The following is a 72,089-nucleotide window of genomic DNA, read 5'->3' as shown; positions in this document are numbered from 1 at the left end:
ATTCTGCACCAAGAGTTATGAACCAATATCCATTTTTAGCATCCAACTTGTAAAAGTGTTGAGCCTTTGACTTGTGTGTTACCCCCCCCCCATTGTAGGAGTCTTATAATGGCATCGCATGATCGCTTGGTTGAGATTCTTTGCATCAAGACATAGGCGACGTTTTCCATTTTTCTTGCGCTAACTCATTCGGTTGGTTCACTAACCTTTCTAATAATGCCTTGTGATTCCCTTTCATCTCTAAGATGGTGTGGGAAGATAAAGGTTTACAGCAAAAACGTGCTCATATCTGTCTGTACTGCGGACTGAGAAGGAAAAACGAAAAGCTACAAGATGACGACCATTGTCTTTTAATGGTCATGGCTTCACACAGTTCTCGAATAATCACGTCTCCTGCGTGATTTTGAAGTGCACCTAGGCACCATAAAAGCAGGTTGCTGGGTGAGTGGGGCAGAAGCGTTAACACCTGTGTCGAGTGAACATCATTGGTGCGACTTGTCAATCTTTTTGTTTACATTGAACTTGAAGGCAACGATATTGCAGTCAGTCAAGAAGCAAGCAGAACAGTGTTGCATAGGAGGGAAGTTCTAAGAAAGGAGCGTTCAGGCTTTTATCTAGTGAACCTTGTCATGCGACTCATCAGACTTTTCTGATTCAGACGGATTGGACATTTTTTGGGTGCATGAATCACTGGGTGATGATTGGGCTTTAGGACTATTTGATAATTATTTTGAAGTGTCCTACACGGTCACACTGCTTTTTACATAGGAGTCACAACTTATCATGGCCCAATCTGGGTATGAATTTTTTAATTCGACGATGGAGTTAATTGACTCCTGGTTTTCTCTTATTGTGCAGTGGATGCTTAATAGCTCCGATTTTCTGAGTGAGGATAGTCCTTTTAGTGTAGGACCCTCTGTTGCAAATTGTATCAGAAGATTTGTCTCACGCAAAGCAACAGAACTTTTTGGCTAAAACGTCAAGCAGAGGTTTGGTAGTCACAAGTTCAGTCAAGTAGAGTTCGTTATTCACAACATTAGATACACGTCGACGTTCTCTATTCGCATGTCTTAAACGCTTCTCCCACTCCTCTCAGCAAGTCGCCATTTATAATGTTTCGGGCACACCCAATTTGCATATACCACACGAGACTGCTAGAGATCTACGCGTGACCGGAGGCTTTAAAAGATAACAGCCACCATCTTGGACCTCTCTTGTTTTGTCTGTGTTTAAGCCTGCTACCGAGACAGATTCTCGACCATTTCTGAGGTAGGCCCTCTCTGTGTCTATCACACTCCCTCCTGATCTCATGATCACAGAAATGGCAATGCAGTGGTGATCGCCGTCGTCGGGTGCTTCTCTGAAGGGAAACGATGCATGCCTCTTCTTCACTTAAGCTCTCATCCACAGACTGGGGGTTGAAGAATACCGCTTCCGCTGGGAGGCTACTGATATCAGAGTCACCTTCTGAGGGAGCTGCTGTGAACCAAAGTGATGTCTCACTGGTCCCTGACTGAGAGTCAGATTAACTCCCATTGTTCACGGGTAGCCGCGATTGTGTTGTCGGCTGTAAGTCCTTAATGTGACGGGGCACACTGTCGACACACACTGCTTGCTTTCTTATCACTTCAGTGACGCGTCCAAGTCCATACTGAGTGGTACATTTGCCGTGTGGGTTCTTGATCCAGACAACATTCCCTTTGGGCAGCTTCCCTCCAGTTACTTTCGTCTCAAGTACTGGGTTCGTTTCTATGCTCTTCACGCTAACGTGATACTTGTACAATGTGTCAGCCGGTGCTGGAGAGGGTGATACAGCATCCTTTTGGATCACATTGTATAAATAAACTGCTTCAGACACAGCACAGCCCGTTCTGGTGGCGATAGTTTTGACAGACCTGTGGTTCCGCTCAATAATCCCATTCCTGCTCGGTATGTAGGCACATCAGAACTTCAGATATACTCCCCAGCCATTGGCAAACTTTCTGAATTGTTCACTGGTGAAAGCGGTGCCATTGTCAGTTAGTATCTCTATCAGAGGGCCACGTTCGAGGAAGATGCTGTTTACCTGATGGATGACTGCTGCCGTATCTTGTCAGCTGAGTGGCCACCATATCGCAAACCTAGATGGGCTGCAGTCAATGAGCATCAGGTAATCCTCGCTATTGTGTTGAGTAACATTTATCGCCAGCCGGCTCCAGTTGATCTTTATGTCCAGTTTTCCTTTTTTCCAGCGAACGGATGCCGGGTCGATGGATTGGCAAGCCACGCAGCTCTCTACCACTCTTTTAATGCCTGTTTTCATACTTCAGAATCATTCAACTTAGCAAAATATCCTGGATGTCCACTTTGGTGGTAGACTTCTTTGATTCAATCAAACTGAGGATCGCCAAGTTTATCCCCTTGATGACGGAATCAAGCTCTGCCATGTTTATATGCTGGGAGTCCGGTTCTGGGTATAACCTGCAGGCATCTTCCACCGTGGCCCCATCATGGACTACTGATACGCCCGTGACGAGAGCTCGCATCAACCCACACACTCAGGTCCCGGTTGTTGATGCACCATCTGCCCTGTGCAGGGTTCTCCTTGCGCACTCTGGTGAGGACTTCCTCCAGCATTGTGTTCAGAGTGGCGTCGTAAACCACATCGTCCCATCCAGCGGTGGCCTCAGACGCTCTCCTCTTTATGAACGCCACCGCAACACAGAGCCAGCCGCCCACAAAGATGTGTCCAACCAATTTTCCGCACCAAGAAAATATGTTTCTTCGTGCGACATCGTGGGGCATGTATGGCACTTCATTTCCCCATTTCCAATGCAGGACGCCATCTTCTCCCCGAACCTGCAAACCGAGCACCTGTGCGCCATCCTGTAGTCTCTTCGGCTCCTTACTGAGAAGGCCAAAGTTGCAGAGATGCTCCTCTACACGCATTGCGGATACAACTCCTTCATTCACGTACACGTCATCTATATATGCAGATGTTGCCTGCCTTAGAGGGAGGAACTAACCAGAGTTTTCACCGTTTGGAGTTAAGCCTCTTGGGAGGACTTATGTTTACAGTGGAGAATAAAGACGCACACATGTCGTTGTGTTGAGTTTAATCTTAAGAAATGACACAGTTCTCTTTGGTTATTTGTATCCCTTGTATTTCTCCGGCTTTGGCAGTCCCTGGAGAAATGCAGCATCTTGGGCCCTCTGTTGGTGATTCAGGTGCTTTCATAATTGCTGTGACCTGTCCCACAGCTTTCAAAATGTTTAAGGCCCTGGCTAGTAATTTGTTCAGTCCAAGCTCCTTAAACCTCAAAGACGCTCGCAGTAGCCAACAGGTGTTGTCTGGAAGACCTACCAAAAAGGCGCATTCTAGTATGTGGTCGTTACCTCCACCAAATTGAGAAGCCAGCTTTCTTAAATCAGCCAGGTAGATGCCCACCGTTTCACCTGGTTTAAGCCATCATTCAGTAAACTGTTTCTAGGTGATGATCAAAGGCCACATATAGCACTTGCTTGATTTCTTCTTGGTCCACGTCATCACTGAGTTGCTGGTATATCGTATAGCCTATTTTTGTGAGCCTCAATGGGATGACCATTGCAGGCTTTTTTATTTTGGACAGTCTGCAAATGCATTTGGCCTTTTCAAACCATTTGACGACGGACAGGTTAGTGAAGGAGCCAAAATAGTTTGTAACAAGGCCCACCTAATCTGCACATTAACAGCAAGATTTTGTAAGATCGCTAGTCCTAAAAGTTGTGGACGCTGCCATATCGATTCTTTCTTCCCTCTGTATCCCCAGGCAGCTTGATTCCACATAATGCACACACACACATTGACACTTAATGGTAAGCACTTTATATTGTTTCCAAAATTTTCCTTACAGAAAAAGTATGTTTTTATGATTTGTCTCGTCTTTTTGGGAATCTTTTATTTCTAGAAAGCAGATAAATAATTCAGATAAAAAAAATCCATGGTAAACCAGAAGGAAACCCGACAAAAAATCTGCAGCAAACGATGTCTGGTCAGATTTTAGTTCCTGATATTAAATGCTTCCTGTTTTGGATTGCTTACCTTTGTGGTTTGCTAAGTTTTGTACTAATTTTTATTGATTTATTTATTATATTGTTAGATGAAAGTATAGAATAGTTAACAAAATACCTTACTTCTCCATGTTAAGAATGGCTTTCTATATAATTTCTGCAGTTTATTGGCCGTGCTAAAATAATAGCGTTATTATTTCAGAAAACTATTATTAACATGGAGAGGAGGGATTTATTAACAATTCTGTAGTTTCATCGAACAATTTAATAAATGAATTAACAAATTTGGGATACTGAACTTTTCATGGAAATAATATTACTGGTGGAATTTAATATCAATAACTGAATCTGGCCAGTTTTGCAAAAGTCTTTATTCTCTTCATTGTGTTGCATGAGGGACTGAACAGGAGTTTTCACCGGCTGGAGTTACGCCCCCTTACCGGTGTATTCATGTTTGGCAGATGTAAATAAAGACGCCATTTTTAAAGAAGCTGTCGTTATGTCTTATTCAATCAATTGACATCCTCGATAATTACACATGGTAGCCGCGAGTGGGATAAAGATATGTCTAAGTAAGATGTACAACAGGATAAGAAGCGGAAAGTTATTTGCAGAAACAGATAAGTAACTTTATTGTTCTTGTTTAAGATTGTAATTCGTACGTACGTCACGTGGAGAAAAAAAATGTTGGAAGGAAGCATGGAAGAAACAAACAGACCAGTGGCTGGCATAAGACCACCAGCGCCCTTATGTATGGAAGATAATTTATCGGCGAACTGGAAGTTGTTTAAACTGAAATGGCATAACTACGCCATTATTACGTGTTTGACGAGACAGTCATTACAATATCAAACGGCACTTTAGCTTCACACGTTGGGAGATGACGCATTGAAAGTTTACTACGGATTTCAATTTCTAACACCTGAGGATGAAAGAACACCCACCGAAATTATTCAGGCATTCGATAAATACGCTATAGGGGAAACGAATGAAACCTACGAGCGTTAGGTATTTCATTCTAGAAAGCAAGGAAGATCAGAGACTGTGGAATCCTTTATTACGGCACTTCGGACGTTAATAAAAACGTGCAATTTTTGTGACAATTGCGTTTCATCAGTACTCAGAGATCAGGTAGTGCTGGGAATACACAACCCCCAGACACAAGCTGAATTATTGAAAATAAGACAGACTTACAAAAATGTATTGGCATTTGTAAGCTGTCTGAAAATGCCACGGTCCAGTCCAGAATCCTAAGGCCTGAAGGAGTGAATAAGGTTGATTTTAAACCGAGGAGAAAGACATCGGCACAAACTGACAGAGATGGCTGGGCGTGTGCACTGCGGCATGGACCGAGAAAAAAGTTATGTCCTGCATTTGGCAAGACCTGTTATCAATGTAATGGGAAAAACCACTTTGCCGCGAAAAAAAAAAAAAGAAGAAGGTGCAGGCTGTCAAAACCAATATGAGGACCAGGAAAACGACAGTAGTAGTTCAGACTATGGACAGGTAGACAGCATAACGATTAAGGAAAAGGTGAATGCTGTGAGTCAAGAGGTGATAAAGGCGGAAATGATGGTGAAAGGAAAACCAATTGCTTTTCAGCTCGATAGTGGAGCGTCCGTGAACATATTGAATGTGAAACACGTGATTGGAAAAACACTGGAACATTCAAATAAGACCCTTGTCATGTGGAATGGAGCAGAAGTGAAGCCATTGGGAGAGTGTCGAGTTAAAATGATAAACCCCAAAACTGGACAGAAATATGCAGTTAAGTTTGTCATTGTGAAAGAGGATTTCCATACCTTACTGGGAGCAAATGCAATCCAGAAAATGGAACGTCTTATAATCAATCAAAACAAATTCAAAATGGTCGCCAAAGTTTCCCAAATGAATGAATCCAGCACTCAGTACTCGGACAGCATTATCAATGACTTCAGAAATGTATTCAAGGAAGAATTGGGTCAATTACCAGGAGAGGTACATTTGCAGGTGGATCCAGGAGTAACACCAAATGTTGCAGCAACACGGAGAATACCAGTGACACTTAAAGACAAGCTAAAAGTCGAGTTGGAAAAACTGGTTAAGAAGAATGTTATTGAACCAGTGAGCGACCCAACACCATGAGTACGTGTGTTAGCACTGGTAACTAAGAAAAATGGAAGCCTGCGGATATGTATAGACCCAAGACCACTGAATAAGGCTCTGAAGAGGGAACATTTTCAGTTACCTACACTGGACGATTTACTACCAGAACTGGCTGACAGCAAGGTATTTTCTACCCTGGATCTACGAGATGGATTCTGGCATGTAAAATTAGACGAAGTCAGCAGTCGCTTACAACATATGCTACACCATACGGTAGGTTCTGGTGGAAGGTTTTACCTTTCGGTATTTCTCCAGCTCCAGAGATATTTCAAAAGACCCTTTTTAACAATGTGTCCGATTTGGAGGGGGTGGTTAACAAAGCGGATGGTCTTCTGGTGATTGGGAAGGGTAAAACGATGGAAGAAGCAACAATTAATCATGACCTAAAACTCAGGAAACTGTTGCAGAGATGTCGTGATCGCGGGATGCGATTGAATGCTGGAAAATTGAACTTACGACAAACGTCTATATCTTTCCTGGGACACATAATAACCAGTGATGGTTTACTTCCTGATTCTGGGAAGGTAAGAGCCATAAAAGAGATGCCGTGTCCAACAGATGTTAAAGGAGTGCAACGATTGGTTGGATTCGTGAATTACCTGGCAAAATTTCTACCACACATATCTGATGTGATGGCCCCAATTCGAAATTTAGTGAAGGCAGATGTGCCATGGACATGGTCCCAAATCCATGAAGAGGCTTTTGGGAAAATTAAAGAGTTAGTGAGTGAGGCACCAGTGTTGAGGTACTATGACCCCAACAAATCTTTGGTCATCCAACGCAATGCAAGTGAGAAGGGCATGGGGGCTGCACTACTACAAGAAAGTCAACCCCTAGCCTATACCAGCCGTGCACTGACCGACACAGAAACTCGGTATGCACAGATTGAAAAGGAACTACTAGCAGTAGTCTACGCATGTGAACGGTTTAATCAATATACGTTTGGTCGACAGATAACAGTGCTAACCGATCCTAAGCCACTGGAGGCGATTATGAAAAGAGAATTGGTGAAATGCCCAAAACGACTTCAAAACATGCTGATGCGACTATAGGCTTATGATGCTACAGTTCTGTACCATCCAGGTAAGAAAATTTTCCTTGCAGACACGCTATCAAGAGCATACATTTATGCATTGAGCAGTGAAGATATGGACGATGAAGATGATGTCAAGGAAGCAGAATATATTCCTGTAACAGAGAAGGCTGCTTGAACTGTGCTCAGCCACGAAGGAAGACAGAAGCATGCAGCAGTTACAGCAAGTAATTCTGGAAGGATGGCCAGAAGAAAAAATACATCTTGACCCAGAGGTGAGACCATATTTTAACATGCGGAATGAAATGACGGTGCAAGTTGGTTGAATTTTCAGAGGAAACCGGGTAGTGGTTCCACTGATACAGCGGGCGGTGTTGAAAGAAAAGCTGCATTCCACACACCTGGGAGTAGAAGGATGTTGCAGAAGAGCAAGAGAATGCTTGTATTGGCCAAATATGAACAGTGGCATCAAAGACTATGTGTCAAAGTGCCCCACATGTAGAAAATATGAAGTGGCCAACCCGGCAGAACCATTAATGGTCCATGAAGTTCCTGACAGACCCTGGGCGAAAGTGGGAGTAGATCTCTTTAAGTTTGCAGATAGAGACTATCTGTGCACAGTTGATTATATGAGCAACTTCTGGGAAATCGATCATCTTCTCAATACACAAGCAAAGACAGTGATAACTAAACTTAAACACCATTTTGCACGACATGGAATACCAGACCAGGTCGTAACTGATAATGGGCGTCAGTTTAGTAGCCAGGAATTTTTTACCTTTGCAAAAAAGTGGTGTTTTACACATACACCTGTCAGTCCATACAATAGCAAGGCAAATGGCAAAGTGGAATCTGCGGTAAAGATGGCAAAGAACCTTTTCCGGAAAGCGATGGACGATAAGGCTGATCCATACCTAGCAATGTTGAATCACAGGAATACGCCAGCCAAAGGTCTCTTATCACCAGCTCAGAAGCTGATGTCAAGGATAACAAAAACACTTCTCCCAACCAGGGAGGATTTACTCAAGCCAGAATTGCCCCAAAATCTGAGAAAATCAGTGAAGCAAGACCGCAGGAGGCAAGAACATTCTTTCAACCACAAAGTAAAACCAATTAAACCATTGTATCCTGGAGATGTAGTACGGATGAAACCACACATAAATGGTCAAAAAGAGTGGAGGAAAGCTGTTGTATGGAGGAGACTGGATGAGCGATCATACCATGTAAAAGTGGATGGGGACTTATATCGACCGAATAGAGTAGATTTGAAGAAAACTGCAGAGACACCTCCACTCACATCAGTAATACACCAGCCATATGAAGTGCAGAGCGAGTTACCCAAGAATACAGGGCAGAGTACAGAAGAGATATGTAACTCAGAACCACCTCAATATGAAGGTGAAATAAGAGAAAACCTCAACCCGACCCCATCCCCAACAAAACCAAGTCCGGAAAGGTTGCGGACAACACGGGCAGGAAGAATAATAAGAGATCCTGTGATATTCAAGGATTTCACAACATAAGTGAAAGGGCAGAATAATCCCTGTTAGGTAGGAGCGTAGTCAGCCCAAGGAATGCCTAGATCACTGTGTTTTGTAGACTGTTTTAATTCTTATCAGACTTTTTGTTTTGTTTTTTTTTTGTTTGTCTTTATCTTCTGTTTTTATTATTGAGAAAAGGGAAGATGTTGCATGAGGGACTAAACAGGAGTTTTCACCGGCTGGAGTTACGCCCCCTTACCGGTGTACTCATGTTTGTCAGATGTAAATAAAGACGCCATTTTTACAGAATCTGATCTGTCGTTATGTCTTATTCAATCTATTGACATCCTCGATAATGACACACCATAGAACTAATTCTTATACAAGTATAACATGTAGCTTACACAACATGCATTTTGAATTCATATATATTATTATTATTATTATTATTATTATTATTATTATTTTGAATTCACTCTATAACAGGCCTACTGATATGGTTGCACATTCATCTGCTTCTTGCAAATGTGTAAAAAGACATGTGGGGCAAGTTGAGCCAGTGGAACAACTTACCCCATTAGCATTGGCTCAACTTACCCCCGTCTGATCTCATTGACTTTTCTGTTCAAATGCATGCATCCCATGTAAAAAAGCTTTTACAGGTATGAAGGCAAGTAATTGAAGAAACAGCTACCACATATTATATCTAATCAAACTAATTACTACACACAAGAAACATGCACTCACCTCTGAAACGCTTTATGTTACTTTTTTGGCACGAAATCTGATTTTCTTTTACTGCATCAACCTCCGATATTGGTTCAGCAAAACAAAATGGTGGAGTTTAACGTCACGTGATCAGTTGTTTATAGATTGCATACAAACTTGGATTGGCTTAGTCAAATGTGCTTGAAAGGGGGGGGGGCTCAACTTACCCTATGCTCAACTTACCCCGCCTTCCCCTAATATTAACTAATGCAAAATTTATCTTTTTGTATGGCCGTTTTTCTTGTTCAATTTGATTTTTGGATAAATCTTCTTCTTACTCAAACAGCAAACATAGATTTTTTTAAAAATTCCAACTTATAATAAAATTTTTTTAAAAAAATTTCAAAATAAAAATTAGGTTATTTTTTAGTAATAAAAAATATTTAATAAATGCTTAACAATATTTTTTCGTTTTGCTTTCCTCACTCATTGAAATTGGTTTAACTTTTTAAATAAAACAGGTATGTGACTGTTTTGTTAGGACTTTCCTGAATAAAATGTGGGAACATGGAATTTTGCAATCTTGACTTGTCTTCCAAATCTATAGTAGAGTGGAATTCCCTTTGCTCAGAAATTTGTGAACACTGGTTGAAGGAACAAGGTCCCATAGGTGCTAACGGAATTGCGGTCGAAATCGACAAAACTCTGATTGGCCGAAGGAAGTACAATGGAGACAGAATGGTTAACCAATTATGGTAATTTGGAGGCATCGAGCAGGTAATAAAACGCAGTTTCATTATCGCCCTAAAAGAGCCGGAGGAAAGAGGGATGAGAGCACGCTAATTCCCTTGATCTAGAAGTTTGTTCTTCCGGGGTTAATTATCTATAGTGATTCTTGGAAGGGGTACACTAACGTTCACAGATATTATACACATCACACTGTGAATCATTCGCAGAATTTTGTTGACCCAAATCAAAAACACATTCGCATGCATAACATTGAGCGTTTATGGAGAGACGTTAAAGAATGGATCAAGAGACCTGGAATGCGGCAGGAACATATTCAACAGTACCTGATCAGGTATCTATTTATAAAAGGTGAGAGCGATGCTAATATTTTTCTACACGAATGTTTTATCGAATGTGGAAAACTAAACTCCATTAATTTTTCGCGTTTTTGAAAAAGCAAAAAAACAAAACAAAACAACATTGAATTTTCCCCATTAAATTAAAAACAAATACATGTGACTTTTTCCGTTTATATATATATATATATATATATATATATATATATATATATATATATATATATATATATTCAGAAAGTGTGGGAGAATATATAATCATTTTCCACTGCCAAACCAACGTCGCAGCCTACAAGAGCCAAGAAAGCCAACGAACCGGAAGTCCAAGACTCGAGCTTCGCCCTCATTTGGGCTCATCAGTTAGACACATCCGCACTCAGGATTTGAAACCCGAGCCTCTTGCATGTGTAGAGGACTAGGATTTATAAATCCTAATCCCGTTACAAAAGAAAATAATGAAACGAATGGAATGAATGAAACATGTCGTTTATTTACTGTTGAAAGAATGAATGTTTTAGATATAACACGAGTTCATGTCCGCGCGGGTGTAACTATCATTTGTTGCGGGACTCGTGGTGTAGAAAGAAAAGGAAATGTGTGTTCATTTCACGTTCTGGTCACTATCGTTTGTTCGCACGTAGGAAGAGAAGTGAGTAATATAGTAGAAATGAGAATGATAGTCCAGCGTTTAGACAAAGACACAGGATAGAGGGTTGACATCAGTTAGCAGTCAGCTACGCGAAGGTATTCTCAGGGACAAGTTGTATATATAGAGAGAGAATGAGAAAAAGTCAATCCAGGCTATGGAGATAGAAAGCATATAAAGTATACATACTGTCTGTTGGCTTTTTGTCTCACATAGTAGCAAGTGGGGTGTAGACCGCCCAGCTAGGAAGCTGGTCCAAAAAGGGCTGGAAACAGCTTGTATCTTGCTTTTATACTTGTTTCCGGTGGTCTTTTGCGCATGTGTGGATTTCCTTTGATAGGGGAAGTGACGTTGTCCATGTGTGTGTACATGTGCGTACGTTAGCGTGTGTGTATACATGTGAATGTGAGTGTATGTACGCGAACGTGAATATATGTATGTGTGGATGTGGGCGCGTATGTTTGGGAAAAGGAATTATAAATAAAAAATTAGACAAAATACTGTTAGAAACTCGCTCAGTATATGTTACCGTAACATAGGCTGACATGTATTCGGTGGGTTGTTAACAGAATTTTGCATATTTTTTATTTTTAACTCCTTTTCCCAAACTTATCATGTCAAATAGAGAGTCGGGCGGGCGCCATTTTAAATTTTCCAATACATCGGTAAACATTGCATGTTTTTCGAGCTGAATAAACATGTTACATTAAATAAAAACACTAGAAACATATCCGGTTAGGTAGAAAAGTAAGTTATCTTGCCTTTGATAACATTTGTTATGTATTTGTTTTTGACAACTTTTTCGAATCTATGTGTACAGTAATACAAACCCCATTTTCTCATTTACGCTCGATTTCTTTGTCGTGTGTTCAATTAGAAACGTGTATTATTGCACCAGAACGAAATTACAATTTCCGTTTCATTTTGGGGCACATCTCTGAAACATCCCGGGCTTCTCCACAAATACAAAACATGCGAGCATGAAAGTAATATGATTAAAATTAGAGTGACAAAAGTAAAAGGACTAGTTGTTAAAACTGGGAAAGGAAAAGTCAAGATATGCTAGTACAAAAGGAAAAGACAAGATATGCTAGCACAAAATACCAATAAATTTATTGCTTAAAATATTGCAGTAATAACAAATTATTACATAATGTTAAACTGCATTAAAAAAGTATTTAATAAATCTTTAACAGCATTTTTCGTGTTTTTTTTTTTTTTAACTCAACTCATATTACAAATGGTTTGATGTTTTACATAAAAAATGAGGCTATTTTTTATTCAAAAAGTATTAATAACAATAAAAAAATATATATATTTGTTAAAATTTATCGCAATACGTACAAAAAAAGAGCCCCCCCCCAAAAAAAAATCTCAATAAATGAAAATAATTATTTTAATTTTCTGCGCATTTGCTTTTCCGTTCGCCATCTTAAATATGACTTCTTCCACGCTTCAAACTCATCTCGACAGCTTATAATCGTTTCTTTGTTGATGAAGATTGCCAAACAAAAAGTTAGTATTACTTAACTTTAATTGTTTTGGGGGTTCTTTTTTACTACATGGGCGCGTCCAAACAATTATGTTTCTGCTTTTAATATAGAAATGAGTGAACATTCCATGTTAGAATATAAACGAAGAATTGTAATTTCCTAGAAGTTTTTGCAATCGGGTATTTTTAAAAAGTTTTCCTTTTTTTCGAATGATCTTAAAATAATTTTCGGTACTCATGCAGAGAGTGATCCGTGCTGAAATAATAACGTTATTATTTAAAAAGCCATTCTTAACATGGAGAGGGTGTTTTGTACCTATTCTGCACTTTAACCTTACAATTGAATAAGAAAAAGCATATAATAAAACTTTAATTAAACGTGGAAATACGATTTAAAAAAATAGCGCGGATCGGATCACTCTTTGCATTAGCACCTAATTTTCATATTGAAAAAAAAAAAATCAATGTTTAGTTATTAACATACGTTAGTATAACAGCCCAAAATACACGAAGAAGAAGAAAAAAAGAGGGTTTGTATTATTATACACATACATTCGAAAAAGTTGTCAAAAAACAAATATATAAACAATGAAATATTATCAAAGACGAAATAAGTTACTTTTCTACCTAACTGGATAAGATTTTACCGTTTTTATTTAATATAAATTGTTTATTCAGATCGAAGAAACATACAGTGTTTACCGATATATTTGAAAAATGCAAATGGTGGCCGACTAGCAGTGGTCAGAAATCGATTTTAAGAATGCGTGAAAAAAATTGAATAATTCTACTTCCTATTTTTACAAGCTTATAACTACTTGAAAAATGTAATACAAACCCTAATTTTTTTTCAATTAAAAGAGCAAAGACCAAATTAAAAAAAAAAAACAGGTTTAATAGCAAATTATGCAATATTTGTTTTTTTAAATCAGCTTTATTTAAAAAAGATTTGAACAAAATCAACAAAATTTTACTTCCTTCGAGTATAAAAAATCGATATAAATTCCAAAAAATCACTTACCTAAAAAAAAGAATAATTCAATGTGTAGTTCCATTCTTCATTGTTAAGAATTTATCCATATTTATATTTTAAATTCCATTTATTTTTTAAATAAAAGAATTTCTTAAACGACTATTTGATAAAAGCGGGATCATGGAAGCATTTTTCGAAAAACCAGAAGTAATCTTGTTCCTTGTTTTGAACTACGGATGAACAAAAGAACATAAAAACCACACGTTCGCGTTAGGCGTGTAGCCTTGTACCGGGGAAAATATGTATTCCTATAGTTTAAAAATAGTCAAATTTTACTCATAAGATTATTCCTTAAAAAAAAAAAATACACCCCAGGAACTTTTTCTTTCTTTTCTCAAAGAAATACATAAATTTTTGATTTATTATATTTTCATTCTTTTTTGTCGAGTGAATTTTTTTTTAAATATCTAAAAAAAGAAAATATTAAATGAAATAGAAAAAATTGTTGTTATCGTCGATTACTTACTGGACAATATAAGCAGAACATAGGTTTCCAATAAAATAAAAAAAACCCAATGCGGTTTGTTAAAAATAAAAGTTTTACGCTTTAGACTTTAAAGGTAAATTTCCCCAAAACACTTCTTTTTTTGTTTTAATTCACAATATATTATTTATTGATCTCTTATCTTCAATTTGTGATATATAAAATTTTGGTACATAAATTAATTAAAATCTTAATCGACATTTCAAAATGGGGGTGGGGTGAATTAAAAAAAAACGTTTGTCTAAAATATTATATTCGGTTTATTGGAAAGAGCATAAAATTTCACATTGACCCTGAAAATATCGTAAAAATTTAACCAATAGAAAAATTTGGTAGATTTTTAAAGTTTAAAAATTAAAAAAAAATTCAATTGATTTCATTACGTAAAAAAAATGGCTGCATGAAGGCTCGCTGGCACTTTGTAAACACTGTTTAAAAAAATATATTTTATTATTTTTTAAACAACTTTAATAGTTTATTTTGGAAGTATATTCCATAAAGAAAATAAACAACCCACTTTTAAAAGGGAAATTACGAGTTTTTTATATGTTATTCGCAGTTTCCTGTTAGGGGTGTAAAAAATTCCCTCAAAATTCTGATACACCTAGCAGCCGACTCTATGTTGGATACGTAAGTTTGGGAATATGAGTTAAAACTAAAAAAACTACATAAAATACTGTTGGAAACCCATCAAATATCTGTCAGGCTATGTTATGGTACATATATTGTGGATTTCAAACAGTATTTTGTATAGTTTTTTAGTTTTAACTCATTTTCCCAAACTTACATATTCAACACAGAGCCAGCCGTCATTTGCATTTTTCAAATATATCGATAAACACTGTATGCTTTTCTAGCTGAATAAACACTTTACATTAAATAAAAACACTAAAAATGTATCCAGTTAGGTAGAAAAGTAACTTCTATTGCCTTTGATAACATTTGTTTTTCAACAATTTTTTTCGAATCTATGTGTATAACAAACCCAAAAATGGTAGCACATAATTTAATGCTGCAAACTTATAGGGCCCATTTGAAACCTGGCTTATCAGATTTTTTTAAAGTTTCTGATTACTTTTAATTGTGTTTGAAAGATTATAACCTAAAGTTTAACCCTAAAAGGACAAAATGTATTTTTACAGGTAAAAAAAAAAAGTTATAATGAAAAAGTTTACACAGTGGCTCAAAAAGCTCGAAAATTCAGCTAAATTTGAAAGCTCAATATATTAATTGTAAAAATCCCTTGAAAGATAAATAGGTAATTTCACTAAATATAGTTTGTGAGTGATATGAGAAAAGACGTCTGTGTAGACATTAAGAATGTTTCTTATTTTAAACATTATTGCATGAGGAGTCATTTCCAGTAAAAAGTTCATTTATTTTACCCATCGAAACTCAAGAAATGTACGGCTAAAATGTGTAAAAATTGAATGAATGATTTCAAAGATAATGTCAGAAAAAAATGGATCGAAGGGCGATACTCCAAAGCGAGCAGGCAAACGTTAGGGTTGCAAAAAAGAAATACTTTTTAGCGACCCCCCCCCCGACCGGGTCTAGTAACAACAGTATGAAAAATGCTTGCTGAGGCAAGTCAAACGGCCTGGTCTAGTCGCCACGATAACTAAAATTCGACAGGTTGGATGGGGGGGGGTTGAAGAACCTCTTTTATAGGTTTTAAATCACGTCCCACCCCTTTGACTATAATACCATTTGCTATGTTTCACTCATGTTGGTTCCTTTATCCTCCGACGGCTGAACTCCCCCAACATAAGCATCACTACTCTTTTATTTTTTTTTTTAGTAAAGTCTTAAGACATTGAACGTAAAGAAACACTTTGTTAGCAACAGAAATTGTCCTCTGATAAATCAAAACAAACTAAAAGACGATGCACATATTTTCAATGGAAGCCCAAAATCTCGAAAATTCAATTATATTTTAAAATATATCGAGAAATTGAAAGAATATTATACCTTAATTTCTGTATTTTTCAAGATTATGAAACTATTCTTTAATTTATGTAATCCTATTTTTTTTTAAGTAAACAAAAAGTGCTTATTTAATTAGAATATTTATTTACTTTTTTACGTGATGACTCCATTTTTTTCTTAAATATTGCAACACAATGAATAAAATTAATTAGATTTAAATAAAAGTAAAAGCGCATTTTAAGTGTGAAAAAGTTAATTAAAATAACTGATTACACTGACAATTTATTCATTGAAAAAATAAGTTAAAATAACTATCTATTAATTAAATTGAATATGGCACGTATGATGCAAATCATGTTTTTTTTTTACAATATTGCTCATCCGTTCTCCAAATTAATGTTTAGTAGAATTTATCTTTATTTATTTACAACAACAAAAAAATTTCTTAGTAATCCTGTATTTCAAATTTTTTCATTATTTTTTTTATTTTCAAGATTATAAAAAACTTTTGCTGATATTTACACGTTCATGCATACAAAGAAAATATTATAATATTACATTTGAAATTTTAGTGGGAATTGTTATGAAATATGTTTCTTGCAATTATATTATATTTTTGGTGAAAATATTGAATGAACTATTCTTAATTCAATGATAATATTGTTAGTTCAGGAATTAATTTTTCTTCAAATCATATTGATTTCATAAACATGCAGCTTATGGGCTTTTTTGTCATGTCCTGAAATATTTTTTAAAATAAAATTGTGAACATCAACAATGCTTTATTTTTATTAAAAAAAAGCAAAAAAAAATTTTTTAGTGCATGAAAACACAAATAAAGGTGTTTTTCTTTACAGAAAATAATACATTTTTAGAAAGACTTTCAAAAATATAATGGGTTCATAATGTTCTGTAACCGTCATTTAATAACTACTGAAAATGTTATTAAAATTGGTTGATTTCCTGAATTTTGGTCAATTTGGAAGTTAAGAAAGGAGCCAAAATGTTTACACATTTTGCAGATTGGCCATAAAAAGCTGTAGATGCATCAGGAAAGAGAACAGTGTGAAGATTGTAGGTATTCAAGTAAAATACACTTCTACCCACGGTATCACACACAACAATGAATAAATAAATATGAGTGTTTATAGAAATTATTTTTAATAAAGAATGCTGTGAAAAAAAAAAAAAACGGTGGCAGCATGAAAGGCGTGTATTTTATTTTAAGTTTTTTTTTTGCAAATGTGTTGAAAAGAATTTGGATATTGATGAATATATATATATATATATTTGTGAATATATGAAAATGTAATCAATTGGTTGTTTAGTTATTAATGTACAATAGCCTAAATGCTAACGGCCCCAAAATACATAAAAAAAATGAAGAAAAAAGGTTTTGAGAGATAGGGGTTTAGTTAAAATACACACCTATCCTACCTACGCTATTTAAAACATCACATAAAAAAGAATTATTGTTTATAGAAAACTATTTTACTAAAGAATTCTATGAAAAAAAAAGCAACCAGAAGTACATGTATGAGCAACTTTTCTTTCATTACGGCATGGAGATAACATTGGTTTGGTAGGAGAAACTTGGTAAGAATGCAAATAATACTATGTTCTTTCTATTGTTTACTTATTCTCCTGCCAAGTGCACTGTCCCCTCTATAAGGATTATACATAGATACATGCAAATGAATAGCAGATTTCCAAAATGTAAAAAAAACATTTTGACACCTTCTTTCAATAAAAAATTCACCAAAATCCAAGAAATCAACCAATTTTTATTTAATTTTAAGATTTTCCTTTGCAATATTTGTTATTTTTAACTACATGTTATTCATCTATTTAAAACAAATTGGCTTGCTTCCCACAATTTATAATTTCATCATTTTTACTTATTAGAGGGAATCTACCTTCAAATGTATGTCAATTTCTTTGTAAAAGAGCAAAAGTAAGATATTCATCATTCAATCTAGCCATGTGTGGCTGAAGAAATACTTGGTCTACAATCCAAGTTCATTATTACCCCTCTCAGATTCTCTATGAATCTTGTCATCCTCTAAGAGAAGGAAAAATATGATATACATTTGTGCTACTGATCTCATATGTCATTGCACTGAGACACTGGGGAGAGAAATCTCCTTGAACAACCTTCAATGGCATTTTCATCTGTTGCAACATTGAGCTCTTCCTCCTCTAGATCCCTGAGTGAATCATTCTGTGAGGAACTTTATTCATGTGATCATTTGGGTCTTTGTCATCTAATGAGGTAATTTTGTCATGGATTGAGCAACAATGTCATTATGCTGTGTGTACTTCCTATATATGCATGGTGTTCAATTAACTGAGATTGAGTGTTGGTTATTAATTTTCGTCACTGTACTCGTGCTGAACTGCATCATATATTTTCCTTGCAGATTCATTACCCAGACGACATCTCCTTCCTTTTATGAACTAGCAACTGCATTGTCAGGCAACACCACTTCACTATACCTTGACATATATCCTCTGTGTATACATTCACAAGTGCAGTTGTAGACGTCTTGTCATCCCTAGATGTAAAATTGTGCCAGTACACTGCCTCTAAGATCGTGCACCATGTTCTTGCCATAATGTGCTCTATTGTGTGATGGGACTTCTCAATTATTCTCTTTGCCTATAGTACGTGTGTGTACCAAAATCATATGTGCTTGCCCCACATTCATGTAAACTCAGTAAATCTCGTCTGTTCTCATCTTGAGTGTGATTTTCACAACGTTTCGGTCGATATAACATCCGAGCTTCTTCAGGTGTATCTTGTCGAACTCGGGAGTTTGGATGGAATTTCGAGCGGAACACTTTATTTACTTCAGGGAGGTAGCAAGGACCCATGGCGCAGTGGTTAGAGTACTGGGAAAAATCAATTGTAAAAGCAATATTCTCCTGAAGGTTGAAGGTTCAATCCTCAGTGTGGGCGACCGAAATATACATTTGTGAATTACTTAGGGCCCCTATCTAGTCATGGCTGATGGAACAAGAGCATACTACCCCCGTGAAGTTAATAAAGGGTTCCGCTTTAAATTCTGTCTAAACTCCCGAGTTCGACAGAAACATTCCCGAGTTCGACAAAATACACCTGAAGAAGGCTGGAGGTTATATCGACTAAAACATTGTGAAAATCACACTTAAGATGAGAACAGTAGTTCGATGAATCAAAATGATATGAATAACCAATCCTCATCTCAAAAATTCAGAAACTTCACAGCAAATCTCTTTCCACAAAGTGTTGCACTGGTGAACAACTCAGTTGGTGGCCTCCTTTCACAGAACACACTCTCTCTTAAGTGTTGAGCAATTCTGTGTAACAAAGATGGCGGCAGTAAGTCCAGTCATCAAAGCATCAATCAGCAGTGGTTCAGTCGTGTCAAGACAGACTGATAGCAAGGTGACTGGAATCCAAATTCAATATTTTTATAATGAGGTCGAAGGCTTCTCATTTCTTGATTGTCCTAATGTATAATTTTATATAAGATCGCCCAAATTATTGTAGTCATACCCTCCATATCCATCGAAAACATTTTACCACCAACCCTTAAAAAGTCGTTTCAGACTCAATTTGTATTAATAGTGTAAAAGTAAAAAAAATATTTTTTTCCACCTTTTTTATTTTTGGAATTTATCATCATTTTCATTGGTCAGAAAAAATATATATTGGTATATTTGCATAAAAAGAAGCCATTTTTAATCCAATTGTTTAAGATTTAAAAAAATGTATACACACACACACACATATGTACAAATGCAGAAATACACACATGCACAGTACTTTAGATAGACATATAAAGAAGGTGTAAATTCAATTGTCTAAATACATATACATGCATATCTATATACATACAATAAAAAAAAATCACTTTTTTGTTAAGCAAAAACTTGAAACATTACGTTTAGATATTTTTCATTTGTTTATTTTGTTTGGAAGACAAGAAAAAATGATCATAGTTTATTGTCAGACCCGGGACAATTTATAATTTTTTTTTGTGATTTTGACTTCTCATTTTGGGTTTCTGAAAATAGATTTATTCAAGATTAAATTCCTATAAGTTCAGTGATAAAATGTTTTAATCTTATCTTTGTTATCGGTTTAGTAAAAATGTTGGCTATATTATTTTCAGATTTTACATAATTAAGAGTAATAGATTTTTTACTGACATCATTTTTTTATGAAATGATATTTGATATCAATATGTTTCAACCTTTGATGAATCATAGATTTATTTGCTAATAACATACTACTCTGGTTGTCACAATGGATTACTACTGTTTTTTTTTTTTTACTTAGATCTGGTTTTAAAATGCACTTTAGAAGGGTGTTTAGAAAAATTGCTTCTTGCACTTAGTGCAAAAGTGCAACAAACTGTTTTACAAGTAGAATTTGTTTTATAGTTTACTAGGAGATAATAGGTCCAATCTTTGGCAGTTTAAAACAGTATTCAGTTATAATTTTTTGATCGTCAATTTCTCGAGTCTGAATCTGAAAATCCATCAAAATTTAGGTGATTTGTGGACTTCTGGACTACTAAAGATTGTTCGTTGGTTCCTTTTAGATAATGAAGGACTTGTTTTGCATGAGTTAAATCCTTAATTATCGGTTTTGATTAGTTTTGAAGTAGCTTTGCTACAGTGTAACATATATAAGTCCTTGTGGCGGTCATCAAATAATTTCTCTGTATAGTCGATCATCTTTAATTTAGTTTTGGTCTCTGTATTTTTATTTATATCAATCTCAGTGAGAGTTATTCACGGTTTGAAGTGTAACATGACAAACTTTAGCCGAATTTTTTCAACGTACTGTGATTGGTTCATTGTTATAATTTCATTTTCACAAATAAACTGTATACCAAAGAACCATGATAACTGTCCAAGATCAGCCATTAAATTTTTTTTATTTAATCTATTCTTTACATCTTTTAAAATGTCATAATTTGATGTAAGTATCCTCAACCCCTCAAAATCAAAATCAACTATTTATTACCTATATTTTTGATATACATGCATGTGTCTACAGGGCACTACCTGACTTTTTATTCTGTTCAATTATTATGGAGTATTAGATTCCAATTGTGAGCACTTTGAGACAATAAAGCGACTTATTCAGTTTCAAAACAAAATTTTTATTTTTCATTTTAAATCCTTCTGGCAAGGGGTGGAATATAAATCTGACAGTCAACTGGAGCATTTAAATAAGCATTTTTTACATCCTTTTGGTGTCTTCTTAAATTTTATTGAGTTGCAACTTGCAATAAAATCATGATTGTCGTTAAATTTGTCGTCGGTGAGAATGTGACAAAATATTCAACCCCCAAAATTTTAGAAAAATCGTTTGCAGTAAAACTCGGTTTAAAAGTTTCACTGCTATATGCCATAATTTTTTTGGAAAAGAGCCAACGAGAAATTATATTCTCATCCTTACGTTTTGATATGTATTATTTTTAGATAAAGGTTCCAATTTGGATTACATACCTTTTTTCTATTCTTGAGCATTTTCTGAAGTAGTCACCTCAATATAACTTTCTAGTGCATTTTCAAAAAGTAACATTAATCTACCTTTTCAATTATAAAGACGTCTATTTTTATCCTTTATCGATTATCGACGTGTCGGGGTTTATACAATTACTGCAATTGTCGTCATTACATATCTACAAATGTGAAAATGTCTGTGTGTGTCTGTGTACATTTCCCTACCAAATAACTGTGTAAATTTTCGGTTAGAGACTCGAGATTTGACATAGGGAGTATTGAGATTTGGGAAAATCTTTTTAGTCAGTTTTTGGCCAGAAATTTGGCTGTCAAGGGGTCACAGTTCAATGATTTGACCTTTGAAAACTCTACCAAACTCCTCAGCTAATTTTGGGTCTAAACACTTAAAAATTTAAATGTAGGTTACTTGGACATGGATCGAACTTTTTAATTTGATTTGAGCTTCAAACAAATGTTAAAAGGTCAAAATTGTGGTCAAAGTTTTAAAAAAATTGACCTCTGTAGTCTCTACGAAATTACTCAGACAAATTTTGGTCTAAACATTTGAAATCTTACATAAAGTGTATTCACACATAGGGCAAGTTATGAACAGTACATACAGCCCGAGCAAGGCCGGGCTCAACTTTAGTATATCTATAAAAGTGAAAATATCTCTGTGTGTCTACATTTCCCTACCAACTAACTCTGTCAATTTTTGGTCTACAGACTCGAGATTTGAAATAAGGGGTATTTGAGATTTGGGAAAATCTTTTAAATCGGTTTTCGGCCAGAAATTTTGCTATCAAGGAATCACAGTTCAACGATTTGACCTTTAAAAACTCTATCAAACTCCACTGCCAAATTTGGGTCTAAACACTTTAAATTTTTGATGTAAGTTACTTGGATATGGACCAAACTTTTTAATTTGATTTGAGCCCAAAAAATAAATGTTAAGGAGTCAAAACTGGGATCAAAGTTAAAAAATAATTACCTCTGCAGTCTCTACAAAATTACGGAGACAATTTTTGGTCTAAACATTTGAAATCTTACATAAAGGATATTCATACATAGGGCAAGTTATGAACAGTATATAGGGCCAGAGTAAAGTCAGGCTGAACTGCTAGTTATTAATATTTTCGTTCTTATCCATGAAAATACTAGGTAATATTTCCTCACAGTATTCATCCACTGGTTCTGTCATTTTTAAAATTAAATCAGTCATTAAATTTTACACATCTAACTTTTTATGGCATTGTTGTCAGGAAAATAAATAAATTAAAATTAAATAATTAAATTAATTAAATAAGCTAGGCTGCTTTTATCCCATGAAAATACCTTTTTCACTTTTAATATTTAGCTTAGGAGTATTTTCTATGAATGCAAACAAATTTGAATCAAATATATGCATTCGGTTCAATTTGGGTTTTACATCTTTTATCCCATGAAAATACCTTTTTCACTTTTAATATTTAGCTTAGGAGTATTTTCTATGAATCCAAACAAATTTGAATCAAATGTATGCATTCGGTTCAATTTGGGTTTTACATCGCAAAACGCTTTATACAGGGTTTTACCTAATCTTTTATTGAACCATTTATTTTTGATGTATGCTGCCGCCATTAAAGTGTATGTCCATAAATTTTGAGCTAATTTTGATTTGATAAGTAGACATCTTGCTATTTCAAAAAGAGTTTGCCATGCTCTTTCAGCAGTGCCATTTTGAAATAAGAAATAAGGGGCTGATTTCTCATGTTTAATACGATATTCAAAGTCTTTACTAGTAAATTCAGTTCCATTGTCCAAATGAATACATTTTATAGAGCCGTATGTGGCCACGTCAGCTAAATATTTTTTAGTAGGTAGGATAGTGTCGGATTTGTTGTTTTAAAGAAATAAACCATGATTAAACCTGAATAATTGTTAACAAAATTTAATGCATACCTGAAGTTATCTCTTCCCATCAGACTTATTAAACCGGCCATTTCACACAAGTGAGAGAATTTTCGTGACCTTTTTGTCTGGTGTTTTATGCATTTCACCATTTTTCCCTGTGCACAAACATCACAATTTTGGAGATCGACTGAATGTATTATTTTCATTCCTTTGAATACATTTGGTAACTTTTAAATATCAGTAATATTGCTGTGTCTAAGAATTTAATGCTTGGTTTTCAAGTCCTGACAGGCGTTTTTGAGAAAACAGTATTTTTTACATAATATAGTCGACCATTTTCTTTAATATCAAATACAGCTCCATTTGGGTATATCGATTTTGACTTGTAATGGCCAAAATTTATATTCAAGCCTCGTTTGATAGCTTCCTGCAAGGAACATATATCTTGCTTAAATGTATGTATGAAAAGAGCATTTTTAAGAATACAGTTACAAATTTCGCTTTTATTAGTTTTTAGTGATATTTTAGCATCTCCTTTTTTCAAGACTATATCGTTTATTTGACTACCGTCGGCCGGTTTGAAAAAATGACTCTTTGGATTGAAGTTTGAATCAAAATCAATAAAATCAGATTCTTTGATGATAGATTGTGCTGTAACATCACAGTCTACAAAAAGATTTTTATCGTTTATCATATTTCACAATTTACATATGAATAGAAATGTATGTTCTTTATGAAAGTTCTTAACGTTTTTGATGAAGTCCACTTTTGAGTTTTTATATCGACACTGGAAACTTTTGTAATTGGGTCGCACACAATTATAACAGATAATTTTATTCATTTTCTTGGAAAAATTATTTTTTGGGAAAACATTGCGATGAGATGTGTAATTCGTTTTTCAAGAAGCATTTTTGAACTTCATGATATTGCAAGTTATTATTGTTCACAAGCATCCGAATGCCACTTTAAATAGAGTGAAAGTTATGGGTTTGTCTTTTTGCGTTATAACGATTGTAAATGGTTTAAAGTCAGCTGTAAGTCATTTGAATGTCATTGAGATTAATAGGATTTCGCTTATTATTTCACCTGAGAGTTTTAATGCATTTGCTGTTGTTTCTGCCTTTATAACATAGTCAGTAATCGTCTCATCTTTGTTACATTTTAGAGACGTTAGTTCTGTATGTAAAGATATAATTTTGGGTTTCCCTTTTAATAAATAATATTCTTTTAATATGTTCAATGCTTCACTTCCATCATCCATGGAATCTGTTATAATCAGAGACAGACTGCTGTCGTCCAAACTGTGAATGAGTTCTGCAAAAACAGTCGTGTTCTTTTCGATAAATTTGGGATCGTTTGGATTCTCTGGTGGGGATTGAATAACTTTGTGTAACTCTAGTATCCTTAAATACTCCAGAAATTTCATCTGTTACAATTCAAATTAAGATTCTGATCCGCCAAAGCAAAGTCGATGGCTGATCCCATAATCATAGAGAGCCGATGCTTAATTAACATTTTACAAACTACTTTCATGTGCATGCTCGTCTGTATACACATGCAGAGTCGTTTTGTAAATAAATGGTTTTGGCTTTCCACTGTAATACAAGGTTGGCGTCTCAGCTGAATTTATATTCTTGACCTGCTTGTAGTCAGCTTGCATCTTCCGCAATGAAACCATTGCTTTTTACTAACATGCCTGTGGCAATAGAACTAGCCTCAACCCACACTAACATCTCCATGGATACACTAATCACCTTTCTCTGGATCATCAAAAAAATGTCTTCAATCATTAATGCTAGAAGAGCGTTTTGCGCTTTGTCATTCCATCCAGTTGTTATAATGTTTGCTCTTCAGTTTACAAACACCGAGGTGATACAGAACAAGGCAAACACTGGGAAATTGCCAATCAGTTGCCAATTCATGTAAGTCAATACTTCTATGCCACTATAACAGAGTTCCTTTCTTCTCCTGGACAAATAATCCTAACACACGTGAGCCCAGTCTCTGAGGTCATGCTTGCCAAACCAAACTTCTCCAAATTTTTCTTGACATGGGTTACATTCACAAAAATGTTGTCAATATAAGTAGTAGTACCCACATTTATGATCTCACCCTGGCTGAGGATGGCATTAACAATGACCCACATTATTAAAGGGGTGATATTGAGCCCAAAATCTAAGGTGGGTAAGCCAATATCATTTTGATCTCAACTGTTTTAAATGGATAAAAACATGTACTTGAAAATAGGCACTGTAATGTTTGGTCTTTGCTGTCACCGTTCCCTTAATTTTTGCAAGCAAACATCTGTGTTAGCCGTATACGTGTCCTCATACTCATGCAGCTTACTATAAACTAAACTTTCTCTCTGTTCTCCTGCACAACAGCCATGAGAGGGATTAGACCCTTTGGGTAGAGGGTTGAGTCTGTCTTCTTGATATGGTAATAGCCAGCTATTATCGATCTCCATTTGCAGTTCACAATCATATTCCTCATGAATTTGTGCTGGTGTTTGATATTCTGCAAGTCTATTTTTCAATGTAATTGAAGGCTAGTTTCCAACACATTTCAAATGTGGTCCACTCCTGAGTGTTATTTTCATACTCTGCAGAGAAATCAGTTCAGTAAAGGTTATGGCATCAAAATTTGTTTTGCTGATATGTGGAACTGTTACTTCACAAGCTCTAGACACAGCTACTCCTCTCAGCCACTTGATTGTATCTAGCCCAAGCAACAAATAAAATTCAAGTATGTATTTATCCACAACTAAGACGGTTGTGTTAATGTTCAGCTTTGCACCAATGTTTACATGCACCACTCATATTTCACAGCAGCTAAGTGTGCGTCCATATGCTTTAAGCACAGAGGTCACTTTCCTCGTCTATTCCTTAAAAGCACTACTTGGGGATTAGTGACTGTATTCATCCAGTATCAACTAGAGCTGTACGTGTCCATTGATGCAAAGAGTTACACTCGACAATGTGCCATTTACAACAGTTTGGGGCTGAATTTTCGCACCCCCTGCTCATTTCCTGGACAAAATCGAGCAATGTACCCATGTCACTGATATTGACAACACGTTATATATCTTGACTCCAATAGCTCTGACAATTATAAAACCGTCGGGAAGTATCTATTTTCTTAGGTGTGCTTTGTGTCAACTGTGTAGCTACTGCAGCCTGCTCAGTAACAATTCTTTAAAATGGCACAATCACATGCCAGAATGTCTGACAGTTCCAGGTTATCCATCTAGGAGAATGCTCATAATATCTCTTCTGCATGTTCAAGCAATCCAGCAATGCATGCACATAGCAGGCACTGGTCCAGAATGCTATTACACTATTGACTATCAAGAGTAATTGTCATCAAATGCTGGTATATGCTTTGGCCATAATGGCCAAAATAGATTGTCATCACACATGGCAATACAATCAATAATAATCATCAAGTCAACTAGATAATAAACAAACTTAATGATGTTATATGCCAACTTAATATAGTCCCGAACAATTATGTCAACATGATCTGGCACAGTTCTGGACAGTTTCCACATGTGACTCAACATGATCCTGAATAACTCCTTCAGTTCAAATTCGAACACATCTGTCCATTCGAACCTGAATAACTCTGTAGAAATGACCCAACATGATCCTAAAGAACTCCGTCAAACCAACCTTACACAATTCTAAATAACTCAATCGATTTGAACCTGAATACGTTTGTTCATACGACGTGACACGATCCCACACCATTCCATGGAAATGACATGTTACGATCCCGAACAACTTCATCCAAATGACTCCGCACAGCACGTTATTCTGTGAATGATTTTAGCATGGGCTTTTCATAGCCCTTGGACGAACTCATTTTCGCTGGGAGTAGGTACACACAAGTCTTGAATGCTTTCATGCATTTTCATTAAAGGTATGCTATGCCTACTTCTTCTTTGTCTATTAGACGGGCATAGAAGAACAATATTAGAGTAGAGACATCCAGAGATTTATTTACTTGAATGCTGTTTTGACTAATACTGTTCTTGTGTCTCCATATTTGGCATCAAAATAACCCATTTTGCCCAACTCACTCTACACAAAACTTAAACTATCATATATAATGCCATTCCTAACAAAAATGACATCCAAAACAAAAATCTATCACATTTTCCCATGATTTAGTACTCTGCTCTTATCAACCATGTCACCATGTATACAAGCAGCACTCTTCTTGGATAACCAATTCACCTCTTGATAAAATTTGATCTGGGATGGGTATATTTGCTTATGATATTATAACTCTTACATTTAATGCTACTAAGTATAAGCGTCATTCTCCTAACAATTACCAAAATCCTTCTCAACCATCAATAGCCATGATGAATAACACTATATGTGAGACCAAATCCTTCAAATTTCTTGGCTTAACATTCACAGGCGACATGAACTAGAACAAATACATTGAGGACATTACAAAGTCTGTGGCAAAGATGGTGGGTTCCCTCTACCGTGTAAGAAAGTTACACACACCTGAGAGTATCTTGTATCTCTACAAAACCATCATTCGACTGTGTATCGAATATTATTTCCACATCTGGGCCATTCTTTCTATTATATGTCTGTCCCTCTTAGATTGTTCAAAAATGTCTCCAATTTCTGAGGTTTAGCATAATACTGCAAGCTCCAACTTGTCTCCCATTTCCACACTGTTATATCTCTTTGCCTGTTTTTCAAGTATTATTATAGAATGTGCAGTGATGACTTCATTGCACACACCCCCTCGACATACATACCCTCAACAAGCCTCTTTAGCAAGAACCACGTGCTATCAGATTATACTGTCTCAATATATTGGCTTTTTGAGATGAAATGCACCTAACATTGATGCTTTTTGTTTTTCTACAAAACTTAATTATCTTCTGCAAAATCAGAAACAAAAACAACGCACTTTTCCCCCTTTTTCTTCTTCCCATATCCTCTATTCTCTTTCTATCTCCTCCACTTTCTAACTGGTTTCCTAACTTAAAATGTACCAAACATACTGTAACACTTTTCCCTCTCACAGTGCAAAACTCATTCATGCAGGGTAGAAAAACAATAAAATCCAATATAAAACTGTCAAACCAAACACTACAAACTAGCGATTGAAGATACAAATATCTTGAAGAATAAAAACTTTCTACAAAATAACTGAATACTATTTCCAAAATAACTGGTTTTGGCAATAAATAACCAGAAAAGAGTTGATATGCTATAAAAACCAAGCAACCAAACCCAACCTTTAGCAAGAAACTCTCACCCCTTACCTCTAGAGGTCCCTAGACACCAGAAAACGGTTTATTCTAAATTTCTTCCCTTGGAATACTAGAATTTGGAATGCCCTTCCTGCTTCCATGACTAAAGTGACATGCAGGAGTTTTAATGGCATGTGAACCAACATTACACTCACTTCATTATATAGACCTTGTAAACATGATCCACATATTTGCCCTTTATGTTCAAGTTGCAGTATGCCTTGTCTGGAGTGAATATGAATAACAATTAACAATTATAGAATATAATGAACCATGTATTTTTGAAGTCTTGGTGAAAATGCATTATTTTATGTTAGCAAAACACTCTTACTAAAGTTATATGTTCAAGTCGCTGGAAAGATAGTGGAATCCTTCTACCGCTCCAGAAGATATCTCACTACTAATACAATTCTCTATCTATATAAAAGCCAAGTACGTCCAAGGATGGAATACTGTTGCCGTATCTGGGAAGGAGCTGCTAAAAACAGCCTATCCTGCCTTGACAGAGTACAAAATAGACTTCGTGGCTTGGTGGGGGATGCCCTTTTCTCTACCCTGCAACCTCTCTCCCACAGAAGAGACGTTGCGAGCCTATCCTTGTTTTATCGTTATTTCCATGGCAGGTGCTCGTCTGAACTCCAATCTCTGGTCCCCCCTCGCTAATCTTTCACAAAAAACACCCGTCTAGCTGAATCCACTGTGAAAAATTTCCCCCACTCTATATCTGTGCCTAAATCAAAACGCGGATTCCATGAACAAAGCTTCTTTCTTAGAACTGCACGCCTGTGGAACTCTGTTCCGTCTGCCTGCTTCCCACTGGACTACAACTTGGATGTCTTCAAGTCCAATGTTAACAAATTCCTAATGAACCGCCCCCTTAAGTAAACACTTCATCAAATCTCCACACTAACGTAATGTACTTGCAATAACCCTTATCCCTGAGTGGCTTCCAGGCCTTGATAAGTTGTGATCACTGTGTAAAAAAAAAGAAAAGTACTAAAAACGGATTCATTTAATTTTGATTTTCTTTTAAAAATAAAACATGGTTGCAATTAATTTTTTGTTTTAAAATATTTTTTAAATATGAAAGTTTAAAATCAATATCACTTGCAGAAAAAGTACTTTTTGAATTAACACTGTTATCATTGAATTAAGCATTGTTTGTTCAATACTTTCATGAATTTTAATATTAATATGATTGCACAAAATATTTCATGTGATTTGAATGATGGAAAGGTTGATATTTCCCTTGAGGGCATAAACGTGTAGACATCAGTATAAGAACTCATAACCCTCATTGTTATCCAAATAATATTTTCAGAGAATCAATAAAATTCACACGATAAGCAGTTCATACTGAAAAACAAAAAACAAAAAGACAAGATTTGAACAATGTTTTACAAAAGTTTTATTTTATATTATAAGGAAAAACATTGTTAAAAGACATCATCAATAACTTCAGAGTATTACTGAATTTAAAACTAATCCCAAATTAAGTCTGACTATTTTAGAGAAACATAAAATCTAAACTGTGCACATTAAAACATATTCTAATTAAATAAGCATCCATTTTATTACTAAAAGTATAATCCGACACACCCCACTTGCGTAGGTATGCTGTGATATTAGTTCATGTTAGGCATTTCCGATCATGGAATGCCCAAAAAAGAAAAAAGTGAAATTTAACAGTTTGACCTGATCGTATCCAGAACAACTGTCATAACACAACAGTTTGACCTGATCGTATCCATGCAGACAAAGTTTGACCAGGTTTTCCAGGAATTCTGTTTCAATAAGCAAGACTCCCAATGCAGGAAGACACGAGCAGCCAATGCCACATTGTTTTTGTTGTTTTTAAGTCCACAGTTCAACAAGTGTCATATCATCTGCATCTGAGAGCACTTTTACCTTGATAATGATCATAATTCCAGATTAAATTTTTATATATGATGTACTTTACCTCAATTATCTGAATCTGATTTTAAATTTTTTTTCTACGTATAAAGAACAATCAGCAGAGGTAGATGTGGGGTTGGAAGAGAAGCCAGTGGAACATTTTTTTGCACAAAAAGCATTCTCAGATTTGGTTATGCAGAATGCTATATGTTGTGAAAATATTTTATAGGTTTCAAACAAGAGATATTAACAGCAGAATCTCGATCTCGATGTGGCCGGAGGCATTTTCGAAATGGCCCCCACTTACTCAACTGGCCTGGACTCTACTAACAAAAACCACTCTTGCATAAACTTATATATTGGTAGATGGCTGAGGAGTGAAGTTTCCCTTAATCTGAACTGGCCAATCAGGAATTGGTATGACACATTCCCGTGCTTCTGATTTGCTCTGTGCATAACATATTCCTTAACTCAATTGTTTCTTTCACGAAACAATATTTTTATTAAATATTATTTTCAATCCAAAATCCGTCAACTGAAGGCAGTTCTTTTGTTTTCGGTTGCCTAATCGCTCAAACAATTTGGGTCAGCAAGGCAATCAAGAATTGCCTGGGATTAATCACATAATAAAAGTGCTAACTTAGCTCGATTTTAACCGTTATTAATGTAAAATTCAACCAGCACAAGTGGTTTGGTCATAAAAATGTAGGTACTTCAATTAATGAACTTATAATCTATAGAAATAGTTAAATTAAGGTATACTTTTCACTTTTTATAAATTATTAAAGAACTTTTCTTTTATAAAAATAGAAAATAAAACAAAATTGCCTTTCTTGTCTTTTGTAGTTTCATATATCAATAGCTTGTTTGTTTTCTAATTGACTAAAGACCACAATTTTTACAAATCTTCACATTTTTTTATAATTATGCAGTTTTTACTAAATAATTTTAAAATAAATACTTTAACGAAGCTATCCAAGAACCCAGAAAATATTTCTGAATGTACCTATTTACTATGCCTCCCCACGGGACAGAGCTAGACACCAGGGTCGTTTTTTAACGTGGAGAAAAGGTACAAAAATAAAAATTGTCTCAGTCGTGAAGGATTTCTCCTCTACCAAAAGAGAACAAGAAAATGAAGTGCAGCATCTGAAGAACAGATACTACACTTTGATCTTGACCAAAAGGCCAAGAAAAGAACTGAATGTAGTAAAGAAAATCAAAACCCTCACAGGTGTAGATCAGCAAGCACAAGAAACTGCCTCTGTGAAAATCTTAATCATACAATGGAACTTGTGAATTTGGATGGAAATTTGAATGGAATCCTTTATTTCACAGGAATAGCATTACTTCAGCCATGACTGGATAGAGCTCCTAAGTAATTTGCAATTGTATTTTTTGGTCATCCATACTGAAAATTGAACCTACGACCTTTTTGCAGAATATCGCTTTTACAAGTGATTTTTCCAAACACTGTAACCACTACACCACAAGTCCTTGTTGACAGTTCTAGTCCAATATATACTTCTGACTTACTGGAGAAGCAGCAAAATCCCCCCCCACTGTTGAAATTCATAGATGACAGAAAGCCTTCTATCCTAATAGTTTTTCCTCAGACTGCTAGACTTTCAAATTCCCTCAATGTTTCATGCTTCTATGCCTGTACTAAAATGCAGAAAGGTTACATATAACATTAACAGATATATTGTTGCTAAACGCCCTCTGTAGTTTCCTGTACACATGATCGCAATTCGTAGCTCCTGATACCAAGGTGAAAATACACTTTATTTTGGGTAAAAACGATTAAAGAAACGGGCTAAATACATTGAAAAAATTAGTTTAAGTGTTGCAAACGAAATGAGATTATAATAACAGTTTTTTGAAGATTATCAATAACTAATTAGCACTTCTTGAATTTTTTGTAAACTAAATAAGAAATAATACATTTTACATGTCATTATAAGAAGTTTGGTGAACATTTAGTTCAATATAATCTCTACTTATAATTAATTTGAGGACTTAATAAGTTTAACATGATAACTTCAATTTTTGCCATTAAGATAAAACCTTTTTAATTATAAAAATCTGTGTTTATACCTTGACGTCAAAAAATGTGTTGGTCATAGAACAGGTCTATAGTTACCATATTTTCATGAAATCATTTTTATTTTTTAATTTTGCAGATTATGCAGCAACCAAGAAGACAAATGAACATTGACAAAAGCCTGAAATGAAAGAAATCCTTTTGAACTATATTAGTTTTTCTTTCATCAAATAGCATATTCTGATAATATATAAAAACACCTATCTGTTACCTGTGAATGTATTTCTCCTCTTCGTACACTTATTCAATAAAAAAACCCAGCTGGAATACTTTTAGCAACTGTATAAGACTAAGTTATTGGTGCATATGATAAATGCACATATAAGTTCATATGATTATTCCGCATGTGTGAATATGACTAATGCACTTATGGTCTAATAAATACAGAATTTCTGTCATCAACAATACTAGATAAAATTTAGTGCTGATTAAAATAATTTCAGAATTTGAGAATCTATGCATCGTTTGATTCTCACCTTTTTAAGATTTATGAAAATTAATTGAATATAAAATTGATGTTTTGTTTCAAACAATTTGCATGGATCAGTCCTATTTTATTTAAAATCTAGTGATGTACATGTTAGCTGGCACTAATAATAGCACACCAGTCATATATTTATATATTATAGAATACTTGTTAAAAACAAATAAATTTTACACAAATCTGAGAAATATATATATATATAACTCACGACATCCGTTCAATGATTTGCTTAATTTAAAATACATATACTTGAAATATAAGCAAATGTTTCTTCGTTTGTTCTGTTTCTCTAAAGAAAAGCACAAATAAAAAAATATAAAGAAACATGAATGTTATATTTTCATTCTTTGAAAATAAACAATGGATCTGATTCCAAAAAATATATTCTTATGAAGAATTTTGCTCTTTAACAGTAAAAACACTATGTTAGGGCACATGGAAACACAGAAGCCATATTCTTGTGAAGTATGTAGTTCTTCATTTACAAGGAAATCCTTTTTGGTGACGCATATGCAAATGCATACTGGAGAGAAACCATATTCTTGTGAAGTATGTGGTTCTTCTTTTATAAAGAAAAAAATTAGGTTGGAACATATGCGAACACATACTGGAGAGAAACCATATTCTTGTGAAATATGTGGTTTTTCTTTTACAAAGAAACAAAATATGTTGGTACATATGCGTAGACATACTGGAGAGAAACCATATTCTTGTGAAGTATGTGGCTCAGATTTTACAAGGAAATCCTTATTGGTGACACATATGCGAACACATACTGGAGAGAAACCATATTCTTGTGAAGTATGTGGAGTTTCTTTTACACAGAAGCAAAATATGTTGCAACATATGCGAACACATACTGGAGAGAAACCATATTCTTGTAAAGTATGTTGCTCTACTTTTACAAGGAAATCCTATTTGATGACACATATGCGAACACATACTGATGAGAAACCCTATTCTTGTGGAGGTTTTGGTTCTTCTTTTACATTGAAACAGAGCATGTTACAACATGTGCAAACTCGTACTGGAGAGAAAAAATATTCTTGTGAAATATGTGGATATTGTTTTACATCAAAATCATGTTTGGTGACACATATGCGAACACATACTGGAGAGAAACCTTATTCTTGTGAAGTATGTGGTGTTTCTTTTACACAAAAATCCCATATGTTGAAACATAATCGAACACACACTGGAGAGAAACCATATTTTTGTGAAGTATGTGGCTTTTCTTTTGCACAGAAACAATATATGTTACAACATATGCGAACACACACTGGAGAGAAACCATATTCTTGTGAAGTATGTGGTTCTTCTTTTACATAGAAATCTTATTTGGTGACACATATACGAATGCATACTGGAGAGAAACCATATACTTGTGAAGTATGTAGTTCCTCTTTTACATCAAAACAAAGCATGTTACAACATATGCGAACACATACTCGTGAGAAACCATATTCTTGTGAAATGTGCGGCGCTACTTTAACAACGAAACAAAGTATGTTGCAACATATTCGAACGCATACTGGAGAGAAACCATATTCTTGTGAGGTGTGTGGCTTTTCTTCTGCAAGGAAATCTGATATAGTAAGACACATGCGGACACATACTGGAGAAAAACCATATTCTTGTGAAGTATGTAGCACTCGTTTTGCACATAAACAAGGTATGTTGAAACATATGCGAACACATAGACACTATCCTTTGTCCTAACCTTACTAAATATTCAAAATAACAGTATTCGCAGCCCAATAAGATCTTTCTATGGCTAACTCACCTTAGGTTTTATGAAGAATTGTGAACTTTCCAAGTGATTTTACCTCAAGTAATAGCATATAGCTGGATACTCTACCAGACTAGAAGAATCTACTAAGACCAAGACATCAAAACAAACGATATCTTAGAACACATGAAAAGTGTTAATTGAGGAGAAAAAATTATGTTAATATATTTACATACTCAATGTTTTAGAGATAAAGAACTTTAATGGAACATATCTATGTATCTCATAGAGTTTTCGTGTTTTCTCCAGATAGTGAGCCACTTGATTTCTCAGAATTTCGTTTGAAGGAAATAAAAGAAAAAAAAAAGAAAAAACAATCTTGTGATGTATGTGGCTCTTCTTTTGTGACACATATACGTACATGTACTGTGGAGGAGACCTTCCAAAGGATGAATTGTATTTTTGGGGGGACTCTCTCAGGAATACATAGACAAAGAAGGTTCCCTGGACTGGCTCAAAAGGGGAGCCCTCTACCACGATCAGGAAAGGGTTATAATGACTGTTCAAGACCAGGGATTAATGACCAATGTATTAAAAAAGATGGCAGGTATCAGTAATGACAACAAATGCAGGTTCTGCCATACAGAATTAGAAAGTGTGAGTCATCTAATATCAAGTTGCAAGGTTCTTTTGGGGGACAACTACTATACAGCAAGATATGATGGAGTATGTAAGTACCTCCACTGGACCATCTTTAAAAAATTAAACATTCAATGTAGCAGCAAATCCTGGGAACATCAACCTGAAAGAACAGTTGGAAGTGACATATACTATACATTACGACCATGTAATCCGTACATCCACCTACCTTGAAAATGCTGCTGTGAAACCTGACATAGTTATATGGAATAAGTCAGAAAGAGTGGCAACCTTGGTTAAAGTGAGTGTCCCTAATGATGACGGTCTGAACAGAGCTGAAACAGAGAAACAGACCAAATATCAAGGTCTCATGTATGTTATGAAAAGAAACTGGAATCTTAAGGAGATATCAATCATACCAGTTATTATAGGTGCCACAGGGCTTATGAAGAAGAACCTGAAGTCCTTCCTAACAAATATATTCCTGGTGAATCAAGTGCAAAAGAGATGCAGACAATTGCACTTCAAGGAACAGTGAGGATACTAAAAAGAGCTCGCTTGGTTTCAATAAAAACGGGGCAATGTTGGCAGCGTTACAATCTTTAAAGGAAGAAAAATTTAAAAAAAAGAGTGGAGGGAACTTAAATGCCTACCAGACACTATTCTCGAGTGTCTAAGGTCTCGCTCTACAACAACCTAGCATTACGTTACTTTGCCGTAGAAGTAAACCCTTACACAATATTCAAAGTCACATAGTATTCATAGCCCAAATAAGATCTCCTATGTCTAACCCACATTAGCTTTTACAAAGAATGATGCACCTTATCCAAGTGATGTTACCTCAAGTAATAGCACGAAGCTGGATATTCCACCAGACTAGATAAATTATTCTCCTGGAATCCAGTAAAACTAGACTAAAATGAAAGATATACTACCACATATGAATATGGTTAATTGGGGAGAGGAACATTATGTTCTTAATTTCTTTACTAACTCAGTGTTTATGAAATAAAAAAATTATAGAACTTTTAATATCTATATATCTCATATAGAGTTCAAGCGTTAGTGGCAAATACCTTGTATTAAATCACTTCATATTCAGAATTTATCTAAAGTCAGTGCACACATCCTTAATCAAAGAAGGTAATGATCTGACTATAGCAAGAGCGTTATACAGAGACAGAGGAGGTGACTTGCAAGCGAGTTGAAGCGATACACACCCACATAGAAGAGAGCAATACACATGTAATACAGGCAAAAAATACTAAAAAGTGACAGCGTGAATATAGTGGCAAAGGAAAATCGTGTATGATATCAAACAAAAAAGGACACTTTGCCAATATTTGCCGTTCCAAGATAGGAAATAAGAAACAAATACAAAAAAAACCTACACAGCCGCAGTGGCATAAAAGGCGAAAGTAACATTAGTGATTAAAGAGAAAACATTTCCACACCATTTAGCAGTTGCCATCATCCACTACCGAGGGTAATGCTAAATTAAAAATTGGCAATAGTCAGAGGCTGATACAGATGCTATGAGCAACGTTTTATCCAAGGAAATATACAAACAACTACATGGAGTACCACTCAAAGCAACAGCTATACAGTTAATCGTATTCAGTGAAACAATGATTGACCAAGAAAGAACATGCTGGCTAGGGGTCTGCAATAAATTTGTTGGTGCAATATTCCATGTGTGAATTCAAAAGGGCCCATATAGATAGGACTACAGACATCAAAGGAGTTAGGGCTAGTGACCCTAAAATTAGCTGTGAAGTCAATCGATACATACAGTTCAAAAATTATCATGTGCAAACAAACGATAACCAAGCATCACAAATAATATACAAAGCCCATTCTAATGCCAGAATTGAGCCTATCTTGAACAAGCACATTGAAGGAATTGACCTTAATATCCACAGCATGGTGAACTACCTTAATTTTTCACCAACTAGAATAGAGAACATCAGAGTTGAGATATTGTAAGACCCATTACTAAAAGAACTTGTAAATATGGTAATGTCCGGCTGGCCTGCAAATTGAATTGAGTGCCCAAGCTGCCTCCTACCGTTTTGAGGACTTTTAGAGATGAGGTTACAGTTCAAGATGGTATTTTGCTAAATAGCAATAAAAGCATAACACAAGCCTCCCTATAAAGAGGTATATTGGAAGAACTTCATGCAATACATCAAGGAGTTTAGAAAATCCGACTAAGAGCCCGGTCAGTTCTATATTGGGTAAGGATGAACAGACATTAAGGATAGAATGCTGAATTGTCACACCTGTCAAAAATATCAGGCAAGTATCCCTGTCGAATCGATGCACCAGCATGAAACCCCTAGCTACCATTGACAATATGTCATCTCCACACTACCTGAAATCTAACGGATTTGCAGAGAGGATGGTCGGAATATAAAAGAAAACACTGCTAAAGGAACAAGAAACCGGACAAAGTAGTTATCTAGCAATGATGGCACATAGAGTCACACCCATGTCTGCAAACATCAAATATCCAGCAGAATTGCTCAATGGCCAAAAAATACGGGCACCACTAGTATCCAAGCATCAACTTGGTGGTGAGCAGACAAGAACAGCATTACAGCAAGACAATAAGGGATCCAAAAACTGTTATGACAAGCAGCATAAGACAACACGTACTTCTACATGTAGGGCAGAAGATCTATGTCCAGCACGAGGAAACAAATATGTGAGAGCCTGGAATCATTCAGCATCTTGCTACAGCGCATCATTTATAGTCGAGTCACAAAGTTATAACATCTACCGAAGTAAAAGACAATTCTTCAGATCAGGCAAAAGACGCTTGATAATTGAGGGCAGATCTGACCAACCGCATCTCAAGTGCATCACAAAGGTAGCCACACACCAGCAGTATACCAACACCACACATGCCTCAGAGGAGGTCATCCCCAGATATTAGCCGGAAGAAGGGGTCTGAGGTCCAGGCATCACCTAAACATACAATGCAGCAGACTAGTGAATTACATACAAATGGATCCTGTATATCTACCCTCGTGTCAAAAAGATTGCGCAGATGTATAAAGTCTCCACAGACTACTACACCACACTATTACACCAATAATACTATATTCTTCCACAAAAAATAAATGATGATAAAATAAATAAAATAATTAGGTGAGCTCATTCTCAATTGGAGAACGGAGATGTGTTAGTTAAATCCCTTGGACAAATCGGAAGTTAGGAAGAGTTATTTCCCTTGTACATATGACTGTCATGGCGTCTTTTGTAAATAAAGCCTGTATTTTTTATCTCTCGTTCCTTTTCTTGTCCATTCTTTATCACAGCCATCCTATCAGATTAACCCCCCAAAAGTGCTCAATCCTTGTCGTCTTTAGTTTTAAACTTTTCACAATCCCAAGAAGAGGTCGAGGATCCGGGGTGAGGTGAACCTTGCTGCATATAAATAGAGATTAAAATGTTCAGCTGCATACTAAACAGGTAATATCTCTCTTTCCGTATGTAGGGGCGTGACTGGCATAGCATAATACCTTCTCATTTTGTGCATCTAATTCAGCTGGGCTTGCATCTAAAAAGATGTTGGTGTCTTTCTTTTGGTCAAAGTAGACCATGACTTCAGGTCCTGTCAGATCTTCCTTCAGTTCTAAGCAAATTGTTCTTTATCTGACCATCTGCATATTGTGCGGTGCGGTCCACTAATAGTGACATAGTGTGGAATGAATCTTGCCACACATTGTGTCATACCCAAATACGAACGGATTTCACTGATCTTTCTTTAAGATTCGCATTTTGTTATCGCGGTTGCTTTCTCTGGATCAGGTGATATTTCATTTTCACTGTAAATGCGTTGGAAGAAAATTATTTGCTGCAGAATAGAAAAGGCATTTTTCTCTGTTCAACTTGGTTCCCTCTTCTTGTAGGCATTTCAGTGTGGCCTTAAACTTTTATCCTGCGATATCTAGTCCCATCCATGAATTATTATTACTCTAGGAATGTCTCTAAGGAGGTCTGATATTGCTTTTTAGAATAGTTTGGAAGCTGCATTTGCTCAAAACTGGACGTTTGTAGTGGAATAAACCTATGTATGTGGCAAATGTCTTTATGTATCTGCTTGATTCTTCAAGTTCTAGTTAGTGATATTCATTAGAGATATCTATCTTGCTAACACTGTAGAACCATTTAGGTCTGTTATTAGATCATCCACATATGTTTTATTCTTAGGATGGATTCATTTATCTTTCTCATATCGATGCAAATGCGTACACCACCATTTTGGTGGGGAACTATCAAAACAAGGCTTACCCAAGGGGTAGGTCAACTCACTGCTTCAATCACGTCCATTTCTAGAAGACGCTTTAATTCTGTCTCCATGTTTTTCAACATGTAAAAAGGTATTCTCCGGCGTTGCTGTGCTACTGGGGAAACCGAGGAATCAGTATGGAGAGTGATTGTGACTCCAGAAATCTTAAATTTTTTCCATTAAACAGTGTGGGAAATTTGCCTGGAATAGGGACCGTCATGTTAAACACAAAATTGAATGTTATCATGACTAGTGTTTCAACAGAATGGGCACTAAGTAAATTCTGCAGTTTAAGTAAGAGACTTTCACTATCGACTACGAATATATTTGTTCTGCAGGACTTGTCCTGAAATTATATATTTGCATTGATAAATCCTTGGATAGGTATTGCATGCAAATATCCGAGTTGTCCTGTATATAAATGATTTGTGTTGTAGACCGTTGTATGCACGTCAAGCGATTATGTCGACACTAGCATCTGTCTAAAATGTCAATTACTGGGGAATTATTCACAAGAGCGGTAGCTTTCGGTATCTTAGGTGACGTAAATTTAATTGAGTATACAGACTCATTACTAAATGTAGAAGGAGACGCAGGAAGATTAGTGAAACGATTTTCTTTTACCATCGTAGTGTTGCATACCCTCGAAAAGTGGTTATTTTTATGGTAGTTTTCACACTCTTTTTCTCGGGCTGGATTAGTGGCAGATCTGCAGTTCACCATCTGTTTTTTTTATCCACCACGTGCTTGGTTATTCGAGGTGTCATGGCGGCTATTTTGCTGCCAGGATCTACAAAGATTGCCTTTTCTACATTGGTTGGTGCCATGTTTGTCACTGTTCTTGTGTGTACGACGTGTGTGCTTCTCATCGATAAAAGGCGTGTGTAATTTATTCCATTTCATGTCTGTAGCACGTGTATGAGCGAGGTCAATCGCCATAGCTTCGCCCAGAACTTGTTTCAATGTAAATCCTTTCGTCTAACTTTCCAAAATGTACATCCCTGTAGAATTTTGGCTAGGATATCTTGGTTGGTATTTTCAAAATCGCACGTGGAGGCCAGAGTCTGTAGCTGTGGAGTCTAGACTTTTGTCCGTGTCTGGCATGCCTCATCGAAACTTGAAAATTTCATACAAAGTATATTTTAGGCGTAAAACAGTCGATCAACGACCTTTTTTTAGCTTTATACTTCAGAACAGCTGTCTGAGATGGTGGTTACACATATTCTTTTTTGCTGGTCTGTTAAACTATGGGATATATCGAAAACTTCATCTCTTGCATAATGAGGTAGAATTGTTTCCATTTTTGTCGTTGTCGGTGTTCAGAGCAACGAATACATGTTTTAGCATATCTATCCATTTTTCCAATGATGGGTAGTCGCAGTCTGATCTGCTTGGGCACTGAAACTTGGGAAAATTGGTAAACTGCCGCTGGCCATTATTAATATTTCCAAAAATTTGTGGTGTTAGCTCGCCACGAAAGATTTTGCTTTTACCTCGTCACCAAATATAGTATTTGGGGTTTCCGGCTCGCGGGAGGCAAGTTGTGAAAAACAAGACAAGACACACGCACGTGTTGACTAACGTTTGGTCGCCATTAAAACTGATTACCAAACCTTATTTTTTTGCGCATGCTTATCTAAGGTAGATAACTCTTTGGGATTATGTAATTTTAATTGTAAACATTACAGATAACGAACACGTATATTTATCCTCAACAGACTATAGCAGTTGCTCTAATATCCAGTAATGTTATCTGGATATCACCTTTATGGATAAAGGCTTTATCCATGATATGTCTTGGTTGTAGATTTAATATCGTTCATCTGTCTCTCAATGAAACATTGCGTTTATCATAGAAGTAGAAATTGTGCGTGGGCGAAGGGGCGTCTACTTATATTGTGAGCCAAACGCTTACTTTATAGCACATTAGCCGTTTTGATGTGTTTATATAAATGAAGGAGAACGTCCCTTTTATATCTCTGACGCATTTCTTGACCGTATCGGCTCACCTGGAACAAAAGTTCTCTTATGTATAACAACAGATAGAAATTTCATTTTGCTGGACAATTGGAACTTTATTCAGTTTCATGGTTGAAGTCAAGCCCTTGTTCTCTGCTCATCCTTAGAAGTAGGGTCAGAATTTTTCTATTGATTAATCTGCTATACATCACTATCTCAGAATTTTTCTATTGATTAATCTGCTATACATCACTATCTCAGAATTTTTCTATTGATTAATCTGCTATACATCACTATCTCAGAATTTTTCTATTGATTAATCTGCTATACATCACTATCTCAGAATTTTTCTATTGATTAATCTGCTATACATCACTATCTCAGAATTTTTCTATTGATTAATCTGCTATACATCACTATCTCAGAATTTTTCTATTGATTAATCTGCTATACATCACTATCTCAGAATTTTTCTATTGATTAATCTGCTATACATCACTATCTCAGAATTTTTCTATTGATTAATCTGCTATACATCACTATCTCAGAATTTTTCTATTGATTAATCTGCTATACATCACTATCTCAGAATTTTTCTATTGATTAATCTGCTATACATCACTATCTCAGAATTTTTCTATTGATTAATCTGCTATACATCACTATCTCAGAATTTTTCTATTGATTAATCTGCTATACATCACTATCTCAGAATTTTTCTATTGATTAATCTGATATACATCACTATCTCTAGCCTTTCATCTTCTCAGAATAATTGACGACTGTGGCTGTCGGACTAAAGACTCTAAACTCTAACTTGAACTGTCTAAGCATGTGTGCGTCCCTCCTTTTTATATTTGAGCACAGGGTTTTGTGGGTTATCTCAGACCGGATGCACCTGAAAGTCAACGCACTCAACATGTCAGAGCGGTGTCGCTAAGTTCAAGGAGTCTTGATCATTTGAACCCTATCACATTCAACGTCATCCCGCAGTAATATCTTTATTCACGTCATGGACTCCATAACACAAGCATGCTTAATGCACCCTTATGTGATGCATTTTTAGAAAGCTTGTACTATGTATTGTGGACTGTTGTCTGTTGTTCTTTCATCAAATCGCCGAAAAAAGCGATGTATGTACCTTCATTGTAGCAACTACTTCCTTGCTGATATGAATTTCGTTGAGGACAACCTGGATTCTTCTCTTATTTAAGGATTTAATTACGCTATGTATTCTTCCAGTGATACTATATGATCTGATTTTCCTGGGGAAAAGATCGTGATTTACTTTATTTAATACTAATAAAACACGTGAAATTTGATAAATTAAAATGGTGTTTGCCATTTAGTATTTTCATGATAATAAAATATGTGCACTTTGATAAATTAAAATGATGATTAGACTTTACTTTATTTAACAAAAAGAAAACCCATACAATGTGAATAAATTGATTGAATATGAAAAATAGATTTAAAAACATTAAATATTCTAATGTTGTTACATAGTAAGTCGCGATTTAGTTAAGTAGTGCGAATTTTAATAAGTGTCATATTAGTGCATGTTAGGATGATCTAGCTGCAAATTAAACTGTTTCCAGAGACACGTGACTCGTAGTTGACCCATATATGAATAAAATATTCTATGTGTTTTCTTAATAGCTCATGAGTGAGAACATAATGTTTATTCTCGAAACGATTGAAACACAAAAATAAAACTCGTAAACATGGGAATGTTACAGTAATTATAAACCAAATCACATCATCACAACCACTCGTTCATACGTATTGTCAGAATACTTGTAGGGGACTAGGATATATAAATACCCCAATCCCGTTACAAAAGAATAATGAAACGAATGGGAATTGAAGGAAACAAAGACTCAAGTAATGGATAAGATAAACGTCGTTTATTTGCTGTTGAAAGAAATGAACATTTTAGTTATAACATGTCCGCGCGTATGTAACCAATGTCCGTTGCAGGACTGGTGTTGTAGCAAGAAAAGGAAATGTGTTTTCATCTCAAGTTTGGGTCACTATTGTTTGTTCGCGCGTGGGAAGAGAAATAAATGTTGTAGGAAAATTGAGAATGGTAGTCCAGCGTGTAGACAAAGAGTGGATATTAGAGTTATCATCAGTTAGTAGTCAGCTACGCGAAGGTGTGCTTAGTGGCCAGTAGTAGATGGAGAGAGAAAGAGGGAGAATGTATACATACAGTCATTAGCTCGTGCCCATACATAGTAGGAAGTGGGCGTGAGGTGCGCGTGCGTGCGCCGAAACGGCGGCGGCTTGTTCGCCCAACCTCTCTAGTTGAGAGTTGGTCCTAAAAAGAGGATTAGAAACAGCTTGTCTCCATGTTTTATACTCGCTTCTGGAGTGTCTTTTGCGCATGTGTATTTTCCTAGAAAGCGGAAGTGACGTCGTCCATGTGTGTGTTCGTGTTCGCGTGTGTGAGTACATGTGTATACATAAGCGTGTGTGTATATATACGTGAATGTGAGTGTATGTACGCGAACGTGAATATGTGTACATGTGTGGACGTGGGCGCATATGTTTGTGTGCGCGTATGTATATGACAGCTTGAAATATGAATGTGTGTTTTGTGTGAGACTTGAAAAAGGCTCGTACAAATACTCCCCTTCCTAGGAAAAAAGAAACATGCAATGTATATATATTTATGTATATATATATATATATTTTTTTTTTTTTGTGAGTAATGTTTTCGGCAGTTGATTTTTTTGTCCTGTTTTTTTTTTTGCTGTTGGTGTTGTTTGAAAAACAACGTCAAAAGGAACGGAATGTCAAAGACGAAGTGTGTTCGTAAAAAAAGTATTTACTTACACATGGAAAATGTGTTTACTCTTTTTTTTGGCTGACATTTGTTGGTTTGGTTTCTGTTGTGTGTTGACATGTGCAAAGAGTTGCTTGGACAGAGAAGTGAATTGTTCTGTTTGGAAGGAAAATTGTTGTTTCGTGTTGACGGTGTCATGTGTGTGCCCAGTTGACAGTATCTTCGCATGTGATTCTGCGGTAATGTGTGCATCGTTTGGACGGGCGCTAGTCGCGCGTTCGTTCTTGTTGAACGGGGTCTGGTTACTGTTGTCTTCGCAAGTGCGTCTGCGGTAGTGTGTGTACATTGTCTGTACGGGCGTTTGTTGTGTAGTCGTCTGTGGTTGCCGGCTGTCAACGAAACTTCCAAGTTTTGAGTTTATCCGCGTGCGTCGTGCATCTCAACTCGTATTGTTGATTCAACTTCTTCCTATGTGTTGATAGGGATGTCCTGTTTCTTTGTTGTTGCGTCTGCTTGTGCGGGAGGGAATTGCATAGGCCTATGTGATTTTGCTCCTCGCGTTTGTTGCAGGGTAATGTCAGGAAACCGTGAAAATGTTTGTCAAGCTCGAATTTGTTTTTAAATTCGATATGAAAGTCGACAGCTCCGTGTTCGTTTTTTTTTTTTTTTTTTTTTTTTTTGCCGAGTCTGACGAGGGTTCGTCATTGTAGTTGGTAGTAGTTATTCCTGTGAGTAGTGGTTCGCTTGGTTTTCTTTGTTGAGAAGTTCGTTTTTTTCTTTATCAAATAAAACGCGTGTCTCGCTCAAAACAATTAATCTCAAAACGGTAGGGTCGCCATGCCTGCTCGTTCCATGTCAGTCAGGCGCCAGTTTGTTGTGGACTTGTGGCATAGGAGGAAATGCGTGCTCCTCTCGCATTCCGAGGGAAAATGAAGTGTCTCGAGGAAGAAACGAACGACGTGTTAAATTGAATTAAACGAACAGGAATTTCTTTGGTGAAAGAAACAAGTAAAAGAAAAGGGTACCACACGTGGTTAGTTTTGCGTGCGTCTTTCGCTGTTAGCTGGTGAGAAAGAAAGTTTATACCTTGGCGTGTGTCTCTCGTTAAGTGGTGAAGAGGGAAAGTTTATCTTTGTAGAGAAAAAGTCTGTGTGTGTATGAGTGCTTCGTTCAACCTCATCCATTTCATTTAAATAAAGGGGTCACCAAATTTGTAGGGGACTAGGATATATAAATACCCCAATCCCGTTACAAAAGAATAATGAAACGAATGGGAATTGAAGGAAACAAAGACTCAAGTAATGGATAAGATAAACGTCGTTTATTTGCTGTTGAAAGAAATGAACATTTTAGTTATAACATGTCCGCGCGTATGTAACCAATGTCCGTTGCAGGACTGGTGTTGTAGCAAGAAAAGGAAATGTGTTTTCATCTCAAGTTTGGGTCACTATTGTTTGTTCGCGCGTGGGAAGAGAAATAAATGTTGTAGGAAAATTGAGAATGGTAGTCCAGCGTGTAGACAAAGAGTGGATATTAGAGTTATCATCAGTTAGTAGTCAGCTACGCGAAGGTGTGCTTAGTGGCCAGTAGTAGATGGAGAGAGAAAGAGGGAGAATGTATACATAGTCATTAGCTCGTGCCCCATACATAGTAGGAAGTGGGCGTGAGGTGCGCATGCGCGCGTGCCAAAACGGCGGCGGCTTGTTCGCCCAACCTCTCTAGTTGAGAGTTGGTCCTAAAAAGAGGATTAGAAACAGCTTGTCTCCATGTTTTATACTCGCTTCTGGAGTGTCTTTTGCGCATGTGTATTTCCCTAGAAAGCGGAAGTGACGTCGTCCATGTGTGTGTTCGTGTTCGCGTGTGTGAGTACATGTGTATACGTAAGCGTGTGTGTATATATACGTGAATGTGAGTGTATGTACGCGAACGTGAATATGTGTACATGTGTGGACGTGGGCGCGTATGTTTGTGTGCGCGTATGTATATGACAGCTTGAAATATGAATGTGTGTTTTGTGTGAGACTTGAAAAAGGCTCGTACATACTGATGATATTGAATACTGACCTAATATGCGTGGTATTTGTTGAAATAAAATCAGAATCATATACACAATGTCTTATCAAATAGTTATAGGATATTTCATTTTAACAATGTTTGTAATATATCTGTTTAAGATTTAATTATTTAAATATTCTAAATGTTTGTAGAAAATAAGTGTTTCATAAAAAGTGCAGGTTTTACAAAATATTCTCCAATTCTAGATGTAGATTGTAGATGCCAACACTATCAGATTTAAACAGGCTTGAATAGTTAAGTCACTTATGTCACTATTAAACGAGATTTATTTCATTAACTTTATTACCTTTACATTTCATTTTTATCAGTTTACCCAGAGTTTGGGGAAGGTTTTACATTATGCCGAGATATTGTACAAATATCGATCGTATTCACCAGAAACGTTAACATATGCGTGCGGTATTTGTTGGAATAAAACCAAATCATATAGCATTGCAATGCATTGTATCCAATAGAGATTAGAATGTTTTATTTACAAATGTGTGCAATATACATGTTCCGAATTCAATTACTTGAAATAAGTAAAATATGTTAATGGTTGTACAAAATAAGTGTGCGATAAAAAGTGTTTAATGTTTTTAATATCTGTTACTTAGATTTATCACATCTTTTTGAGGGTAGGTAAATGTTTATGATGAAATTGAAAAGTAATCCGTGGGTCATAGTTTTTGCAATTATTTTATGGTAGAAAAAATATTCTAATTGATTCTCAAATACAGTATTTTCTCGTTCTGCTCATCTAATTACACTTTGATAAATGAAGCAGTACAAACATGTTTCTTCTCTTACATGGGCATTGAGGTTTTTTTCTATAGGGTTTGTGAGTTTTATTTTGACATATTAAAGTGTTTATATAAGCACCAATTTTTATTAATTGATCCATTGGGCTTTTGCGAATTCAGTTGGGTTTGTTTTCATAACCTTATCAATTGCTCAAGCAACATTATTTACTTTAATTTTATCTATATCATTGTCATACAATCAGAAATAATTTGTGGGCTGGAGTTTTACCTATTTGAGGAAAACGGATTTTATTTGAGCTTCATTTTTCATTCTTAAACAGTGTGCAAAATATGGATGTGCCTTTTCTTTATTTTACATCAATTTGAAGAAGTAAACCATCAAGGAGTGTTTATTTTTATTACGTTTAAAATATTAGCGGGTTCTTATATAGACCTTGCTTTTTAAGTTGCTCATTTTCGTAACGGAAATTGTGTATAAGAATATATTCGGTTTTTCTTTATCCATTTGTTCTTAAAACAAGCGGTTTTGTTTATATTTTTGCCGTTTGTAAACCACTTTTTAATTCCTCATTCAGGTTTGTTTCATGTAATACTGTCTAGTTGTAAGTTTTCATATCGATAAATTCAAATTCTCTGAACAGACTTTTGTAATATGGTTTTTATTCATTGTTTGTTCATATGTATCACTAAACCTAAGTCATAAGAATAAAATTATTCACAGTTTATATATTCAGTTTTTATTAGCCATTTGTTCTTAAAACAGTTTAATATTTATATCGTTCAGTTCCTCATATGATGCTATTATGGCAACACTCTTTTCGAATAGTTTTCCAATTATTAATTCCTTCAAGTGTATTACATGTAATTCTGTCTAGTTATAAGTTTTCATATAAATGAATTCAGATTAGGCACCAGCAAAACTGGGGGGGGGGGCAGGTAAGTACTTTTTGACGGACCGTCTTTTTAAAAATCTACCAAAAATAAGGTAATTATCCAATCAATGCGAAATTTTCAGCGATTATTAAGAGAAGAATGAACTTTATAACACTGTACTTATTTTTCATAAACGATATGTATATATATATATATTTTGCTTACAACCCCACCCCTTGTTTTGAGAGGGTTCCAAATATGCTTAAAATAATCATCTGAAACAGACCAAAACATATTGTGTTGTTGTAAGGGACAGGATTATAGATTTAAAAAAAAATTGTTTGTATACCTTATTTTGACGTCTGAATATCAGAACTTCGATTGTGTTTAATTATCCCGCTTTTGAGTTTTGAAGTGTGAAATTCGGTGAATATGTTAAGTAAAATAATTAATGTAAGTTAAGCAAAACAAAAAAAATGTTTTTAGTATTTCTACGAAAAAAGCCATTTTAAAATCTTTGATAAATTAACAATTTTTTTTAGCGAGCCGAATAATGCATAACCATTATTAAACAGGGAATGCTTTGAAGAATCGATAAATATTGTGCCCGTTGTGTTAAAAATGTCATTATTTTTTGGATCTCATTTGAAAACGTTTGCCGCCTTCCGACTACGATGGACCAAACACGCTGAAATTTTTTATTCCGCTTTAAATTGCCTCCTCCCCATTTGGCTCCCACACACATACACATTAAAAACCAAACTCATACAAATGGTCACCCATCTGGTACTGGCCAGCCTCAGCGTTAATAATACATTGAAATTTTCGTCACTGAAAAATAAGTTTTGTTTTGCTTGTTTGGTCTTCCAGAGTTTGCCTTTTATCAAGTACAAATGTAAACATTGTAATCAAATCGACACGAAGTAACTGGTTACCTATATGAATAAGTGGAATTATTTGAAATCCAGGTACTTATATTATAATATTTTTGCATATTCTCATAGAAAATCACCATAAATCGTTGTTAGACAAATAAACAAATTAATTCTTTCAAAAACATTTTTTTCTTAACTATTTATATACGTTTTTGTGCAAAATAAAAACTGCCAATTGTTAACGTTTGGGGAAATATAACATTTAAAATTTAATTAAAAATAGTAGAAAAAGTTTTACATTATTCTGCTTTCTATATGATAAAATTCAGCGTTTTATCTTTCTGGAAAAAAGTTACTCAGAAATAATGGATTTTAATGAATGTAATTTCGTTTTAAAAAACAACTTGATTTTTCGGCCATTTTTGACAGTGTCTAATTCAGATTCTCAGAATAGACATTTGCTTGTATTCATTGTGTTTTTTTATGAGAACAAAAATATTAACATAATGTTGCTTTTTGTTTTAATTTTCTTATCGCTTTGTTTTTGCTGGGATGGGTAATTCTACCAGATGCCAAATATTCTCCCTTTAGTTTAGTTACTCCAACGGAAATATCTTTTTTAAGATTATAATCGTCCCTTTAAATGCAATTGTTTTTCTCTTGCACTTGGTTCACCAGGTATATTGGACAGAATAGTTTTGAAATTCTTTTTCATTAGTTGCTCCTATAATGACTGGAATGGTGGCTATCTTCTTAAGATTCAAATTCTTTTCATATCGTACATAAGTTGTTGGTATTTTGTTGTTTTCTCCCTTTCAGTGTGGCAGAACCTGCACTTATTATTGCTGAGATATATTTTTAAAAGCATTGGTCATCAAGCTTTGATCCTTATCAGTCTCTCCTAATCATAGTGAAGAGATCCTTTTATAAATTATATTTTAGTGGTTATTAACACTTACCCCCCCCCTCATCATGGCCAGGAGGTCATTTGGCCATAAGCGGAGGCATACACACAAATAAGCAACCAGAATGCAATCCCACAATTCCTTTCCTTTCCTTGATCTCTTTTTTCTCTGGACACCATGGGGTAACACATATTTTTGTCTCGCCGTAAATGAGAGGAGGGGGTTACTTCCTTCCTCAGAACTACAGGGTGGTCAAAAAGTCAGGTAACATGTTAAAGGTAGAAAAAACAATATGATCCATTATAATCTCTATTCGTTTAATATTATTTGTTTAAATATTTGAGTGTAATATATAAACTACCCCTCCTGATTTCTGGCTTTGGGGCTATGTAAAGGATAGCGTTTATGGCAAGAAGCCTGATACAATAGCGTCTTTAAAGTTATTTATTGAAGAGGAAATTGCGCGGATATCAGCTGACATGATTACACGTGTTACACAATCAGTGGTTAATCGCTTCCAGCGATTGATAGAGAGAAATGGACGACAATTAACAAAATAAACATATTTCATGTTTGTTTCATTTTATATTTCAATGTACGGTACTTAAATATACGTGTATTGCTAATATCGTTTTTCTTTAAAATGTTACCTGACTTTTTGACCACCCTGTAGTTAAGGTTAGTTAGTTTTAAGGAGCCAATTGTGTTAAGTTAATTCTCTCTGTATGTTAATTTTGTAATATACATCATAAAACTTTTGTAAAATAAAATATTTAAGATCGTATATATTACAATTGTGTCGTGCGCTGCTTGTGCCTGTATTGAGTGTCAGTCTTAAGTCAAATGACGTGGGCCAAGAGACAAAGAGTCCAACCATGTCGAACCCTCAATGAACAAGACATCTTCCTGAAAGAAGAAAGAGCCAGCTAGAATTAACATCTCAGGTATGCTTTTCTCTTCACCTAGACAAAAAGACGTCTAATTGGCAGATCTTAATATACAAGACATATAATGTAACATGTGGGTCAGTCACATGCCAACGACAGGACTATAGGTCTACATAAGCCAGGCTAGAGCCTTACTTATATATTTCTGTGATAGTTCATCCAGCAAATACTTGGCACCCTGTTGGTTGGCCCATTCTTTTCTGCAATGGAAGGTCTTAGTGTATTTTTGCCGACTCTTTTGGCTTATTTCCATGGCAGGCTTGCTTTCTGTTTGTGTCTCATTTATAAGACAGTATTGTACTGTTAATATCTCTGGCAAGTCATCAATACCAAAGCTATATGTCATCACTGGCATAGCTAGTTGGTTAATGACGTTCACTTTGTTTTTGTTTGTCAGCTGTGTTTTGCAAAATTTACTGACATGGTGCACATGCGATTTGCCTGTTTTTTCTCTCATTCTGCCTTGCTAAATTGCATAGTTTTCATGCCAAAATATTTGTATTTTTCATGCTCTTCTATGTCTCTGATCTTTGTATACTCATCAAGCTGTTTTTTATGTGGATCTTCTTCACAATTCTGATGGAGCACTTGGTAGTTATCCAAACCAAATTTCATACTAATATCTTTAGGGAAGGTGTGTAAAATCTGTAGTAGCTCAATTAATTCAGCATCTGAACTGGCATATAGCTTGAAGTCATCCATGAAGAGCAAGTAGTTGACCTTTTTATTTGGTTCTTGTTGGCATTTCTACTTTTACTTTGTAATTTGCTTAGTGGATTTATTGCCAAGCAAAATAGTAAGGAAGATAAACTATCTCCTTGAAAAATTCCTCGTTGGATTTTTATGTCTGGAATTATCAATTTTTTTTTATCATTGTGACTTAATGTCATGTTTTTTTCTTCTTCATATGTACATTTTTTATTATCGAATGACTTTTATATACATCAATGCATTGTATAACCTATTTATGTGCCTTTTTATAATCTATGCTTAGATTTTTTTGCCTCTTCCTAGAGTTTTCAAGAATGGTCCTGTTAATCAGCAACTGGTCGTTGGTGCCTTAGCACTTCCTCCTGCATCCTGCCTGTTCTTTTTCAAGGTATGCTCTTAAACAAAGCTGGTCATGAATGCTGTCTGCAAGGCCAGTGAAGAGTTTGTAAGTGGTAGTGAGACAGCAGATTGGCCTATACTTTGTCACTTAACTGCTAGGTCCCTCATCCTCAAACAGAGGCCTCCAATACTCTTTTAGGTCTTGCTTTTTTGGTGGCTTCCACAGTGGTTTTCTCCAGTGTGAGTTTTAATATGAGTCTCTAAATATGATTTTTTAAAACAAGAATATCCGCATGTTTCACATGAATATGTTTTTCTTCCAGTGTGAGTTCCCATATGTATGACCAAATTACATTTTTCAGAGCAGGAATATCCACAGACTTTGCAAGAATGTGGCTTTTCACCAGTATGAGTTCTAATATGTCTCACTAATGCTGACTTTTGAGAACAAGAATATCCACACACTTCACAAGAATGTGGCTTTTCTCCAGTGTGAGTAGTCATATGAGCGTGTAAATGTGATTTTTGAGAAGAAGAAAATCCACACACGCCACAAGAATGTGGTTTTTCCCCAGTGTGAGTTCTAATATGTCTCACTAAGTCTGATTTTTGAGAAAAAGAATATCCACACACTTCACAAGAATGTGGCTTTTCTCCAGTGTGAATCGTCATATGAGCCTGTAAATGTGATTTTCGATAACAGGAATATCCACACACTTCACAAGAATGTGGCTTTTTCCCAGTGTGAGTCGTCATATGAGCGCGTAAAGAGGATTTTTGGGAACAAGAAAATCCACACACTTCACACGAATATGGTTTTTCTCCCGTGTGAGTTCTTATATGTGTCACTAAACTTGATTTTCGAGAACAAGAAAATCCACACACTTCACAAGAATGTGGCTTTTCTCCAGTGTGAATCGTCATATGAGCCTGTAAATGTGATTTTCGAGAAAAAGAAAATGCACATACTTCACATGAATATGGCTTTTCCCCAGTGTGAGTTTTTATATGTTTCACTAACTTTGATTTTTCAGAACAGGAATATCCACACACTTCACAAAAATGTGGCTCATATTCACTGTGTATTTGCATGTTTCAATATTGTTTATCCTGAACAAAATTATAAACGTGGAATTTTCTTCTTGTATTTTTGTCCAAATGACCAGATGTTTAAGCAAGTTTGAAGAAAGCCACTTCACAAGTATATAGCCATCTGGGATTCTGCTTTCCTAACTGTATTGACATGCATACGTTAAATGTTACTTTTTAAGGGTTATTTCTGAGCACTATAAATTCTCATACTGCATAAATACTGTCTTTAATTTGTGATTCTATTTTTTTCATAGCTTTTGATTTGAGCATTAAACACAAATAGTATCTTAGAGATGTGTGAATTTCTTATTTGAATAATTTTGCTAAATACATCAAAAGAAGTAACTTTTGAACAGATGTTATCATTGTCTTCCATATGATGCGATAATTTTTAATTATTCTTCAAATGATGATCCATTAAATTCAATATAGGCGATCAAGCAGGAACATCTGTAAATAAAAAATTAAATTTAATAGTTTTAGAATTATCGTTCACATATAGTCTGTATAGTATGCCGTTAATATTATTGGATTGAACTCTCAACCCTTAAATTCATTTACTCCAAAAATTCATAATATACACATTTGAAAAAAAGCGAATAAATAATAACTTTACACAAAACCAGACAATAAAGTTTTGTCTTGAGAAAATTATACATCGAATATTTTATATGAGAAAACATGAAACATTGATTGGTATACATGACCTCTCTCAACGTGTTAGCTGTATGAGGTTTTTGCAACACAATTCTTTATTGTTTCACTGGTGCTTGAATCGCTGGTAGAGGTTCATCCCTGCCAATTATTTTCATTGTAATCTACAAGAACAAGTACTGGAATCATTTGATGAGAGTTTTCGTGCTGCCATCTATTTTCTTTTACATAAGTGTTCAATTCAACGTTTCAAAATATCTTCTTAGTTTGTGTGAGGTGCTGACAGAATAGACGTGAGTACTGCTGCCACACTGTTGATTGCAGATGGTTTTTAGGCTGGGGTAAAAGGACTTAAAGTTTTTAGAATCTGCCACATCCTGAAATTCTGTAGCCTCTACAGTCCATCGAGGCTCTTTCCTTCCCTGTAAAGATTTCTAAACTTTAGTTTCGCAAAACAGATATGCCTGTTTCTTAGTTGACAAATTTTTATCATCAATTCACTTCCTGTGAGATTCATACATTTCTTTAATGAGATATATCACCTTCTCATTATTGTCTTCAAATTTATCAAGACCAAGAACATCAATAGAAATCCCATGTACGGCTTTATGTAACAGCTTTTATGATTATTCAATATAACTGATGCATTCAAGAGTGCATTATCCATCTGTGTAGCAAGTTCATACATTTTCTCTTATTTTAGTGGTAAGATGTAAATACGTTTTTGGTTGTTTTGACTTTTCCACATGCCAAGGATTTAAATGCAGTAACGTTTTGCTGAGAAATATGGATGTCTTTTGAAAATAGGGATTCGATTTGAAGTGTTTGTTTTCACGAATCTTTGTTATGATGAATTTGAGAAAGAAACATTTAAGTTATTTTGTGGAATTTCATTGTTAGAAGAATATATTAATGATACAGACTTGTTTTTCAATAATAGTCCATTGTTATTCATTTCCCTGCCCTGGTGACCCAAAACGCTGTATCATAGTCATAATACTAAGGCGAGCATTGAAGCCAGCAAAAAGAATAAGTTTCTCAATGTATGATATACAAAATGATCTGCTTTTTCATCCATTCGTTGACATGGACTGCACAAAGGCTGAATGGGTCATTCTTTACTTTGCCAGAGAATCAACACTCATTTGTTTGAAGTGGTGAAGGCTTGTGTAGGACCAGCACTTTTTAAAGTCTGCTGTCCTAAGAGTATCAGTGCGAAAACGCAATTTATTATTTTGTAACACAACCACAAGATTAGTTGTGATAGAGAACTCAAAGAGGCTCATCAAGAGACTCATCTACCCTCATCCATAGATATATTATCCACACCAGTTCCTCAATCTGGAATTTTCAAGTCTCCGCAATATATATATATATATATATATATATATATATATATGTAACTTAGATAGCATGGCAGCCGACACTCACCAATCTTACACTTTAGAACACATCTGTGTGCATTTCATTGAGATTAATCTGACTAGGACATATACACATGGCCTCTAGAAAGGTTGCTATTTAGTCAGGGTCTGTTTATTTAGTATTTTAAGCTAACCTCATATCTGAAAAGTCGTTCCCTATCTGCCAACTTTAGACTCGATGAATGGGAGATGGTTGTCTCTACACGATATATAATATAATGTTAACCATTGTTTAACTAAATAAAAATATCAACAGATTAATGACATAGATTAATTTCTTATACAATGGTTAATGCCTTTCTCAAACACATGCACATATTTTATATACTAATATGCAAGTTTTAAAAAAATATTGATATTTTTAAAAAGAGGTTTCTTTAATAAGAAATTTTGTTGGAAAAGTTACATTCTATAAGTTTTTGTTTTATCTATAGTTGCAATTCTTATATATTTTCATTTTGTGAATCCTATTATTTCAATCTAAGGTTTATTTGGCTAAAATATGTTTATCCGTGTTGAATGTTCTGTATGTAAGTATTAGTCTCAGCAGTATATACAATTATGCTATCAAAACAAAGCAAAACTTAGCAAGATAACCAAAGCTCAATAGTATTAAGAGAAGCGAACAATAATATTAAATATATAAAGAGGAATAAAATATATAATTTTATTATTATTTTATTATATCATCAGAACAAGAAGGAAAAGAGTAGAAGAAAATTCTCTTAAGACCATCGCATTCCGAAAATGCTTCTCATCAGAAGAGGAGAAATATCAGACTTTTACAAAATCCAGATATAGAGAAACTGGCTTAACGGCATTTAGATATGAAATGAGAATGAAGGACCAGAAAAATATGGTAAATAGTAATTAAAATTTAGTACAAAATATAAAGCTAAACCAAAAGGGTATTATATATGTAGGTAATAGTTTTAAAAAATACATACAGAATAATGAGAATTATTTAAAAAACAGTCAATAAAAAAAGAAAACTATGGAAGATAGAAGAGAAAGGTGAGAAAAAAAGGAGGAGATATAAACGGTAAATAGAGAATACGGGAATACATGCAAAAATAGATAAATCAATATCTTTTTATCTATTTATATATGTATTTCCACAATATATGTATCTCCACAATCTCCTGTTAGCATCGATCACAGACATGCAACTACAGGCGAAATTGAACTCACTACAAAAGTTTGTAGTGTAAGTCAAATCATGTCCGTAGCTGAATACTTAATGCTTCACTAGGGCTATCAAGGGATTTTTTTATTGTGACGCCATCACTGGATGGGTTGCCTCCCATGACTTAAGAGAGGCTCATCTTCCTTCAAAAGAAGTATAGACCTCGCCAGTTTCTCAACCTGGTATTCTTAGCTCACAGTACATACGGCACCTTGCCTTCCCAGATGGTCATCCATTTGGTACTAGCCAGGCTCAGCGTTGCTTAACTTCGGTAATCTGACAAGAATAGTTGTGTCTATGAGATTGTGTTACCAGTTTTAAGGATTTTTAAGAGTATTTTTTTACAGAATGCTAAAATATTTTTGCAAGATGAGAAGACGCTTAAAATTGATATACAGTTTGAAATTGGTAAAAGTTTGCTGTTTGGAATTTTTGCATTCATGTTTTTTTGTATATATTTCTGTTTAAAATTTGTTTACTTTTGTCAGGTGATTTTACCGTTTATCTTTGAACGTTGAATGAAAAACAATTTTACACTTTTCTAAAACTTGCAAACAGGTTTCTTACGCAAACTAAATCCATCAAAAAAAATTCTTTCACATAGAAATCTTTCAATCTTCATTAATAGCAAAAAAATATCGAATATTTTCAAGAAAATATTTAAGCCATCATTTTGTTTATTCAAAGTTTTTATGTTACTTTAGAATTGCTATTTTTTTTTATCTTTTATTATGAATTAGTATTGTTAATTATTCTTTCTTAAACTCGCAAACATGTTTTTCTATTCTATATACAAATTACTCGAAACTGAACCATTCCAAAAAGTATGTTTCAATTTTGTAAAACCTTTCTTAATGCCGCTTAAAGCTTTATAATTTCCCAGAAATATATTACGAAGCATTTTATCAATTAATAAGTTAGCTTACATTTCTCATGAGAGAAAAAAAATTCATTTTGAAACACTCGAGCTTATAAACCTTGCATTTCTTAGTTAAACATAAAAACACCTTCCCTTTCTATCCTTAAAAATTAAATTAGACTATCATCGGGGGAGCTCCAATAATAGCTAAAAAATGAAAATTAAATTCTATGGTATCTTTTGTGGTAATATCCATTAAAAGCGTACAGTGGTTATATGAGAAAATAATGCTGTGTTCGCATTATAAATGTTTCTTTTCTGTTTCTTATGTTATACATTAGTACATTAGGGGTCATTTCGAGTTAAAAGTTTATTTACTGCACCCATCTGAACTAGAGAAAATCATGATTTAAATGTGTATGTCTCGTCTAAATAACTAACGATGAATATCTAATATGGCCGACTAGACGGGTGATCCAAAAGTCAGATCAAGCGTACCGGAAAACGAAATGACACTAACGAAATAAGACCATTGACATTGCCCTTTTTTTCTTTTTTTTTTTTTTGCTTGAACTTTGCGCTTTTTGGATTATTTTGTTGTTTTATTTTCTTGGTGGATATTTTTTTTGGGGGGGGCTGTGTTTTTTTTTTGGCTGTGTTTGTTTTTTTGCCGTTTTTTGGGCGGGGGGAGGAGTTTTTTTTAAGGAGTACCATTTATTTTCTTGAATAATAAAAAACTTACTCGACGAGAACACAACTGTTTTTGCTTTGATAATTATTTTTTATTCAAACGTAAAAAAATTCAATTTCAATTTGGCTTGAACTTTTTTTTTTTACAAATCTGAAATGCAAAATAATTAAAACAACTTATTTTTTACTTATGTAGAATAAAAAATATAATTTTAAGTTAAATTTTAAGTAAAATGTATTTTTAATTTAAAATGAAAAATAATTTAGAAAACTTTTAATGTTAATATTAGCAACCGAATTCTACATAAGTATAAAATAAAATTTGTTTAAATTGTTTCTTTTAGAATTTTCGAGTTGTCAATTTGGTCTCATTTCCTTAGTGTCATGTCAGTATGCTCGATCTGACTTTTTGATCACCCGTCTGGTTCGCCATATTAGATATTCATCGTTAGATATTTACACAAAACATGCACATTTAAATCATGATTTTCTCTAGTTCAGATGGGTGCAGTAAATAAACTTTTGACTTGCAATGACCCCTAATGTACTAATGTATAACATAAGACACAGAAAAGCAACATTTATAATGCGTACACAGCTTTATTTTCTCATATAACCACCGTACGCTTTCAATGGATATTACCTCTTTTGTTTAGTAAATTAAGTGAAAGGAAAATTTATAAGGAAAATTATCTCTATTCTAAAATCGTAATTATTTTTTAATATTTTTTAAATTCGTTCTTTGCTGATATTGTTAAAGGCTGTTGACACTTAATAGCTTAAAAACGTAGATAATTGTTGGGAATGAATAAATGACTGTTCATTTCATGTAAACTTTATAAAAGAAAGTTATCGTCCTCGTAAAATCTAAAATATTGAATAAAACACTAAAAGATTAAACGAAATTCTCAATCTACATAATAGGTAAACAATTAAATACTGAAAATGCAGTAGTTCTGTTCAGTCGTTTAACAATTGGGCAAAAATCGAATTAAATTATTGTTTTCATGGTCAACATTATTATTTCCTCAGAAATCACATAACTTTTACTAAAATAAACACATTTTTGATAAAAATTAAAATGCCAGATTCAAAAATATATATTTAGGAGAGATTTTTAATCGGAGATTCAACTTTTTCTTTTATTTACGTCAGTTATAAAGCATGGTGAAATCAATATTTTTTATTTGTTGCAGTAAAAATAAACATGTTTTGATGCTTAAGATTATTTTAAAAGTTTATTCAATAGAATTTTTTAAGTGTTAAAAAAAAAAAATAATAATAACTTACCTTTCATTCCAGGAATTCAAAATGCAATATGTAACAGCAACAAAAAAAAAATAATAATAAAACGGAAAGAAAAAAATCGGGTATAATTCGTTTTTGTTTTGTGTGTCCAATTCATTAAGAAATAAGTATATAAACATATAAAAGAATCTAAGTTAAAAGATGGAAAACACGATTTAAAGATGAGCTTTTTTAAAGAAAAAAAAAACTCAACTTCTAAAGAAGAATGAATTTAAATCACCGTAACACGGTGTAATCATTATTTCGTTCCTCATGTAAAATGTCCGTTCACTAGTTAAGTATGCCGAATTGTTTTTCTATCAAGTTTAGATTATATTTATCAATGCGTAAGGCTTGTTGCAGATTTTTATGTTTAATTCATTAAAAAAAATAAGATTATGAAGTTATAAAAAGCAGGTTTATTTGTTAAGACTGAACATTTCATTATTATTTCGATTAGTCGAAGTATTATTACACCAACGATAAGAACATTCGTTCAAATAATCCAAATAATCTTCATATTAAAAATTGCGAAACTCAAAAGGCGGAAAAGAAAGTGAAAAAAAAAAACCTGAGAGTTTATTGCTATGCCATGAGTCAAGCGAAAGTGAAAAGCATTCAAGTTTAGCAATGTCAATCAAAAAATGTTCTTGTGTGGAAGTATTGGCGGAGTAAATCTGTATGTAAAACTGAGTTGTTTCCGCAGTAAATCCAGGCAGATTTTGATTAAGTTCTCAATTGGGCATTGTCTCTTACTTTTTTAATTTAGGCCTTTCTTTCTTATTTAAAGAACTTGTTGTACCCCCCCCCCCGAGGGTTACCAATCTAGGTGCCGGTGGAATTATTAGTAAAGATGAGGAAGAAAGAATGTTGCCTTGCAGAAAATCACGTTTTGCAGAACTTATCTGTGAGACTCGTCCAGTTAACGACATTTCTTTCCTGTGGAGTTTTGACCGGGATGAGGACAAAAGAGGGAAATATATCCAAAGATGAAAACTCGCAGGAAATATTTTTTAAAGCAAAAATAGCCAAGGATGAAAATTCACAGAAAATTGATTATTTTTAATGGCAAATAGAGCCAGAGATGAAAATTCGCAGATTTTTTTTTTAAAGACTTTAAATTGGAAAGTAGAATGGGCGGAGATTTGTTTACGCAAAGAAGTCCAAAGTTTGAAAGAAGTGAGTGTTGTAGTTTTTTTGCAAGTGAAGAAATTCTCATTTGGTGCAATAATAGGACTAAAGAAATTTTATCCTTTCAATAATAAAGTAGGATGTCATAAACACTTATTTTCATTGTTCTACAATAAGTATCTATAAGCTAAGGTATGTGAAGACCGCAAGTTTTAGATAAAACTGAATTTAGTAGTATATATATAAAGATTATTACGAGAGTGTTTTTCTATTCTAAAATTTTTAGTTCTCTTAGGGCGTTGTATTATTGGAATGCACTCTTAGTGATGCATCGATACTTTTCATTTTCAACGTCATGTTTTTATCACTCCTTTAGAGTCTGGATAGTTCTAGGATGGTGGGCGTGATAGTCGTGTTGAAAATCTTTATTTTGTACTTTTTTAGGGGTACTTTGATTTTCATATAAACATTTTGGCACTTACATAACGGAGATGTGCCTGTAGGAAACTCCCAAGCAGATCCCTTCATGCAGTTAATCATTTTGATGTTCTTCATAAATTGGATCACATCGATGCCTAAAAGACTAGAAACACTAATATCATTTTTGCCGTGCAAAAAGGCTGATTTGTAGTTTAATTTAAATAAGCTACTTTTAATGGATTTAAAAATGACTGAATCTCAAGTTCATATAGAATTCATCATTAGAACAGGTACGGCAAGACATTATCCTTATTAACTTCAATTCACACTACAACTTCATTCAATTTTTTTTCTTTCTAGACCCTAAAAAAGTTTTAGATCATGTTCTACTAGAGTGAGGAAAAATTTGTGGCATCCTAATTTTTCAATAACCTGCTTAGAGAAATATGTCTTTTGACTGCTTGTATCAAAGAGTCCAAAGAGACAGTTCAATTTGTATGGATTTTTGTCTTTAGTAACAGTAATTGCTATTATCGATAAAATATAGGGCTGCTCCTGTGTGCCAGTGTTGATACATAAGTACATGGAAGCAGTTGAATTGCTTCATCTGCTTCATCACAAACGGGGTAACGTGGCGCCAGGATTTAAAATTTCCATATTTTCGGGGTAATTTATTTGTGTTGCCACAGCAGTCTTCTGTATTATGACTACCACCGATACAAAAAAAGACGCAAACCCATCTGCCTACACCTAGAAGGTCTCGATATTTGAACAATAGTTCATGGTGTGCCCATTGAGATTGCAAAATCTGCAATGCCTAGTAATTTTACTAAATTTTATTTCAAAGTTTTCCAATGTTGGAACATTTTTCTTTGCAGTATTCTTAATATAATTCCATTCCTGCAACTTAAAATTTTCTTGGTGGGAACTAGGATATTTTAAAATCTGTTTTAATTCAGATTTTATTATAAACTTGTTGTAACTATCAAAAATCTGATCGATTTTTGGATAGTTACTGTCAACTTTTCGGATTAATTGTTTTGGAAAAGTTGGTGGTAATTTTGAAAAAAAAATATATGGCTAATTATTTCACAGGCTGGAGTGTTTTCTAAAAAATCCAAATTATGAGAAGTCTTTAATTCAGACAGGTCAGTTTTAATTTCTGACACAAAACTTTTTATATAATCAAACTATGGGTTATATTTAGGGTTACTGACTGTCAATTGCTTAAAACGAGAGAAATATCCAAAAATACCTTTCTCAACAAATTAATAGTCACATCAAAGGTTTTCATCGTCTAACGAAAGATGAGACACGTACTGAGGCACGTAGCCAGTTACAAACGTTTATGAAGTAACAATTGAGCTTTCTTGGAGTGTACATTGTCCACATAGTTTTCAAATGGAACTAAGAAATTTTAAAACTCAAGTTGCACTGAATTTTGCACTCTGCAATCTCGGGTCTGGAACACATGAGGTCGGGAGTGGTGCTTGTGGATTTGGTACTAAGGTAGATTCTGTATTGGAACTAAGGTAGATTCTGTATTGGAACTAAGGTAGATTCTGTATTGGAACTAAGGTAGATTCTGTATTGGAACTAAGGTAGATTCTGTATTGGAACTAAGGTAGATTCTGTATTGGAACTAAGGTAGATTCTGTATTGGAACTAAGGTAGATTCTGTATTGGAACTAAGGTAGATTCTGTATTGGAACTAAGGTAGATTCTGTATTGGAACTAAGGTAGATTCTGTATTGGAACTAGAAATATTCTCTTTTAATTCCGTGAGCCTTTTAAATGTGTTATAAACGAACTCCGCCTCTAACTTCTCGTCTTCCAACATACCGTTTTTTTTTCTAAATCAATATCGGCTTTTTCACAAGCCTCACCTGTTTTTATATTAATTGTGTTGACTTCTCCTGGCCACTCATTTATGAGATTTTCTTATTCTTAAAACAAGTCTTATTCAAGGTTGTTTCTGCTGATATTAATTTAAAGTCATAACTTATTTTTTTCTGTTAAAAAAAGCCCTGTTAAAAACTAAAGCCCTCACACTCGTAATCCGTTTGAAGTTGTTCATCCTGCTTAGTAAAAGATACCTATACAAACAAATTTAAAAAAAAAAAAACAACGAAAAAAAAATAAATAAAAGGACGGCCGAAACCTGACCTCTATAATCATAACTGAAAACACCGAATGGAATGGGTGTGTATGTCCCTTCCTTTGGTGATGTCACGTTTTGATATTAAACTATATCATGTGTTTTTTCTGTAGCATATAACGCTATTTTCAGACTGTTTTTAAAATGATTTTACACAAATCTACTTCATGTTGAATTGTTTCACCTGGTTCTTTTTGCAAATTAATTTACACAAATCTACTTCATGTTGAATTGTTTCACCTGGTTCTTTTTGCAAATTAATTTACACAAATCTACTTCATGTTGAATTGTTTCACCTGGTTCTTTTTGCAAATTAATTTACACAAATCTACTTCATGTTGAATTGTTTCACCTGGTTCTTTTTGCAAATTAATTTACACAAATCTACTTCATGTTGAATTGTTTCACCTGGTTCTTTTTGCAAATTAATTTACACAAATCTACTTCATGTTGAATTGTTTCACCTGGTTCTTTTTGCAAATTAATTTACACAAATCTACTTCATGTTGAATTGTTTCACCTGGTTCTTTTTGCAAATTAATTTACACAAATCTACTTCATGTTGAATTGTTTCACCTGGTTCTTTTTGCAAATTAATTTACACAAATCTACTTCATGTTGAATTGTTTCACCTGGTTCTTTTTGCAAATTAATTTACACAAATCTACTTCATGTTGAATTGTTTCACCTGGTTCTTTTTGCAAATTAATTTACACAAATCTACTTCATGTTGAATTGTTTCACCTGGTTCTTTTTGCAAATTAATTTACACAAATCTACTTCATGTTGAATTGTTTCACCTGGTTCTTTTTGCAAATTAATTTACACAAATCTACTTCATGTTGAATTGTTTTACCTGGTTCTTTTTGCAAATTAATTTACACAAATCTACTTCATGTTGAATTGTTTCACCTGGTTCTTTTTGCAAATTAATTTACACAAATCTACTTCATGTTGAATTGTTTCACCTGGTTCTTTTTGCAAATTAATTTACACAAATCTACTTCATGTTGAATTGTTTCACCTGGTTCTTTTTGCAAATTAATTTACACAAATCTACTTCATGTTGAATTGTTTCACCTGGTTCTTTTTGCAAATTAATTTACACAAATCTACTTCATGTTGAATTGTTTCACCTGGTTCTTTTTGCAAATTAATTTACACAAATCTACTTCATGTTGAATTGTTTCACCTGGTTCTTTTTGCAAATTAATTTACACAAATCTACTTCATGTTGAATTGTTTCACCTGGTTCTTTTTGCAAATTAATTTACACAAATCTACTTCATGTTGAATTGTTTCACCTGGTTCTTTTTGCAAATTAATTTACACAAATCTACTTCATGTTGAATTGTTTCACCTGGTTCTTTTTGCAAATTAATTTACACAAATCTACTTCATGTTGAATTGTTTCACCTGGTTCTTTTTGCAAATTAATTTACACAAATCTACTTCATGTTGAATTGTTTCACCTGGTTCTTTTTGCAAATTAATTTACACAAATCTACTTCATGTTGAATTGTTTCACCTGGTTCTTTTTGCAAATTAATTTACACAAATCTACTTCATGTTGAATTGTTTCACCTGGTTCTTTTTGCAAATTAATTTACACAAATCTACTTCATGTTGAATTGTTTCACCTGGTTCTTTTTGCAAATTAATTTACACAAATCTACTTCATGTTGAATTGTTTCACCTGGTTCTTTTTGCAAATTAATTTACACAAATCTACTTCATGTTGAATTGTTTCACCTGGTTCTTTTTGCAAATTAATTTACACAAATCTACTTCATGTTGAATTGTTTCACCTGGTTCTTTTTGCAAATTAATTTACACAAATCTACTTCATGTTGAATTGTTTCACCTGGTTCTTTTTGCAAATTAATTTACACAAATCTACTTCATGTTGAATTGTTTCACCTGGTTCTTTTTGCAAATTAATTTACACAAATCTACTTCATGTTGAATTGTTTCACCTGGTTCTTTTTGCAAATTAATTTACACAAATCTACTTCATGTTGAATTGTTTCACCTGGTTCTTTTTGCAAATTAATTTACACAAATCTACTTCATGTTGAATTGTTTCACCTGGTTCTTTTTGCAAATTAATTTACACAAATCTACTTCATGTTGAATTGTTTCACCTGGTTCTTTTTGCAAATTGATTTACACAAATCTATTTCATGTTGAATTGTTTCACCTGGTTCTTTTTGCAAATTAATTTACACAAATCTACTTCATGTTGAATTGTTTCACCTGGTTCTTTTTGCAAATTAATTTACACAAATCTACTTCATGTTGAATTGTTTCACCTGGTTCTTTTTGCAAATTAATTTACACAAATCTACTTCATGTTGAATTGTTTCACCTGGTTCTTTTTGCAAATTAATTTACACAAATCTACTTCATGTTGAATTGTTTCACCTGGTTCTTTTTGCAAATTAATTTACACAAATCTACTTCATGTTGAATTGTTTCACCTGGTTCTTTTTGCAAATTAATTTACACAAATCTACTTCATGTTGAATTGTTTCACCTGGTTCTTTTTGCAAATTAATTTACACAAATCTACTTCATGTTGAATTGTTTCACCTGGTTCTTTTTGCAAATTAATTTACACAAATCTACTTCATGTTGAATTGTTTCACCTGGTTCTTTTTGCAAATTAATTTACACAAATCTACTTCATGTTGAATTGTTTCACCTGGTTCTTTTTGCAAATTAATTTACACAAATCTACTTCATGTTGAATTGTTTCACCTGGTTCTTTTTGCAAATTAATTTACACAAATCTACTTCATGTTGAATTGTTTCACCTGGTTCTTTTTGCAAATTAATTTACACAAATCTACTTCATGTTGAATTGTTTCACCTGGTTCTTTTTGCAAATTAATTTACACAAATCTACTTCATGTTGAATTGTTTCACCTGGTTCTTTTTGCAAATTAATTTACACAAATCTACTTCATGTTGAATTGTTTCACCTGGTTCTTTTTGCAAATTAATTTACACAAATCTACTTCATGTTGAATTGTTTCACCTGGTTCTTTTTGCAAATTAATTTACACAAATCTACTTCATGTTGAATTGTTTCACCTGGTTCTTTTTGCAAATTAATTTACACAAATCTACTTCATGTTGAATTGTTTCACCTGGTTCTTTTTGCAAATTGATTTACACAAATCTATTTCATGTTGAATTGTTTCACCTGGTTCTTTTTGCAAATTAATTTACACAAATCTACTTCATGTTGAATTGTTTCACCTGGTTCTTTTTGCAAATTGATTTACACAAATCTATTTCATGTTGAATTGTTTCACCTGGTTCTTTTTGCAAATTAATTTACACAAATCTACTTCATGTTGAATTGTTTCACCTGGTTCTTTTTGCAAATTAATTTACACAAATCTACTTCATGTTGAATTGTTTCACCTGGTTCTTTTTGCAAATTAATTTACACAAATCTACTTCATGTTGAATTGTTTCACCTGGTTCTTTTTGCAAATTAATTTACACAAATCTACTTCATGTTGAATTGTTTCACCTGGTTCTTTTTGCAAATTAATTTACACAAATCTACTTCATGTTGAATTGTTTCACCTGGTTCTTTTTGCAAATTAATTTACACAAATCTACTTCATGTTGAATTGTTTCACCTGGTTCTTTTTGCAAATTAATTTACACAAATCTACTTCATGTTGAATTGTTTCACCTGGTTCTTTTTGCAAATTAATTTACACAAATCTACTTCATGTTGAATTGTTTCACCTGGTTCTTTTTGCAAATTAATTTACACAAATCTACTTCATGTTGAATTGTTTCACCTGGTTCTTTTTGCAAATTAATTTACACAAATCTACTTCATGTTGAATTGTTTCACCTGGTTCTTTTTGCAAATTAATTTACACAAATCTACTTCATGTTGAATTGTTTCACCTGGTTCTTTTTGCAAATTAATTTACACAAATCTACTTCATGTTGAATTGTTTCACCTGGTTCTTTTTGCAAATTGATTTACACAAATCTATTTCATGTTGAATTGTTTCACCTGGTTCTTTTTGCAAATTAATTTACACAAATCTACTTCATGTTGAATTGTTTCACCTGGTTCTTTTTGCAAATTGATTTACACAAATCTATTTCATGTTGAATTGTTTCACCTGGTTCTTTTTGCAAATTAATTTACACAAATCTACTTCATGTTGAATTGTTTCACCTGGTTCTTTTTGCAAATTAATTTACACAAATCTACTTCATGTTGAATTGTTTCACCTGGTTCTTTTTGCAAATTGATTTACACAAATCTACTTCATGTTGAATTGTTTCACCTGGTTCTTTTTGCAAATTAATTTACACAAATCTACTTCATGTTGAATTGTTTCACCTGGTTCTTTTTGCAAATTAATTTACACAAATCTATTTCATGTTGAATTGTTTCACCTGGTTCTTTTTGCAAATTAATTTACACAAATCTACTTCATGTTGAATTGTTTCACCTGGTTCTTTTTGCAAATTGATTTACACAAATCTACTTCATGTTGAATTGTTTCACCTGGTTCTTTTTGCAAATTAATTTACACAAATCTATTTCATGTTGAATTGTTTCACCTGGTTCTTTTTGCAAATTAATTTACACAAATCTACTTCATGTTGAATTGTTTCACCTGGTTCTTTTTGCAAATTAATTTACACAAATCTACTTCATGTTGAATTGTTTCACCTGGTTCTTTTTGCAAATTAATTTACACAAATCTACTTCATGTTGAATTGTTTCACCTGGTTCTTTTTGCAAATTAATTTACACAAATCTACTTCATGTTGAATTGTTTCACCTGGTTCTTTTTGCAAATTAATTTACACAAATCTACTTCATGTTGAATTGTTTCACCTGGTTCTTTTTGCAAATTAATTTACACAAATCTACTTCATGTTGAATTGTTTCACCTGGTTCTTTTTGCAAATTAATTTACACAAATCTATTTCATGTAGCATTAACCCGTGTGTATATAGTAATTGTCTGTATTTTTTAGATGAGGTGTTTTCATTGATTGAGATTGTCGGACTGACTTCCTCATCTTGGTTGTTATTGTTACAACGTTTCTGTCGTTTTGCCCTCCGGCCTTCGTCAGGTGTTTTGTATCGAACTGGGGAACCGTTTGTTAGGAGTCTCGAACCCAACCCTTTATTATTATTACGGGGGTACCATACATAGTTGCTGATTCTCTGTTTTGAATGTTACTTTTTAACTGCCTTCGTTCAGGATTGAACTCAGCACCTTTGGGTAACTGTAAACTTTGATACAACGCCTAGGACCAGGTAGAAATCAAATATACTTTACTGCCGATCATGGCGGAAGGCTTCACTCTCTATTCCAAAGTCAGTGGGGAAATGTATATCTACAAGGAGAGTTACAAAAGGCAGTGTATTGTTTATACACGTAACATCTCTCTCCTTATGGGGGATGGACGAACAGTGAAATTGAAATTTATTTATTATTAATTTTTTTCCTATTTTTTTAGAGGAAGGGGAGATGTGTCCTTTGCTTAAATTGAGATATATCGTGGGATTCATTCACAATATCTGGCAGGCTCTTTTATGACTCGGCCCAATCTTGTTTGTATTGGTAATACTGGTCACTCGTTTGACTCTTGTTGGTCTGCTGCTGCTTCCATCTCATTGTGTCTGCTTGTTTCATTGTTTGATGGTGCCTCTTGGTTGTTGTATTTGGAAAGAATGTTTTGATTGTAACGTTTGGCGTATATAACGACGTTTGAAGCTGTATCGCTGTCTGCATGTTCCACTTAGTACAACCGACCAGTAAACCTTTTCCTTGTCGTGGCTTCTTCCCATTCACTTGCGTGAGGTCTTAAAGGCTGGACCCAGAAATTGCTGTCCACGTGAGGTTAGCTCAATTCTCTGCCTTTGCCCTGTTGCCTCAGCTTCTTATCTTTTTTCTTTTGCACCTCATCATGAGTGAGTGTAGATGGGTTTCAACAAAGCCTCCGTGGGTGGTACTGTTGCTTTTGTCCGTCGGCGTGGTAGCCTTTGTGATGGGGTAGTATTGAGACCCTCGTTTGGTACATTTCGCATGTTTAGTGTTCAAGTAGTAGGTCCTCTCTTGAGGCCTTGCACTTCCGTATTAGACGCTTCATTATTTTTACAGTCGCCTCAGCAACACTGTTTGCTTGATTGTTGCCCAGAGAGCTTTTTTTCATGAGTAAACTCCCAATCTTTTACAATCTTTCGAAATATGTTAGATGAGAATTGGAGTCCGTTGTCAGAAATGAATGTTTGGTATACCATACCTGGCAAAATTGCCTCTAAGACAACTGATCACTGCATCTGAGGTCGAGCTGCTCAGCATGCCCATTAAAAACTGCTATGTTGGTGCACTATGACTCGATATTCACTTCCACCCTATGAGAAAATGTCATTCACCGTCAGGTACTCTTTTGCGTTTGGTTTGTCTGTCTGCTAAAAGGGATTCCTTTTCCTGGCTTATATTTGATAGACAATCATAATGTTGTGCCTATAGCAGCAGGTTTTGGAGCCGTTTAGGTGCTTTTTCTAGTGGCTTCTGGCAGATCGACACAATTGGTTTGTGGTCAGTGAAGACATTTACTTTCCTTCCATGCATGTAATGGCGAAATTTTTTCAGACCACCACTGTAAGCATCTCTTTTTCAATTTGGGCATATCTTCTTTTGGTGTCTGATAGAGAACGGCTTGCATAGGGGACTGGTTACCCTTCTTAGATCAGGGCTGTTCCCAACCCATACTCACATGCATTCAAATGTGAGTTCTTTAAGTGGGTTGTAGTAGGAGAGCATTGGTGCTTTGCTTATCATGTCTTTGGCCATATTGAAGGTGGATTGCTGTGCATCTGACCACGTCTATGTCGCATTTTCTTTTTGGTAAGTCCTGGAGGGGCTTTAAAACTGTCGAGAAGTTGAGGATAAATTTCAAAACATGGTTTGTCATGCCGAGAAATCTTTGCAGGTCTCCAATAGCTTCTGGGGCTGGCTCGTCATTCATGACTTTGATTTTTTCTGGGTCGACCATTCTCTCTTCCAAGATGAGTTAGCCCAACCAGGGAAAGTCAGTACGGGAAGTGTACCTCTACAAGAAAAGTTACCCAGACAAAGAGCAGTATATTGTTTATACACGTAACAAGCGGTGAGAATTTTGATCAGCAGAAATCGAAAATAAAAGAGTGATGGTCCTGGATATGACCTTAAACTATATCCGATGGTGATATCCCATCTTGTGGGCTTTGGGGAGTGTGGAGCCACTCTTTAATTGCCATTGCTCCCAGGTCCACTCTGACCCAGAATGGTAGTACCTGTTAGGGTCCCAACCATGGGTTAAATAGAAACTGACTTGAAAAAAATTCTACTAAAAAAATTTCTTCCAAATCACTGGATTCGGCATTAAATAAGCTGAAAAGGGTTGATATGCCGTAAAACAAAACAACCAACCCAAAAAGTGATAACATTAATTTTATACAAGTGAATTATAAATGTAGTTAAATTTTCAATTGTAGAAAAATTAAATGGTATACACGTGTAAGGCTTCTGATACATAAAAACTGGATTTCAAAATGAAAGAATTTTGACGATAACATTTACTTTATTTTTTTCAATATTTTCATTTTGAAAGACAAAGGACATCATGTTGAATTGCATTGAATTGAAATGTAAATGACTCGACGACACAAACTTACTTTTGTAATAAGATTAAATCCTTAATTTGATATTATTTGCTGTAGTTAAGAACACGGAATGTTGAATTAACAAAATCATATACAATTCTTACTACATGCACAGGAAGAGATTACATGATAATTATTTGAAATGTGTGCAGAATAGTCAACAATGGAGAAATTCCAAAGGAAAATGCAACATATAACTTTTAGCAAGTATAGTAGAATTCTATTATTTTGATTATCTTACAACCATTCTAATTATAATTGTCTGACGTTTTTATTATAATTTTAACATTTGATTTCGTTTAAATCTTTAAGAAACTTCGTAAAAATGGGGAGCAAGTCCATAGTTCAACCTAAAACAATGTAGAAAATACAGATATGTAGTCGGCGAAGTCACCCACTTTGCAGAGGATAATGGAATAGGTCGTTTGGTTCTCTAAACCAAGAATGAATACACAGGATTGCCAAAATTATATTATACAAACAAAATATATATTTATTTACAGGAAATATTACATAAGTAAGAAAAGTTCAATACCGTAAGAGGTATAAAAACAGTAATTGCATAAATTGCATACGAGTGTGCAGCAAATAAGGAAACTGTGTGTCCAAGGAAGACAAGAGAAAGAAATGTAAAGCAGAAACGGATGTAAGGTGCTGCACCCCCTTACAGCTAAAAATAATATTGCTGAATCAAGGGGTGATAATTATGTTTAGCTTAATGTCACAGGTTTTGTGTCTGTGTGTTTCCTGTGTGGAAATGCGATTATTACAGATAAATATGTATAATTTTAAAACTCGTCACGAAATGAAAATGTTATATTCAAAACACCACGAAAATTGGTCCAGTAGTTTTATTTTCAACTAAGAAAATCACATTTTATTAGTAAGCAAATTTTTATGGTGGACATTACAGTCACCAAATAATAGAGCAGCCGAAATTGGCTGCTCTATTATCAGCTTTCTGAAATATCTACCTATTGACGAGACAATCAGTAAAAAAATATAATGCTATTTTGAAACCCGAACAGCAGCAGATTGTCTTGCTGGTAACAATGAAGGTTAAGCATGGTCCGAATGTCGACATTTGACCAAAAGATCTCATATGCCTAGAAAAATGATAAAATGTTTTCGTTGAGATATCATAATTAAAAAAAATAATTTCTCAACGAAATAAAATTAACATTTGGGCGGCAAAGTGTCTAGATTGACATACACAGAAATATAAGCGATAAAACATATCAAGCAAGACAGCACCTTGCAGATTATAAAAAATAACTTTAATGACGAGAGAGAGAGAGAAAGAGAGAGAGCGTTCAGAGAGGAATAAAAGAAGAGAAATATTCAAGAGAGCAAAAAACAAAAAAAAACA

The 72,089-nt window shown here is 34.5% G+C and overlaps 2 long non-coding RNA genes and 1 pseudogene across 2 annotated transcripts in view; 1 reads left to right on the top strand and 2 right to left on the bottom strand.

Moving 5' to 3' along the window:
- The first annotated feature begins 12,556 nt into the window (after positions 1 to 12,556).
- LOC145279010 (uncharacterized) lies at positions 12,557 to 38,889 on the top strand. The gene is made up of 2 exons (XR_013868388.1): positions 12,557 to 12,642; positions 32,824 to 38,889. It is a non-coding gene; the product is annotated as an uncharacterized LOC145279010 (long non-coding RNA).
- Positions 31,708 to 31,840, bottom strand: LOC145284763 (U2 spliceosomal RNA; annotated as a pseudogene).
- A 32,298-nt stretch (positions 38,890 to 71,187) lies between the features above and the next one.
- The window catches only part of LOC145278999 (uncharacterized), a 10,019-nt gene continuing 9,117 nt past the window's right edge, over positions 71,188 to 72,089 (bottom strand). Inside the window, exon 2 of the long non-coding RNA XR_013868387.1 lies at positions 71,188 to 72,089. This exon is cut by the window's right edge and continues 2,153 nt beyond it. This is a non-coding gene — a long non-coding RNA (uncharacterized LOC145278999).

Source organism: Euprymna scolopes, chromosome 1, assembly GCF_053919585.1.
Source record: "Euprymna scolopes isolate OS-2025 chromosome 1, ASM5391958v1, whole genome shotgun sequence".
Taxonomy (NCBI): domain Eukaryota; kingdom Metazoa; phylum Mollusca; class Cephalopoda; order Sepiida; family Sepiolidae; genus Euprymna; species Euprymna scolopes.
This window is presented reverse-complemented; position numbering and strand designations above follow the sequence as displayed.